Source organism: Coregonus clupeaformis, unplaced genomic scaffold (genome assembly GCF_020615455.1).
Source record: "Coregonus clupeaformis isolate EN_2021a unplaced genomic scaffold, ASM2061545v1 scaf0476, whole genome shotgun sequence".
In the NCBI taxonomy this organism is placed as follows: Eukaryota; Metazoa; Chordata; class Actinopteri; order Salmoniformes; family Salmonidae; genus Coregonus; species Coregonus clupeaformis.
The window spans coordinates 105,794-177,882 of NW_025533931.1; the positions used below are offsets into that span (position 1 = coordinate 105,794).

Consider the following 72,089-nt stretch of genomic DNA (forward strand, 5'->3'; position numbering starts at 1 on the left):
GAAGAAAGTTTAGTAATCGGGGGAGGTTGTATTTTTTTCTAAATGGAAGAAAGGGCTTGATTGGGGAGGTTGTATTTTTTCTAAATGGAAGAAAGGTTAGTAATTTGGGAGGTTGTATTTTTTTTAAATGGAAGAAAGGGTTAGATATTGGGGAGGTTGTATTTTTTCTAAATGGAAGAAAGGGTTAGTAATTGGGGAGGTTGTATTTTTTTCAATATGGAAGAAAGGGCTTTAGTAATTGGGGAGGTTGTGTTTTTTCAAAATGGAGGAAAGGGTTAGTGATTGGGGAGGTTGTATTTTTTCTAAATGGAAGAAAGGGTTAGTAATCAGGGAGGTTGTATTTTTTCTAAATGGAAGAAAGGGCTTTAGTAATCGGGGAGGTTATAATTTTTCAAAATGGAAGAAAGGGTTAGTGATTGGTGAGGTTGTATTTTTTCTAAATGGAAGAAAGGGTTAGTAATCAGGGAGGTTGTATTTTTTCTAAATGGAAGAAAGGGTTAGAAATTGGAGAGTTTATATTTTTTCTAAAGGGAAGAAAGGGTTAGTAATTGGGGAGGTTATATTTTTTTTAAATTGAAGAAAGGGTTAGTAATCGGGGAGGTTGTATTTTTTCTAAATGGAAGAAAAGGTTAGTGATTTGGGAGGTTGTATTTTTTCTAAACGGAAGGAAGGTTTAGTAATTGGGGAGGTTGTATTTTTTCTAAAGGGAAGAAAGGGTTAGTAATTGGGGAGGTTGTATTTTTTCAAAATGGAAGAAATGATTAGTGATTTGGGAGGTTGTATTTTTTCAAAATGGAAGAAAGGGATAGTGATTTGGGAGGTTGTATTTTTTCTAAATGGAAGAAAGGGTTATTAATTGGGGAGGTTGTATTTTTTTCAATATGGAAGAAAGGGCTTTAGTAATTTGGGAGGTTGTATTTTTTCAAAATGGAAGAAAGGGTTAGTGATTTGGGAGGTTGTATTTTTTCTAAACGGAAGGAAGGTTTAGTAATTGGGGAGGTTGTATTTTTTCCAAATGGAAGAAAGGATTAGTGATTTGGGAGGTTGTATTTTTTCAAAATGGAAGAAAGGGTTAGTGATTTGGGAGGTTGTATTTTTTCTAAACGGAAGGAAGGTTTAGTAATTGGGGAGGTTGTATTTTTTCAAAATGGAAGAAAGGATTAGTGATTTGGGAGGTTGTATTTTTTCAAAATGGAAGAAAGGGTTAGTGATTTGGGAGGTTGTATTTTTTCTAAACGGAAGGAAGGTTTAGTAATTGGGGAGGTTGTATTTTTTCAAAATGGAAGAAAGGATTAGTGATTTGGGAGGTTGTATTTTTTTGTAAATGGAAGAAAGGTTTAGTAATTGGGGAGGTTGTATTTTTTTAATGGAAGAAAGGGTTAGTGATTTGGGACGTTGTATTTTTTCTAAATGGAAGAAAGTTTAGTAATCGGGGGAGGTTGTATTTTTTTCTAAATGGAAGAAAGGGCTTGATTGGGGAGGTTGTATTTTTTCTAAATGGAAGAAAGGTTAGTAATTTGGGAGGTTGCATTTTTTTTAAATGGAAGAAAGGGTTAGTGATTTGAGAGGTTGTATTTTTTCTAAATGGAAGAAAAGTGATTTCGGAGGTTGTATTTTTTCTAAATGGAAGAAAGGGTTAGTGATTTGGGAGGGGAAGAAAGGGTTAGTTATTTGGGAGGTTGTATATTTTCTAAATGGAACAAAGGGTTAGTGATTGGGGAGGTTGTATTTTTTCTAAATGGAAGAAAGTCAGTGATTTTGGAGGTTGTATTTTTTCTAAATGGAAGAAAAGTGATTTGGGAGGTTGTATTTTTTCTAAATGGAATAAAGGGTTTGTGATTTGGGAGGTTGTATTTTTTCTAAATGGAAGAAAGGGTTAGTGATTTGGGAGGTTGTATTTTTTCTAAATGGAAGAAAAGTGATTTGGGAGGTTGTATTTTTTCTAAATGGAATAAAGGGTTAGTGATTTGGGAGGTTGTATTTTTTCTAAATGGAAGAAAGGGTTAGTTATTTGGGAGGTTGTATATTTTCTAAATGGAACAAAGGTTTAGTAATTGGGGAGGTTGTATTTTTTCTAAATGGAAAAAAGTTTAGTAATCGGGGAGGTTGTATTTTTTTCTGAATGGAAGAAAGGGCTTGATTGGGGAGGTTGTATTTTTTCTAAATGGAAGAAAGGTTAGTAATTTGGGAGGTTGTATTTTTTTTAAATGGAAGAAAGGGTTAGTGATTTGGGAGGTTGTATTTTTTCTAAATGGAAGAAAGGTTAGTAATTTGGGAGGTTGTATTTTTTTTAAATGGAAGGAAGGTTTAGTAATTGGGGACGTTGTATTTTTTTATAATGGAAGAAAGGGTTAGTGACTGGGGAGGTTGTATTTTTTCAAAACGGAAGGAATGTTTAGTGATTTGGGAGGTTGTATTTTTTCAAAATGGAAGAAAGGGTTAGTGATTGGGGAGGTTGTATTTTTTCTAAATGGAAGAAAGGGTTAGTAATTGGGGAGGTTGTATTTTTTTCAATATGGAAGAAAGGGCATATTTTAATTGGGGAGGTTTTATTTTTTTTATAATGGAAGAAAGCGTTAGTGATTTGGGAGGTTGTATTTTTTCTAAATAGAAGAATGGGTTAGTAATTGGGGAGGTTGTATTTTTTTCAATATGGAAGAAAGGGCTTTAGTAATTGGGGAGGTTGTATTTTTTCAAAATGGAAGAAAGGGTTAGAAATTGGAGAGTTTATATTTTTTCTAAATGGAAGAAAGTGTTAGTGATTGGGTAGGTTGTATTTTTTCAAAATGGAAGAAAGGGCTTTAGTAATCGTGGAGGTTATATTTTTTTAAATGGAAGAAAGGGTTAGTGATTTGAGAGGTTCTATTTTTTCAAAATGGAAGAAAGGGTTAGTAATTGGGGAGGTTGTATTTTTTCAAAATAGAAGAAAGGTTTAGTAATTGGGGAGGTTGTATTTTTTTCAATATGGAAGAAAGGGCTTTAGTAATTGGGGAGGTTGTATTTTTTTAAAATGGAAGAAAGGGTTAGTGATTGGGGAGGTTGTATTTTTTCTAAATGGAAGAATGGGTTAGTAATTGGGGAGGTTGTATTTTTTTCAATATGGAAGAAAGGGCTTTAGTAATTGGGGAGGTTGTATTTTTTCAAAAAGGCAGAAAGGGTTAGTGATTGGGGAGGTTGTATTTTTTCAAAATGGAAGAAAGGGTTAGTGATTTGGGAGGTAGTATTTTTTCTAAACGGAAGGAAGGTTTAGTAATTGGGGAGGTTGTATTTTTTCTAAATGGAAGAAAGGGTTAGAAATTAGAGAGTTTATATTTTTTCTAAATGGAAGAAAGTGTTAGTAATTGGGGAGGTTGTATTTTTTATAATTTGGAAGAAAGGATGAGTGATTTGGGAGGTTGTATTTTTTCTAAACGGAAGGAAGGTTTAGTAATTGGGGAGGTTGTATTTTTTCTAAATGGAAGAAAGGGTTAGTAATTGGGGAGGTTGTATTTTTTTCAATATGGAAGAAAGGGCTTTAGTACTTGGGGAGGTTGTATTTTTCAAAATGGAAGAAAGGATTAGTGATTTGGGAGTTTGTATTTTTTCAAAATGGAAGAAAGGGTTAGTGATTTGGGAGGTTGTATTTTTTCTAAACGGAAGGAAGGTTTAGTAATGTGGGAGGTTGTATTTTTTCAAAATGGATGAAAGGTTTAGTGATTTGTGAGGTTGTATTTTTTCGAAATGGAAGAAAGGGTTAGTAATTGGGGAGGTTGTATTTTTTCAATGTGGAAGAAAGGGCTTTAGTAATTGGGGAGGTTGTATTTTTTCAAAATGGAAGAAAGGGCTTTAGTAATCGTGGAGGTTATATTTTTTAAATGGAAGAAAGGGTTAGTGATTTGAGAGGTTGTATTTTTTCTAAATGGAAGAAAGGGTTAGTAATCAGGGAGGTTGTATTTTTTCTAAATGGAAGAAAGGGTTAGAAATTAGAGAGTTTATATTTTTTCAAAATGGAAGAAAGGGTTAGTGATTGGGGAGGTTATATTTTTTCAAAATGGAAGAAAGGGTTAGTAATCAGGGAGGTTGTATTTTTTCAAAATGGAAGAAAGGGTTAGTGATTTGGGAGTTGTATTTTTTCTAAACGGAAGGAAGGGTTAGTAATTGGGGAGGTAGTATTTTTTCTAAATGGAAGAAAGTGTTAGTAATTGGGGAGGTTGTATTTTTTATAATTTGGAAGAAAGGATGAGTGATTTGGGAGGTTGTATTTTTTCTAAACGGAAGGAAGGTTTAGTAATTGAGGGAGGTTGTATTTTTCTAAATGGAAGAAAGGTTAGTAATTTGGGGAGGTTGTATTTTTTTAAATGGAAGAAAGGGTTAGTGATTTGGGGAGGTTGTATTTTTCTAAATGGAAGAAAGGTTAGTAATTTGGGAGGTTGTATTTTTTTAAATGGAAGGAAGGTTTAGTAATTGGGGACGTTGTATTTTTTATAATGGAAGAAAGGGTTAGTGACTGGGGAGGTTGTATTTTTTCAAAACGGAAGGAATGTTTAGTGATTTGGGAGGGTTGTATTTTTCAAAATGGAAGAAAGGGTTAGTGATTGGGGAGGTTGTATTTTTCTAAATGGAAGAAAGGGTTAGTAATTGGGGAGGTTGTATTTTTTTCAATATGGAAGAAAGGGCATATTTTAATTGGGGAGGTTTTATTTTTTATAATGAGAAAGCGTTAGTGATTTGGGAGGTTGTATTTTTCTAAATAGAAGAATGGGTTAGTAATTGAGGAGGTTGTATTTTTTCAATATGGAAGAAAAGGGCTTTAGTAATTGGGGAGGTTGTATTTTTCAAAATGGAAGAAAGGGTTAGAAATTGGAGAGTTTATATTTTTTCTAAATGGAAGAAAGTGTTAGTGATTGGGTAGGTTGTATTTTTTCAAAATGGAAGAAAGGGCTTTAGTAATCGTGGAGGTTATATTTTTTTAAATGGAAGAAAGGGTTAGTGATTTGAGAGGTTCTATTTTTTCAAAATGGAAGAAAGGGTTAGTAATTGGGGAGGTTGTATTTTTCAAAATAGAAGAAAGGTTTAGTAATTGGGGAGGTTGTATTTTTTTTCAATATGGAAGAAAGGGCTTTAGTAATTGGGAGGTTGTATTTTTTTAAAATGGAAGAAAGGGTTAGTGATTGGGGAGGTTGTATTTTTCTAAATGGAAGAATGGGTTAGTAATTGGGGAGGTTGTATTTTTTTCAATATGGAAGAAAAGGGCTTTGAGTAATTGGGGAGGTTGTATTTTTTCAAAAAGGCAGAAAGGGTTAGTGATTGGGGAGGTTGTATTTTTTCAAAATGGAAGAAAGGGTTAGTGATTTGGGAGGTAGTATTTTTTCTAAACGGAAGGAAGGTTTAGTAATTGGGGAGGTTGTATTTTTTCTAAATGGAAGAAAGGGTTGGAAATTAGAGAGTTTATATTTTTCTAAATGGAAGAAAGTGTTAGTAATTGGGGAGGTTGTATTTTTTATAATTTGGAAGAAAGGATGAGTGATTTGGGAGGTTGTATTTTTTCTAAACGGAAGGAAGGTTTAGTAATTGGGGAGGTTGTATTTTTTTCTAAATGGAAGAAAGGGTTAGTAATTGGGGAGGTTGTATTTTTTTCAATATGGAAGAAAGGGCTTTAGTACTTGGGGAGGTTGTATTTTTCAAAATGGAAGAAAAAGGATTAGTGATTTGGGAGGTTGTATTTTTTCAAAATGGATGAAAGGTTTAGTGATTTGTGAGGTTGTATTTTTCGAAATGGAAGAAAGGGTTAGTAATTGGGGAGGTTGTATTTTTTCAATGTGGAAGAAAAGGGCTTTAGTAATTGGGGAGGTTGTATTTTTTCAAAATGGAAGAAAGGGCTTTAGTAATCGTGGAGGTTATATTTTTTTAAATGGAAGAAAGGGTTAGTGATTTGAGAGGTTGTATTTTTCTAAATGGAAGAAAGGGTTAGTAATCAGGAGGTTGTATTTTTCTAAATGGAAGAAAGGGTTAGAAATTAGAGAGTTTATATTTTTTCAAAATGGAAGAAAGGGTTAGTGATTGGGGAGGTTATATTTTTTCAAAATGGAAGAAAGGGTTAGTAATCAGGGAGGTTGTATTTTTTCAAAATGGAAGAAAGGGTTAGTGATTTGGGAGTTGTATTTTTTCTAAACGGAAGGAAGGGTTAGTAATTGGGGAGGTAGTATTTTTTCTAAATGGAAGAAAGTGTTAGTAATTGGGGAGGTTGTATTTTTATAATTTGGAAGAAAGGATGAGTGATTTGGGAGGTTGTATTTTTTCTAAACGGAAGGAAGGTTTAGTAATTGGGGAGGTTGTATTTTTTCTAAATGGAAGAAAGGGTTAGTAATTGGGGAGGTTGTATTTTTTTCAATATGGAAGAAAGGGCTTTAGTACTTGGGGAGGTTGTATTTTTTCAAAATGGAAGAAAGGATTAGTGATTTGGGAGTTTGTATTTTTTCAAAATGGAAGAAAGGGTTAGTGATTTGGGAGGTTGTATTTTTTCTAAACGGAAGGAAGGTTTAGTAATGTGGGAGGTTGTATTTTTTCAAAATGGATGAAAGGTTTAGTGATTTGGGAGGTTGTACTTTTTCGAAATGGAAGAAAGGGTTAGTAATTGGGGAGGTTGTATTTTTTTCAATGTGGAAGAAAGGGCTTTAGTAATTGGGGAGGTTGTATTTTTTCAAAATGGAAGAAAGGGCTTTAGTAATCGTGGAGGTTATATTTTTTTAAATGGAAGAAAGGGTTAGTGATTTGAGGAGGTTGTATTTTTTCTAAATGGAAGAAAGGGTTAGTAATCAGGGAGGTTGTATTTTTTCTAAATGGAAGAAAGGGTTAGAAATTAGAGAGTTTATATTTTTTCAAAATGGAAGAAAGTGTTAGTGATTGGGGAGGTTATATTTTTTCAAAATGGAAGAAAGGGTTAGTAATCAGGGAGGTTGTATTTTTTCAAAATGGAAGAAATGGTTAGTGATTTGGGAGTTGTATTTTTTCTAAACGGAAGGAATGGTTAGTAATTGGGGAGGTAGTATTTTTTCTAAATGGAAGAAAGTGTTAGTAATTGGGGAGGTTGTATTTTTTATAATTTGGAAGAAAGGATGAGTGATTTGGGAGGTTGTATTTTTTCTAAACGGAAGGAAGGTTTAGTAATTGGGGAGGTTGTATTTTTTCTAAATGGAAGAAAGGGTTAGTAATTGGGGAGGTTGTATTTTTTTCAATATGGAAGAAAGGGCTTTAGTACTTGGGGAGGTTGTATTTTTTCAAAATGGAAGAAAGGATTAGTGATTTGGGAGTTTGTATTTTTTCAAAATGGAAGAAAGGGTTAGTGATTTGGGAGGTTGTATTTTTTCTAAACGGAAGGAAGGTTTAGTAATGTGGGAGGTTGTATTTTTTCAAAATGGATGAAAGGTTTAGTGATTTGTGAGGTTGTATTTTTTCGAAATGGAAGAAAGGGTTAGTAATTGGGGAGGTTGTATTTTTTTCAATGTGGAAGAAAGGGCTTTAGTAATTGGGGAGGTTGTATTTTTTCAAAATGGAAGAAAGGGCTTTAGTAATCGTGGAGGTTATATTTTTTTAAATGGAAGAAAGGGTTAGTGATTTGAGAGGTTGTATTTTTTCTAAATGGAAGAAAGGGTTAGTAATCAGGGAGGTTGTATTTTTTCTAAATGGAAGAAAGGGTTAGAAATTAGAGAGTTTATATTTTTTCAAAATGGAAGAAAGTGTTAGTGATTGGGGAGGTTATATTTTTTCAAAATGGAAGAAAGGGTTAGTAATCAGGGAGGTTGTATTTTTTCAAAATGGAAGAAAGGGTTAGTGATTTGGGAGTTGTATTTTTTCTAAACGGAAGGAAGGGTTAGTAATTGGGGAGGTAGTATTTTTTCTAAATGGAAGAAAGTGTTAGTAATTGGGGAGGTTGTATTTTTTATAATTTGGAAGAAAGGATGAGTGATTTGGGAGGTTGTATTTTTTCTAAACGGAAGGAAGGTTTAGTAATTGGGGAGGTTGTATTTTTTCTAAATGGAAGAAAGGGTTAGTAATTGGGGAGGTTGTATTTTTTTCAATATGGAAGAAAGGGCTTTAGTACTTGGGGAGGTTGTATTTTTTCAAAATGGAAGAAAGGATTAGTGATTTGGGAGTTTGTATTTTTTCAAAATGGAAGAAAGGGTTAGTGATTTGGGAGGTTGTATTTTTCTAAACGGAAGGAAGGTTTAGTAATGTGGGAGGTTGTATTTTTTCAAAATGGATGAAAGGTTTAGTGATTTGGGAGGTTGTATTTTTTCGAAATGGAAGAAAGGGTTAGTAATTGGGGAGGTTGTATTTTTTTCAATGTGGAAGAAAGGGCTTTAGTAATTGGGGAGGTTGTATTTTTTCAAAATGGAAGAAAGGGCTTTAGTAATCGTGGAGGTTATATTTTTTTAAATGGAAGAAAGGGTTAGTGATTTGAGAGGTTCTATTTTTTCAAAATGGAAGAAAGGGTTAGTAATTGGGGAGGTTGTATTTTTTCAAAATAGAAGAAAGGTTTAGTAATTGGGGAGGTTGTATTTTTTTCAATATGGAAGAAAGGGCTTTAGTAATTGGGGAGGTTGTATTTTTTCAAAATGGAAGAAAGGGTTAGTGATTGGGGAGGTTGTATTTTTTCTAAATGGAAGAATGGGTTAGTAATTGGGGAGGTTGTATTTTTTCTAAATGGAAGAAAGGTTTAGAAATTGGAGAGTTTATATTTTTTCTAAATGGAAGAAAGTGTTAGTGATTGGGGAGGTTGTATTTTTTCAAAATGGAAGAAAGGGCTTTAGTAATCGTGCAGGTTATATTTTTTTTAAATTGAAGAAAGGGTTAGTAATCGGGGAGGTTGTATTTTTTCTAAATGGAAGAAAGGGTTAGTGATTTGGGAGGTTGTATTTTTTCTAAACGGAAGGAAGGTTTAGTAATTGGGGAGGTTGTATTTTTTCTAAAGGGAAGAAAGGGTTAGTAATTGGGGAGGTTGTATTTTTTCAAAATGGAAGAAATGATTAGTGATTTGGGAGGTTGTATTTTTTCAAAATGGAAGAAAGGGATAGTGATTTGGGAGGTTGTATTTTTTCTAAATGGAAGAAAGGGTTAGTAATTGGGGAGGTTGTATTTTTTTCAATATGGAAGAAAGGGCTTTAGTAATTTGGGAGGTTGTATTTTTTCAAAATGGAAGAAAGGGTTAGTGATTTGGGAGGTTGTATTTTTTCTAAACGGAAGGAAGGTTTAGTAATTGGGGAGGTTGTATTTTTTCAAAATGGAAGAAAGGATTAGTGATTTGGGAGGTTGTATTTTTTCAAAATGGAAGAAAGGGTTAGTGATTTGGGAGGTTGTATTTTTCTAAACGGAAGGAAGGTTTAGTAATTGGGGAGGTTGTATTTTTTCAAAATGGAAGAAAGGATTAGTGATTTGGGAGGTTGTATTTTTTCAAAATGGAAGAAAGGGTTAGTGATTTGGGAGGTTGTATTTTTCTAAACGGAAGGAAGGTTTAGTAATTGGGGAGGTTGTATTTTTTCAAAATGGAAGAAAGGATTAGTGATTTGGGAGGTTGTATTTTTTTGTAAATGGAAGAAAGGTTTAGTAATTGGGGAGGTTGTATATTTTCTAAATGGAACAAAGGTTTAGTAATTGGGGAGGTTGTATTTTTTCTAAATGGAAGAAAGTTTAGTAATCGGGGAGGTTGTATTTTTTTCTGAATGGAAGAAAGGGCTTGATTGGGGAGGTTGTATTTTTTCTAAATGGAAGAAAGGTTAGTAATTTGGCAGGTTGTATTTTTTTTTAATGGAAGAAAGGGTTAGTGATTGGGGAGGTTGTATTTTTTCTAAATGGAAGAAAGGGTTAGTAATCAGGGAGGTTGTATTTTTTCTAAATGGAAGAAAGGGCTTTAGTAATCGGGGAGGTTATAATTTTTCAAAATGGAAGAAAGGGTTAGTGATTGGTGAGGTTGTATTTTTTCTAAATGGAAGAAAGGGTTAGTAATCAGGGAGGTTGTATTTTTTCTAAATGGAAGAAAGGTTTAGAAATTGGAGAGTTTATATTTTTTCTAAATGGAAGAAAGTGTTAGTGATTGGGGAGGTTGTATTTTTTCAAAATGGAAGAAAGGGCTTTAGTAATCGTGCAGGTTATATTTTTTTTAAATTGAAGAAAGGGTTAGTAATCGGGGAGGTTGTATTTTTTCTAAATGGAAGAAAGTGTTAGTGATTTGGGAGGTTGTATTTTTTCTAAACGGAAGGAAGGTTTAGTAATTGGGGAGGTTGTATTTTTTCTAAAGGGAAGAAAGGGTTAGTAATTGGGGAGGTTGTATTTTTTCAAAATGGAAGAAATTATTAGTGATTTGGGAGGTTGTATTTTTTCAAAATGGAAGAAAGGGATAGTGATTTGGGAGGTTGTATTTTTCTAAATGGAAGAAAGGGTTAGTAATTGGGGAGGTTGTATTTTTTCAATATGGAAGAAAGGGCTTTAGTAATTTGGGAGGTTGTATTTTTTCAAAATGGAAGAAAGGGTTAGTGATTTGGGAGGTTGTATTTTTTCTAAACGGAAGGAAGGTTTAGTAATTGGGGAGGTTGTATTTTTTCAAAATGGAAGAAAGGATTAGTGATTTGGGAGGTTGTATTTTTTCAAAATGGAAGAAAGGGTTAGTGATTTGGGAGGTTGTATTTTTTCTTAACGGAAGGAAGGTTTAGTAATTGGGGAGGTTGTATTTTTCAAAATGGAAGAAAGGATTAGTGATTTGGGAGGTTGTATTTTTTCAAAATGGAAGAAAGGGTTAGTGATTTGGGAGGTTGTATTTTTTCTAAACGGAAGGAAGGTTTAGTAATTGGGGAGGTTGTATTTTTTCAAAATGGAAGAAAGGATTAGTGATTTGGGAGGTTGTATTTTTTTGTAAATGGAAGAAAGGTTTAGTAATTGGGGAGGTTGTATATTTTCTAAATGGAACAAAGGTTTAGTAATTGGGGAGGTTGTATTTTTTCTAAATGGAAGAAAGTTTAGTAATCGGGGAGGTTGTATTTTTTTCTGAATGGAAGAAAGGGCTTGATTGGGGAGGTTGTATTTTTTCTAAATGGAAGAAAGGTTAGTAATTTGGGAGGTTGTATTTTTTTTTAATGGAAGAAAGGGTTAGTGATTGGGGAGGTTGTATTTTTTCTAAATGGAAGAAAGGGCTTTAGTGATTGGGGAGGTTGTATTTTTTCAATATGGAAGAAAGGGTTAGTAATTGGGGAGGTTGTATTTTTCTTAATGGAAGAAAGGGTTAGTAATTGGGGAGGTTGTATTTTTTTAATCATGGCTGAAGCACAAAAGAGGGTTTCATATTCTTATTGGAAATCAGATGAACTATAATGTCCATGCCTCTATGAAAGATCCTCACAGGATCATTTAATAAGATCAGATGGGACATCTTATATGAATGACTGAAATACAGTACTTTAACTTTGGGTTGTCCCTCATAAAATCGTGAAAGGTACTTTATTATACCAGGACTCTGCAAGCCAAACCATAAACAATGGACACAACAGATAGTTTGAAATGAGACAGGGTTAGGGTTAGGCTCCCTGTCGCTGTGTCTACTTTCATTGAAATAATAGGAAAGGGGGATACCTAGTCAACTGAATGCATTCAACTGAAATGTGGCTTCCACATTTAAGCTATAAAGGTGAGAAATAATATAGAGATCGAAGGATTAGACATTTATGGTTTCGTGACCAAGATATCAACCTATGCAGACGATACCACCTTTCATCTCCATCCTCAAGCTGCCTCCATAAGTGCCCTCAACATAGATTTAGATTAATTTGACAATCTATCCGGTCTGAAACCAAATTATGATAAGTGGTCACTACTCAAACTGGGATCACTAAAGAACTCAAACTTTGTATTAGTGCGTAGTGTAGCAATCACATGGACAGACAGGGGGGTCAATGTTCTTGGATTACATACAGTATGTTTCAAAAGATACAGTGGGGAAAAAAGTATTTAGTTAGTCACCAATTGTGCAAGTTCTCCCACTTAAAAAGATGAGAGAGGCCTGTAATTTTCATCATAGGTACACGTCAACTATGACAGACAAATTGAGAAAAAAAATCCAGAAAATCACATTGTAGGACTTTTAATGAATTGATTTGCAAATTATGGTGGAAAATAAGTACGTGACAGCGTACATCTTTTAATGAGTACTTAAATACCAAAACGATACGTGAAGTCAAACGGTTCACCAACACAAACCTATACAGAACAAGATCCCACAATAAACAGTGCAAAACAGGCTGCCTAAGTATGGTTCCCAATCAGAGACAACGAGCTACAGCTGCCTCTGATTGGGAACCACCCTGGCCAACATAGATCTAAACGATCTAGAATGCACAACATAGAAAATATAACATAGAAGCTACACACCCTGGCTCAACATTTCAGAGTCCCCAGAGCCAGGGCGTGACACCACTCCATAATAAATAATGACACTTAACCTAGTTAAATAACTACAGCCACTCCATAATAAATGACCTTAGTTAACCTAGTTAAATAACCACAGTTAATGTCTCCACCTGACTGTCTTTGAGTAGGCATGTAGTGAGGGCTTCCCCTGACAGTTTGTTGGCAAGCCTATTTATAGCCAACGTGTGTTATTGTTTTAGGAAAAGGGGATCACTGCAGTACTCAGCAAGGGCTTCCCCTGTGCTGGCTGGCAGTAATTATTTATGAATAATTTACCCCATGTTCTAAATCAGTCTTCCAATAAGTAAAGTTTGATGGGTCTTTCCACCTCAAAAAGCAGAAGAAAGAGGATTGACACCCTTCGTCTCAGATTGAGATCATTTGGATTGACACCCTTCGTCTCAGATTGAGATAATTTGGATTGACACCCTTCGTCTCAGATTGAGATCATTTATGCAGTTAGAAACAGATGTGATTAGCACTCCTGAAACATTATTTGTTTAAATAAAATGTGATCTCTGAGAAAATAAGCTCACACATCACCCCAATCCCACTCCAACAACCAGTATTCGGTATCAGTTCTCTATGTCTGACAAGTAGTATGGAGCTGCTGCTTGGAGTATTGCTTCTTCATCCTTTGTAATGTATTCCCTCTGAATCTGGTGATGTTTTTTTTTTTCCTGTTCAGATAAATTAACCATTGATGTTAACCATAAATAAGTGTGAAAGTACCTGGTTCTGTTCCTACTACTGCCACCACACCCTTTTAGAGATTTTGCGCGTCTCTTGTGTTTATTAAATGGATCACAACATTTTCTTTGCAACTTTGGGAAGAAAACCAATAGCTTTTCCTTATGATGAAAATAAATTGTGTGGTCATTCTCACAATTCAAGCCAGTCCTCCTTGAATGCAATTCAGCTTGTCCTTCTCTTTGCAACCTAATGCTTCAACCCAACTCTAGTGAATAGTCCAACCACCCCCCAACCCCCCATTAACTTTGTTAACAGTATATCAGTGTCCCCCTCTACCCACTCCCTGCCCAGATCAAGTTTGGAGCTTAGAGAAACATGTCCCTCAAATACAACAACGAAGGTCACATATCATGCAAGATCTTTAAAATAACTGGTCATAAACTCTTAGTCTGCAGGGTGTGAATGTTCTCTCCACCCACAAACACGTAAATATCTTCTGTCTACTTAAATATCTAAACATTTGTTAAAGATTTTAAACATTAATTTAATATGGTTTCACCAGGATGGACTCACTCCATTACAGTATTTGAGTCCCAGTGGTATTTGATAATGTCATAATTCTTAGTAATAGCAACTATCATTTACATAAATTCAGTTAAATTATATTTATATTAATATTCCATTCCAAAGTCATGTAATGGAGTGTGGTGTTCCTGGAAGTTGGTGACGCTGGTGAGACAGATAGACACAGAGGTCTCTCCTCCAATCCATTTCCTTAACCAGAGCGGTCCATAATTAACTTGTGTTTGGTTGGCACTTTCAACCAGATATAAGGAGGCTGAGGCATCAGCATCCACAAGTCAGATACCTTCTTCCTCTGTGGTAAGACTGTCTCCATCTCCTCACATTTTTACGTTTGTCTCATATTTGTGCTCAGCATCTGCGACAGTAACTAACTGCACTGTTTAAATTGAGTTCTGCATTTTTTTTAGGTGTCTATTGTAAGATGTTACAATACGCAATCAAGTGGCTTTGATTTAAAATGTTGCTTAAAAACATGTGTATAACTTTAAATGTGTTTTACTTAAAATCTGTAACTTTCATTTACTTTCAAAAGTGGTCCTCCTAAATTGAGGGGGTGGTCTAGAATGTAACTGAGTTTTCAGGGGTATATATTTGAATTCTTGACATAATGTGTAGTAAAGTGAGTTGCCACTAGGAAAATTAAAGTTACCAGTTGCACCTATAGTTGAATTGGAAATGGGCGTAATGATTGTGTTGAATGATGCCATTCAAAATGTTTTCTAGCCCTTCGGGGGATAAATTATAAGGCTTTAGACTTGTGAATATTCACAACACCCTACTCTTTAACAGCGTCCTCCAAGAAGTACAAATTCATCTGTAGGAGGGGGAAAAGAAGGTGAGACATGGTTTTAGTCTTCACATAAAAAGTGACAAAAATGTTCTGTGAGAAATATCACTCACCTATCTGTTGACTGGTGACGAAGAACCACAGAGTCAATCATGTTCCTTTTTCTTATTTAATCTCTTTCCTAGTGATCCGTCACCATGAGTACGGACGCGGAGATGGCCATCTATGGCAAGGCTGCCATATACCTCCGTAAGCCTGAAAGGGAAAGGATTGAGGCTCAAACAGCACCCTTTGATTCAAAGAATTCCTGCTATGTGTCAGATGCCAAGGAGCTTTACCTTAAGGGTTTAATTACTGCCAGGGCCGATGGAAAGTGTACTGTGACAGTCACAAATCCTGACGGCACTAAGGAGGTAAGCCTGATTTTGAAAAGTGTTGAAGTTTGTGCAATTACTCTATTTCTTCAATAAAACCTTCAAAATGATAAAGAAAATATGCCATAAGGCAAACTTAAATTAGTAACAAAAGACAGATTAAGAAGCATTTCTTTGTTTTTTTGTAAACAGAATATAACCTTTAAACATAGCTACTATTTAAAAACGGCATGGTAATTTTTTATATTGACTAGTCAAAAATCACCATGTATATATCAGTGGGTGAAAACAAAGTAGTTGGATTGAACAGGGCTATGCATTTTTAAAAATATTGTACTTGTATTTAATGAGTAAAAAGCTTTCAGTCATGTCCAGTTTGATCTGCGTGTAATATAGATTTCTGACTGTTTCAGGAAGGAAAAGAGTTCAAAGACGCAGACATCTTCCAGATGAACCCCCCTAAGTACGATAAGATTGAGGACATGGCCATGATGACCTACCTGAATGAAGCCTCTGTGTTGTATAACCTCAAAGAGCGTTATGCAGCATGGATGATCTATGTAAGAAGCCTGCATAAACATACACACATACATGAACATAACAAACCCACACATACACTACTACACATCAATACATGGTAGAAACCAAAACATACCAATACAGCAGGTCTACATCAGCATACCAGAGTACACCCACGTCCTCACAGGAATCCAAGTAAATGTCAGTCAGATTTTGCTAATCCCCTAATTTAATTGAATCTCTTTCATCCAGACCTACTCTGGGCTCTTCTGTGCCACGGTGAACCCCTACAAGTGGCTCCCCGTGTACGACATGGAGGTTGTCAACGCCTACAGAGGGAAGAAGAGGATGGAGGCTCCACCCCATATCTTCTCCGTCTCTGACAACGCCTTTCAGTTCATGCAGATTGGTACGAGCTCTCACGGATGGATGAATGGATGGATGGATGGATGGATGGATGGATGGATGGATGGATGGATGGATGGATGAAAGTTAAAATATGCTTTAGAGAGGTATCTACTGTTTTTTAGTCTAGGTTAGAACAGTTTGCTGGGAATATCTGATTTCACTAGCCTTGAATGGAACATATTCCAAAATGAAATTCATGATGATGCTATTTGTATTTGTATTTATTATGGATCCCCATTAGTTCCTGCCAAGGCAGCAGCTACTCTTCCTGGGGTTTATTATGGATCCCCATTAGTTCCTGCCAAGGCAGCAGCTACTCTTCCTGGGGTTTATTATGGATCCCCATTAGTTCCTGCCAAGGCAGCAGCTACTCTTCCTGGGGTTTATTATGGATCCCCATTAGTTCCTGCCAAGGCAGCAGCTACTCTTCCTGGGGTCCAGTAACATTAAGGCAGTTATATACAATTACAAAAATTACATTATATTTCATAACACTTTTCACAACACATTAAGTGTACTATATTACGTATTGGATCACTAACAAATACAACTTTTACATTACCGTGTAGTTGACCAATAAAATGGTCTGATGGGGATGTGGACATACTCGGTATACATATCCCGAAATAAATTATCTCACTCCAATAAACTTTAATAGAAAGTTAGCAAAAATAGATAAGATCTTGCTACCATGGAAAGGAAAATACCTGTCTATTTGTGGAAAAATCCCCCTGATTAACTCCTTAGTCGTATCCCAGTTTACCTATTTGCTTATGGTCTTGCCTACACCAGCAACCTGTTATTTAAATTATATGAGCAAAAAATATTCCATTTAATTTGGAATGGCAAGCCAGACAAAATTAAAAGGTCCTATTTATATAATGAATATGAATTCGGAGGGCAGAAATGATTAAATATTAAAGCATTAGACCTCTCACTGAAGGCGTCAGTCATACAAAAGTTATACTTAAATTCGAACTGGTTCTCTAGCAAATTAGTAAGAATGTCTCACCCCATGTTCAAGAATGGCCTTTTCCCTTTATTCAGATTACAAACTCTCACTTTCGGTTATTTAAATACGAAATCATCTCCAAAATATATATATATTTAAAACAAGCCATAGAAAGTTGGTTGCAATTTCTGTTTAATCCACCAGAAAAGACAGAACAAATAATACAACAAATATTGTGGTTAAAGTCAAACATACTAATTGATTAAAACAAACATTATAAAAAATAAAATAAAAAATAGTATAATCTTTGTAAATGATATCATAAATAGGACTGGTGGAGTTATGTCACACATGCAGCAAAAATATATGGAAATGTCTGCTCCAACCAAAATTACAACCAACTAATTGCAGCATTACGGCAAAAATGGAAGAGGCAAGTGGAAGGGGGAAAAAGTAAGGAACTTGTCTGTTGGCCCTGCATTAAAGACCAAAATTGGTTAAAGAAAATTGTGATAAATAAAAATATATGGCAATTTCATTTCAGGACCAAATAATTGGCCGCTGTACCATATAGATTGCAAAATAGTTGGGAAGAGATTTCCGATATACCGATTCCATTGCACATGGTTTATGAACTGATACGCAAAATTACGCCGGATTCAAAACTTATAATTTTTCGATGTAAATTATTATACAAAATTCTTGCAACCAATAGAATTGTATATATATGGGGGATACAACCTTCCTAGCTCTGCAGATTTTGCTGCAAAGAGACAGAGTCATTAGATCATTTATTTTGGTACTGTCCATATGTAGCTTGTTTTTGGTCACAGGTCCAGGAATGACTGAAGAATTGCAACATTTACCGGGAGCTAACACTGCAGATAGCAATACTAGGTGATTTGAAAAGTCATAGTCACTCGATCAATAATAAAATAATAGTTTTAGCAAAAATGTTTACCTTTAATTTACAATATGTAGAAACTATGAGAATAGAAAGGTTTAGAACTTTTGTGAAGCATCACAGCACAGTTGAAAAATATGGCAAATAAAAATCCAGTATGGATGGTGTTACGAGATAGATGGGAGGGGTTGAGTAGAGCTGAAGGGTGGGACTAATAACAACAAGATAACAAATGTAAAATATACTGTGTCTGTAAAATGTATATAGGTTCAGAACTTTTGTGAAACAGCACAGTTAAAAAATATATGGCAAATCGAAATCAAACTGGATGGACATCAGAGATAGATGGGAGAGGGTAGAGGGTAGAACTAAAAACAAACAAAAATAGAATTATTGAAAATTAGATTGTGTCCGTAAAATGTATATAGTATGTATAAGATGGAAGTAGAAGCCTAAGTGTTGTTGTTCATTAGTTTACCCCAATTAGGGGAGGGGTAGTAGGGTTAGTGGAAAATAATAAAGGAACAAATATTTTTAAAAGATATGTGTGTATATATATATATATAAATATATTTACCCCCCAAAAATATGGGGGATTGGAAATGATGCAGACAATTACATTGATGGAAGCCACTCCCGTGTGGCACAGTGGTCTAAGGCACTGCATCGCAGTGCTAGCTGTGCCACTAGAGATCCTGGTTCGAATCCAAGCTCTGTGTAGCCGGCCGCGACCGGGAGACCCATGGGGCGGCACGCAATTGGCCCAGCATTGTCCAGGGTAGGGGAGGGAATGGCTGGCAGGGATGTAGCTCAGTTGGTAGAGGATGGCGTTTGCATCGCCAGGGTTGTGGGTTCGATTCCCACGGGGGGCCAGTATGAAAAATAAATAAAAATAATGTATGCACTCACTAACTGTAAGTCGCTCTGGATAAGAGTGTCTGCTAAATGACTAAAATGTAAATAATTAACAGAGAGTAGCAGCAGCGTAAAAGAGTGTGGTGGGGTCAATGCAGTCTCATGGCTTGGGGGTAGAAGCTGTTAAGGAGCCTTTTGGACCTAGACTTGGTGCTCCGGTACCGCTTGCCGTGCGGTAGCAGAGAGAACAGTCTATGACTAGAGTGGTTGTAGTCTTTGGCAATTTTTAGGGCCTTCATCTGACACTGCCTGGTATAGAGGTCCTGGATGGCAGGAATATTGGCCCCAGTGATGTACAGGCCTTACACACTACCCTCTGTAGTGCCTTGCGATCGGAGGCCGAGCAGTTGCCATACCAGGTGTAATGCAACCAGTTAGGATGCTCTTGGTGGTGCAGCTGTCAAAATTTGGGAGGAGCTAAGGACCCATGCCAAATCATTTCAGTCTCCTGAGGGGGAATAGGCGTTGTCGTGCCTTCTTCACAACTGTCTTGGTGGTAGTTTAAACAGATGGCTTGGTGCATTTACAAGCTGTCAATACTTCTCACAAATACAAGTAGTGATGAATTCAATCTCTACTCTACTTTGAGCCAGGGGAGATTGATGTTAGCTCTCCATGTACATTTAAGGGCCAGCCATGCTGCCCTCTTCTGGGCCAATTGTAAACTCTCTCTTTGTGACACTTGACCACATGACCGGACAGTATTTTAATTTGTATTTATTATGGATCCGCATTAGCTGCTGCCAAGAAGTCCAGATGCAACAAAACTAGGGCCTGTAGGACCTGCCTTGTTGATAGCATTGTTAAGAGGGCAGAGCAATGCTTTACTATGGACAGACCTCTCCCCATTTTAGCTACTGTTGCATCAATATGTTTTGACCATGACAGTTTACAATCCAATGTTACTCCAAGCAGTTTAGTCTCTTCAACTTGCTCAATTTCTACATTATTCATTACAAGATTTAGTTGAGTTTTAGGGTTTAGCAAATGACTTGTCCCAAATACAATGCTTTTAGTTTTAGAAAATATTTAGGACTAACATATTTCTTGCCACCCATTCTGAAACTAACTGCAGCTCTTTGTTAAGTGTTGCAGTCATTTCACTTGCTGTAGTAGCTGATGTGTATAGTGTTGCGTCATCAGAATACATAAACACACAGGCTTTACTCAGAGCCAGTGGCAGATCATTAGTAAAGATTGAAAAAGTAAGGGGCCTTGACAGCTGCCCTGGGGAATGCCTGGCTCTACCTGGATTATGTTTGAGAGACTTCCATTAAATAACACCCTCTGTGTTCTGTTAGACAGGTAACTCTCAATCCACAATATAGCAGAGAACGTAAAGCAATATGTTTTTCCAGCAGCAGATAATGTCAAAAGCTGCACTGAAGTCTAACAAAACAGCCCCCAAAATCGTTTTACTATACATTTCTCTAAGCCAATCATCTGGCATGTGGGTAAATGCAGTACCTGTTGCTATGTATTCAATAATGTACCCATAATGTTGCTTGAGTAAAATAATCAATATGTTTTTGGTTACAGATAATGAGAACCAGTCCGTCCTGATTACGTAAGTTGTTTACTAGAATTTCACTTGAGAAAGTATTTCTATCAGAACTTGGGTGTTATGACATTATGAATGGATTAGGACCAGTGCGTCCTGATTACTTGGGTGTTATGACATTATGAATGGATTAGGACCAGTGCGTCCTGATTAATTGGATGTTATGACATTATGAATGGATTAGGACCAGTGCGTCCTGATTACTTGGGTGTTATGACATTATGAATGGATTAGGACCAGTGCGTCCTGATTACTTGGGTGTTATGACATTATGAATGGATTAGGACCAGTGCGTCCTGATTACTTGGGTGTTATGACATTATGAATGGATTAGGACCAGTGCGTCCTGATTACTTGGGTGTTATGACATTATGAATGGATTAGGACCAGTGCGTCCTGATTAATTGGGTGTTATGACATTATGAATGGATTAGGCTACTCGTAATGCGAAGTCCATTAGTGGGAATATTTGTTAATAATTTACTTCTGGAAGAAAACAGATCAACAGTGTATTATCAATGAAACCCAATCTGACACTAAAACATGTGACTAAAACCCCTATGTCTGTGTCATATAAACCAGTGGAGAATCCGGTGCAGGAAAGACTGTCAACACCAAGCGTGTCATCCAGTACTTCGCCACCATTGCAGTGTCTGGTGGAGAAAAGAAAAAGGATGAGCCTGGCAAAATGCAGGTAGGTTGTGCTTGTGTTTCCATTTTAACACATTTCAGTCTGATGGGCTGTGTAAACTTTTTTTTCCAGCGGTGAATCCTGTCTCAAGAAAGTGTTCAAGCTATTAAGAAAAAACAAACTTTACCTCTTTACCAGTTTCCGAGCTACTTGTGTTTATCTCAATCAGGGCTCTCTTGAGGATCAGATCATTGCAGCCAACCCTCTGCTGGAGGCTTACGGTAATGCCAAGACAGTGAGGAACGACAACTCGTCTCGCTTTGTAAGTATGAAGGGCATACTGTGGAAGTTACCTTATATTGGAAACATTTATTTTAGTAGTTGTTAAATCAATATATGTCCAACAAACTGTAACATTTAAAGGGGTGTATCAAAATAGTTGACCTATTTCTAACCCCCATGCTCTACTATAGGGTAAATTCATCAGGATTCATTTCCAAGGAGGCAAACTGGCTAAAGCTGACATTGAGACCTGTGAGTTGGTTTGATTGTTTCTCAATGCTTTCCTAAATTCACACAGATCATTTTCTTGAGACCATATCATCAAATGTAATCTATCTCTCTCTCTCTCTCTCAGACCTGCTGGAGAAGTCCAGAGTGTCCTTCCAGCTGCCCGATGAGAGAGGCTACCACATATTTTTCCAAATGATGACAGGCCACAAACCTGAGATAGTTGGTATGGAAAAGTAGAGGTTCAGAGAAGATTATTCCCACCCCTACCTGTGGAATGAGTACATTCATGGTACCAAGGCATCTAGACAAAGATCTATCAAGTAATGCACTGTGAAGCACTAGTCCAGGAGCCTCAGTCCCCTCTTTTGATGCTATTTATTATATACTACATGTATCCTTGAGTCCATCTATTGAGTAAAGGAGGGAGAGATACTGTAAAGGTAGGACAGCACAATTCTAAGAGATTTAACTGACAGGCCGTTCTCCGCTGTCCACAGAAATGGCGCTAATCACCACCAACCCCTACGACTTCCCCATGTGCAGCCAGGGTCAGATTACTGTGGCCAGCATCAATGACAAGGAAGAGCTGGATGCCACAGACGTGAGTCATACAAAGGGTTAATCAAACTCTAGATATGGAATGGGTAGAACCACCATACACACTGAACGCAGTGAGCAATTTCGACTTGGTGGCAGTTGGGAATTTTCATGTATGTTTTAGTTTGATTCTAAATGCCTTGTGTCAGTTAGGCATGTGCCTTCCCACTTCACCTTGGGCCACATACATGGAAGACGTCCACAAGAGAGTGCCACTAAGTGCCCTGTGGAACTGTGTAAACCCATTTTGTGCTGCCATCTACTAGTGTGTTGGCCAAGAGTAATCATGTGGAACAGAGAAGCCAGTCAATTCCATTCATCCCATTTGTTCTGGAGTGAGCACAGAACTGTATCGTGATGTAACTGAGCAAATTACCATTGAGTTAATCACTTTTATACGTCCTCTCTAATGCCAGGATGCCATTGGAATCCTGGGCTTCACTAATGAGGAGAAGATGGGCATCTACAAGCTGACAGGAGCTGTATTGCACCATGGCAACTTGCACTTCAAGCAGAAGCAGCGTGAGGAGCAGGCCGAGCCAGACGGCACAGAGGGTGAGTCCCATTCATTGATATTCAATATGTAAAGCATTAGTCCCACTCATTGATATACAATATGTAAAGCATTAGTCCCATTCATTGATATACAATATCTAAAGCATTAGTCCCATTCATTGATATACAATATGTAAAACATTAGTCCCACTCATTGATATACAATATGTAAAGCATTAGTCCCACTCATTGATATACAATATGTAAACATGACTCCCATTCCCAGTCCCAAACATTGAAATAGAACACGTAAAACAGACAGTACCACATGAAAGTCAGGCAGGAGACCAAATTCCAACCTCCAGAAATGATTTGAAATGATGGATGTGGGTGAAAATCAAAACCTAACCCACAAAAAAGTGACATCAGAAACAAGCTGTTGTTGTTGGTTCTCTCTCCAGTGGCTGATAAAATCGGCTACCTACTGGGCCTGAACTCAGCTGAGATGTTGAAGGCTCTCTGCTACCCCAGAGTGAAGGTCGGCAACGAGTATGTGACCAAGGGACAGACTGTGCCTCAGGTAAGGTGGTAAATAACAGCATCATCTGAGCACAGGAATTATCTTAATTACGATCTTGTCTCATCGCTGCAACTCCCCAACGGGCTCGGGAGACGCGAATAGTAATGTGTTTCTCCCCAAGCTTTTATCACCTTATTACTAAACATGGTCAATATCTCATGCATTCATTTGAGCTATTATTATTGCAGGTTAATAACTCAGTCTCGGCCCTGGCCAAGTCCATCTATGAGAGGATGTTCTTGTGGATGGTTATCCGTATCAACCAGATGTTGGACACCAAGAATCCAAGGAAGTACTATATCGGTGTGCTCGACATTGCTGGGTTTGAGATTTTTGATGTGAGTATGAGACAATAACAAGACAATTAGTTATGATTGAGAGGGATTACAGCCTTGTATGATGAAATGATCCCTTTTGAAATTCCATCAACAGTACAACAGCATGGAGCAGCTGTGCATCAACTTCACCAATGAGAAACTGCAACAGTTTTTCAACCACACCATGTTCGTCCTGGAGCAAGAGGAGTACAAGAAGGAGGGAATAGTCTGGGCCTTCATTGACTTCGGCATGGACTTGGCTGCCTGCATTGAGCTTATTGAGAAGGTAAGCTGTCTGTGAAATTAAAATGGACCGCATCACCATAGCTCATAGGGAGCGCTTTGTGAGATATTATCACAGTGGTACAATACATCTGTCTGTTGCGAACTCGGTATGTTTCCCCTAAATGAATATAATCCTATAATAGTATGTTTGGTAAAGGAATACATGTGATTCTAAATGTAAATGTCACTAATTTGATATACATCTGTTTTCGTGAAGCCAATGGGCATCTTCTCCATCCTTGAAGAGGAGTGCATGTTCCCCAAGTCTTCAGACACTACATTCAAGAACAAGCTTTACGACCAGCATCTTGGCAAAAACCAGGCATTTGAGAAGCCCAAGCCTGCCAAAGGCAAGGCAGAGGCCCACTTCTCCCTGGTACACTACGCCGGTACTGTGGACTACAACATCACTGGCTGGCTGGACAAGAACAAGGACCCCCTGAATGATTCTGTTCTTCAGCTGTACGGGAAGTCCTCAGTGAAACTGTTGGCTACCCTGTATGTCGCTGCCCCACCTGAGGGTAAGACTAGCATCACATCAAAATATTTAATTAAGCAATACCCACTGGGCACACTTGGAAGTTGAAATGACGTGGTGTTCATTTGTAGACAAACTGCATATTGAATTGTTCTTGGTTGTCAACGCAAACAAATATCAACAGAGTATCTTCTGCTTGGATAGTTCCCTCTGTGCCACTGATTTCATCTGCCTTTACCTCCAGTTTGTCTTCAAATTAATCATTGATATGGTGGATTCACGTCTCCATCCAAACCAAAAATCCAATCAAACTTTAAATGCACTTTAAATAAAGTTTGATTTGATTTAGTCCTATTCTTTAACTTGATTCTTGGTTGAGATTGAGATGTCAATCCAACATATTAATTATTCATATTCAAATCAAATCAAATCCAATTGTATTTGTCACATGCGCCGAATACAACAGGTGTAGACCTTACAGTGAAATGCTTCCTTACAAGCCCTTAACCAACAATGCAGTTTAAAGAAAAATAAGAGTTAAGTAAAACATGGATAAGTACAAATATTTGGTTTAGTCATATTACTTAACTTCCATTTTTGGTTGAGATGGAGACGTGAATTGAACATCTTAATGATTAACTTGAAGATTACATTTGAAATCCACCAAAGCTTGAAACCCTAGGCCTATATTTATTATCTATTTTCAGTTGAACCCTGGGTAGAACCCTGGGTAGAATTTGAACCCTGGGTAGAATTTGAACCCTGGGTAGAATTTGAACCCTGGGTACAGTGGGGAAAAAAAGTATTTAGTCAGCCACCAATTGTGCAAGTTCTCCCACTTAAAAAGATGAGAGAGGCCTGTAATTTTCATCATAGGTACACGTCAACTATGACAGACAAATTGAGGAAAAAAATCCAGAAAATCCCATTGTAGGATTTTTTAATGAATTTATTTGCAAATTATGGTGGAAAATAAGTATTTGGTCACCTACAAACAAGCAAGATTTCTGGCTCTCACAGACCTGTAACTTCTTCTTTCAGAGGCTCCTCTGTCCTCCACTTGTTACCTGTATTAATGGCACCTGTTTGAACTTGTTATCAGTATAAAATACACCTGTCCACAACCTCAAACAGTCACACTCAAAACTTCACAATGGCCAAGACCAAAGAGCTGTCAAAGGACACCAAAAACAAAATTGTAGACCTGCACCAGGCTGGGAAGACTGAATCTGCAATAGGTAAGCAGCTTGGTTTGAAGAAATCAACTGTGGGAGCAATTATTAGGAAATGGAAGACATACAAGACCACTGATAATCTCCCTCGATCTGGGGCTCCACGCAAGATCTCACCCCGTGGGGTCAAAATGATCACAAGAACGGTGAGCAAAAATCCCAGAACCACACGGGGGGACCTAGTGAATGACCTGCAGAGAGCTGGGACCAAAGTAACAAAGCCAACCATCAGTAACACACTACGCCGCCAGGGACTCAAATCCTGCAGTGCGAGACGTGTCCCCCTGCTTAAACCAGTACATGTCCAGGCCCGTCTGAAGTGCATTTGGATGATCCAGAAGAGGATTGGGAGAATGTCATATGGTCAGATGAAACCAAAATATAACTTTTGGTAAAAACTCAACTCGTCATGTTTGGAGGACAAAGAATGCTGAGTTGCATCCAAAGAACACCATACCTACTGTGAAGCATGGGGGTGGAAACATCATGCTTTGGGGCTGTTTTTCTGCAAAGGGACCAGGACGACTGATCCGTGTAAAGGAAAGAATGAATGGGGCCATGTATCGTGAGATTTTGAGTGAAACCCTCCTTCCATCAGCAAGGGCATTGAAGATGAAACGTGGCTGGGTCTTTCAGCATGACAATGATCCCAAACACACCGCCCGGGCAACGGAGGAGTGGCTTCGTAAGAAGCATTTCAAGGTCCTGGAGTGGCCTAGCCAGTCTCCAGATCTCAACCCCATAGAAAATCTTTGGAGGGAGTTGAAAGTCTGTGTTGCCCAGCGACAGCCCCAAAACATCACTGCTCTAGAGGAGATCTGCATGGAGGAATGGGACAAAATACCAGCAACAGTGTGTGAAAACCTTGTGAAGACTTACAGAAAACGTTTGACCTGTGTCATTGCCAACAAAGGGTATATAACAAAGTATTGAGAAACTTTTGTTATTGATCAAATACTTATTTTCCACCATCATATGCCAATAAATTCATAAAAAATCCTACAATGTGGTTTTCTGGATTTTTTTCCTAATTTTGTCTGTCATAGTTGACGTGTACCTATGATGAAAATTACAGGCCTCTCTCATCTTTTTAAGTGGGAGAACTTGCACAATTGGTGGCTGACTAAATACTTTTTTTCCCCACTGTAGATGACTTCCCTAATGTTATATAGGCCTAAGTAGCATCATTGATGATATATGACTTATAAAGTATTGTTACATTTAATTTTCTCTGTTAAACCTACCCTTTCGAATTGTTTTTGATAGCAACAGTTCATATATTTAGTTATTAAGAGAAAGCTCAATCATCATTCTCCTGATAGCACGTTGGTAACAGTCTGTAACAAATATGAAAGCCAAGCAGGGCTTGGTTAAAACCCTGGACGGGGAACCAAAGGGTAGCTGTAGATAGATCAACTCTCCAGTAGGAGGTGCTGCCCAGCCTACTGTTTTTTTCTGATAGAGGATATAACGTTGTTTCAAAGGTACAAATTCAACATATTTTATACAAGGTTTTTCTATGTTGAAATTGGTTACAATGATGACATAGTCCTGTGTATGAAATTTCACCTTCAAAACAATAGTTGATTACTTTTTCAAATCCAGTGTATTTTCCACGTAGATTCCACGTCACAATACATTGACAAATTACGTTGAAACAACATCGCTTTAACCCGTTTGTGCCCAGTGGGTAGTTACAACTCAGACCCACATTTTCTTTAAAGTCTTTGAATGTATCACATTTCTCAGTGTTATTCCCTGGGTTCATTTACTCATACCCAGGGTGTTATTTTACATCTCATTGGCAACATTTGCATTAAGATAAATGTGAAGTTAACCCGAGATTGTTTAGTTTATAATGATCTCTTACTTTTCCCCATTTGAACAGATACAAGCAAGAAAGGGGGCAAGAAGAAGGGTGGTTCCATGCAGACTGTATCCTCCCAGTTCAGGGTGAGCTTTTGACATGTGTATTTTCAGTCCTTCAAAAGGTGCATTGATTATCATAAATTACTAATGAAAACATGGTTTGTAACCCTCTAACAGGAGAACTTGGGCAAGCTGATGACCAACTTGAGGAGCACTCATCCTCACTTTGTGCGCTGCCTGATCCCCAACGAGTCAAAGACTCCAGGTACAAGAAATATTGAGTTAAATACTATATGTTATCAGTAATCCTAACGAGCACAATCTTGAAGCAGTTTCTGAGTATTAAAAGAGACTTGGTTTGTTTTTCCAGGTCTGATGGAGAACTTCCTGGTTATCCACCAGCTCAGGTGTAACGGTGTACTGGAGGGTATCAGGATCTGCAGGAAGGGCTTCCCCAGCAGAATCATCTACGCTGACTTCAAGCAGAGGTACACACACACATTCACATTACATTTACATTTGTGTCATTTAGCAGATGCTGTTGTCCAGCAGCATAACACCCTGCTTCCCACTGCTGGCTTGCCTCTGAAGCTAAGCAGGGTTGGTCCTGGATGGGAGACCAGATGCTGCTGGAAGTGGTGTTGGAAGGCCAGTAGAGGGCGCTCTTCCCTCTGCTCTGAGGAGATCCCAATGCGCCAGGGCAGTTAAACGGGTGTCCTGACTCTCTGTGGACATTCAAAATCCCATGGCATGTAACGTAAGAGCGCGGGTGTTATTAACCCCGGTCTCCTGGCTTCATCTCCAATCTGACCACCTAATCATCCCGTTTCCAATTGGTTCATTCCTCTCCCCTGTAACTATTCCCCAGGTTGTTGCTGGAAATGAGAATGTGTTCTCAGTCAACTGACCTGATAAAAAATATATCCTTTTCGTACTGGTCCCCCGCACGCACACACAAAACCACGGAAAATATCTACTCTAAAGGTTTTCCCTGCATCAGAATATGCTTTCCTTTAACGTAATATAACCAACCTATTGCAACTTGACATATGTTAAACATGTCTCCTCATTCAGGTATAAAGTACTGAATGCCAGTGTCATCCCCGAAGGCCAGTTCATGGACAACAAGAAGGCTTCTGAGAAGCTGCTTGGGTCCATTGATGTGAATCACGAGGATTACAAGTTTGGACACACCAAGGTCAGTCAAATACCCCCAGCAAAAGCTGACAACAAAACACAACTTCAATTATCATTTAAACCCTTACCACTCAAAATCTCTCCAGTTGATCAATCCAGTTGATCTCTCCAGTTGATCTCTCCAGTTGATCTCTCCAGTTGATCTATCCAGTTGATCTGGAAGTTGATCTATCCAGTTGATCTCTCCAGTTGATCTCTCCAGTTGATCTCTCCAGTTGATCTCTCCAGTTGATCTCTCCAGTTGATCTATCCAGTTGATCTCTCCAGTTGATCTCTCCAGTTGATCTCTCCAGTTGATCTGGAAGTTGATCTATCCAGTTGATCTATCCAGTTGATCTCTCCACCCTGTTAGTCTTTCTTCTTCATGAAGCTAATATAAGAAGGTGGAGAAACATTGTACTGTTGTTTTCTTCAAGTAAAGAAGAGATGAATTAACCTGTGCATTGTGTTACAGTGGTATGGCTGCAGTTATCTGTATCGGTTTACATTTTTCATCTACAACTGTACAATACAAATCAAATCAAATGTTATTGGTCATATACACATATTTAGCAGAAGTTATTGCGGGTGTAGCGAAATGCTTGTGTTCCTAGCTCCAACAGTGCAGTAGTATCTAACAATACACAACAATACACACTAATCTAAAAGTAAAAGAATGGAATTAAGACATTTATAAATATTAGATTGAGCAATGTTGGAGTGGCATTGACTAAAATACAGTAGAATATAATACAGTGTATATATATATATATATATATATATATATATATATATATATGAGATGAGTAAAGCAGTATGTAAACATTATTAAAGTGACTAGTGTTCCATTATTAAAGTGGCCAGTGATTCCATGTCTATGTACATAGGGCAGCAGCCTCTAAGGTGCAGGGTTGAGTAACCAGGGAGGAGGTATTTAACATGATGGTAGATGTAACCAGGTGGTAGCCGGCTAGTGATGGCTATTTAACAGTCTGATGGCCTTGAGAGTAACAGGTGGTAGCGGCTAGTGATGGCTATTAACAGTCGATGGAAAAGTGATGGCTATTTAACAGTCTGATGGCCTTGAGATTAACCAGTGGTAGCCGGAGCCGGCAGTGAGGCTTTAACGTAGCTTGAGATGTAACCAGGTGGTAGCCGGCTAGTGATGGCTATTTAACAGTCTGATGGCCTTGAGATATACCTTACAACTTATGAACACACTATCCCATGGTCTGTTTGTGGTGTTGTTCCTCTCTTTTGATTTAAACTTTCTATCTGCCACCATCTGACTGGTTCCCTAATTGACCATGTTTACATGTGGCTCAGGTGTTCTTCAAAGCCGGTCTGCTGGGTGTCCTGGAGGAGATGAGAGATGAGAAGCTGGCCTCTCTGGTCGGCATGGTCCAGGCTCTCAGCCGTGGATTCCTCATGAGGAGAGAGTTCACCAAGATGATGGAGAGGAGGTGAGGAATAGCAGACATCTTGGCAAAGCTTCCTGTCAACCACCTGTATGTAATGAATTATGATTCCATACTGTATATGCTGTGAGTTGTTCACAATGAGAAAGTACGTCTTATAATGTTCTATTAAAGCTGCAGTTTAGGATTTGGCAAGCTGTTCAATTGTCATTTAAATGTGTTATATTTACCCATTGATTCTTGAAGAATATGAAATGCCTCATGAGCTTAGCATGACCTGTAAGTCCTTGAATATAGAGCGCTGTCTATGAATTTAAGAGAGGTTACCTTTCCCTTGCCGCCTTCCTCAGCTGTATACAGTTTTGTTGTTCTTCCTCTCGCAGAATGTAGCTTGTCAGTCACCATACCACTTTATCCTTTCTGTTGACCAGAGATGCCGTCTACTCCATCCAGTACAACATCCGCTCATTCATGAATGTAAAAACCTGGCCATGGATGAAGGTGTACTTCAAGATCAAGCCCCTACTGAAGAGTGCTGAGACTGAGAAGGAAATGGCCAACATGAAGGAGAACTATGAGAAGATGCAGACAGACCTGGCCAAGGCTCTGGCCAAGAAGAAGGAGTTGGAGGAGAAGATGGTGACCCTGCTGCAAGAGAAGAATGACCTGGCACTCCAAAACGCATCTGTGAGTGAGCAACAACCCTCATAAGAGTACATTTACACACACATGATACACACACAGAGACACATGCAAGCAGACAGACACACACACAGACACACACACACACACACACACTTTCACACTCTCCACATACACTGCTGCTACTCTGTTTATTACCTATCCTGATTGCCTAGTCACTTTTACCCCTACCTACATGTACATATTACCTCAACTACCAACACTGCTGCTACTCTGTTTATTATCTATCCTGATTGACTAGTCACTTTTACCCCTACCTACATGTACATATTACCTCAACTACCAACACTGCTGCTACTCTGTTTATTATCTATCCTGATTGACTAGTCACTTTTACCCCTACCTACATGTACATATTACCTCAACTACCAACACTGCTGCTACTCTGTTTATTATCTATCCTGATTGCTTAGTCACTTTTACCCCTACCTACATTTACATACTGTATTACATCAACTACCTGGTACCCCTGCACATTGACTCTGTACTGGTACTCCTTGTATATAGCCTCGTTATTGTTATTTATTGTGTTACTATTTTCTATTTGTCTTTGCTAATTTTCTTCTTAACTCTGCATTGTTGGGAAAGGGCTCGTAAGTTAGCATTTCACGGTAAAGTCTACACCTGTTGCTTTCGGCGTATATGACAAAAAACATTTGATTTGATGAACACAGGCGTACAGTGTGAAGTAGTGGTAACTGCTAAAATAAAGGAAACCCAAACATAACGTTTCTTAAAGGACCCCTCCAGAGGAAGTTGCCGCCACGACTTGGATGTAATTCCGATCCTAGTGCGGAAATGCTCGTTTAGTTTCACACTCCAAACTCCGACATATGACTCCTTATAAATATTGATTAATCGGGCGTGCACATCTCCACCTTCCTCCGAGTGCACAGCCCATATGGTTTCTGGCACAGCCCACACTCCGTTTAAACAAACCAAAAAAGCCAGGGTCAGGGTAGCTTTGCTAATTGCTACGGAGCACAGCACAGCTAGCTATGACAAGGCGGACGACCATCCACTCTCCTCCTCCGTCTTCTGCAACGGAACTGAATTATCAAGGATGAATACAGAGTTGTAGCTGTAATACTGGAGTGGAGTGCTGGTGAAGTTAGAGGCTAGTTAAGCCAGGTAGCTACTGGTAACTATTAGCAACTGTGGATAATTGGTTCAAGTATAAGAGTAATGTTACCTGTAACTATGTTAGCTAGCCACTATTCAGCTATTTTTCTGAAAACCTCATCTGAAGAGTAGAGATTAGGTAGTTAGTAACTAGCTAGCTAGCTAGCGACTGCACTCAAAATGTAGCTAGCATGTTAGCTACCTGGCTAGCTATTTAGCTAACTAAACAACAGCTGGAATAACCTAGCTGTAATGTTTACAAGAATCCCCACTAGCTGGCTACTAGACAACCAATATAACATTTGGCCCTAAAGCTTTTTGTAGGGAGCCAAGGAAAGCAAATCTTGCCTGTATCAGTGATGGACAGTAGCTAGAATGTGGACCAATATTTTTATAGCAATATAGCTAGCTACTAATACAATAGCCCAACGTCTTGCACATTGTTTTGATGAGCCGGTTAGAATAAGGCTGTCACTTGATCAACTCCATGTGGGGGTGCCTGATGATCTTCAGAATTTCCCAATACCTTTTGTAAAAGCTAAAAATCACAAATCAATATCACCAATCAATGATAAGCTAAAATCAACAGTGGATTAAATTGATAGACACCTCTAGCGCCCTTAACTAAACCCTCATTGGTGTGTGCCAATAAAATATTTTTTGTCTATTACAATTTTATGAGAAGCACAATATTTAATAACAAGAAAAACAGATTCTTACCTTCTACAACTTATAAACAGCTTTTTGTCTCCCCCTAAGGATGATCAGTCCCTCAGTTGGTGTCTAAAACAATTCTAGCAGCTACTTTAACCCTTCTATCAATGAGGTAACCTTAAGGATTCCTCCTAGAATTTACTTTAATATTTTAAGAATAAATAAAATATATAGGTATAATAAAAATAAAAACCTATCTTAAGCTAAAAAGCTACAGCAAATATCTTCTTCCAGCAGGCAACATGTTCTTCTAACAAGCTCAAAGAGAGTCCCAAAAATCTCCCAAAACTCCTGCCTCTTTTATACCCTACTCCTCATCTTCTGCTAACTCATCGTGGCTAACACCTGCCCCGATGGCGCATTCAGTGGTTGACACCTAATGTGGCCATTTCTCAAAAGGTGCTTTATCAGCACCAACTAGCCCCCACCTTTTTTCCTCACATAGTCAAGACGTGCGCCTTCACAGGATGCCCCCCTCCCTGCCTCCTCCTGGCTGCTCTGACCTGGGGATATCCAGGGCACCCTTAATATGCTTTATTAACATGACCTTTTAAAACATTAATTTTTAAACATTAACCTTTCTTACTCCAATCAATTTTAATCTCACTCCAACCTAACTTTTTGCTCCCATTACATCCTAAACGTTCAACATTTTAAACACTTGAACATTATAACAAACACAGTTCATTTTCACAGCAGCCATATAAAATCAGCATGATCACTTTGCTCACATCGGCTGTCTGTGACCAGGCAAAAAAACCTTTCCAAACCAAACCTTCATATCATGACTGCTAACCGCCACAAACAGACTACATCGTTGTCACATCATAGTCAACATAGCTACTAGAACTAACACGTTAGTAAACCTGCTACAATCATGCAGTACAGTGTACAGTCAGCAGCAAGCAGTTTAGCAGTTACATCAGTGGGCCCTGGTGGCAATAAATGAATAAAACCTTACCTTGACTTGGAAGAGTTCCAGTGTTGAATAATCATAGTTCGTACTATCCAAATAAAGTGTGACTGATTCTACAAGTGTCTAGAACTCTATTGCAGGGATGCGACACCATTCTTCCACGATAAATTCCATTTGGTGTTTTGTTGATGGTGGTGGAAAAAACTTTCTCAGGCACCACTCCAATCACACACACACACACACACACACACACACTTTAAACCCCCTATGCTCCTTTGAGTCACTGAGATCTTGTCTTCTAGCCATGGTAACCCTAACCCATTTCTATACATGACCCTAAGCATCATGGGAAATTAATTTCTTATTTAATTCAGGAACCACACCTGTGTGGAAGCACCTGCTTTCAATATGTTTCCTTTATTTTGGCTGTTACCTGTATGTGGCTAACTCACAAATTGTTATTGCTCATGTTTATATATACATACACATTTCATGAATTTATGTTGATTTGCTTTGCCCTCTTTGACAAATGTTAGTCTATATTTTCATACAGAAAGTGAGGACACAGATTTTTCTTCCTGTTCTGAAACCAGGAATCAGAGAATCTGAACGATGCTGAGGAAAGGTGCGAGGGGCTCATCAAGAGCAAGATCCAGCTGGAGGCCAAACTCAAAGAGACGACCGAGAGGCTGGAGGATGAGGAGGAGATGAATGCTGAGTTGACAGCCAAGAAGAGGAAGCTGGAGGATGAGTGCTCTGAGCTGAAGAAGGACATTGATGACCTGGAGCTCACCCTGGCCAAAGTGGAGAAGGAGAAGCACGCCACTGAAAACAAGGTCTCGTGTCTTACCATAGACAGTCTAACCAAACAATAATCCAAATAGTAATCAACTCAAGACATAGCTTAACAGAAATGGAATTCAAGTCGTATTCTGGGTGCAGGGAAAATTGTTGAATTTCAGTTGCGGGGTACTCCCCACATTCATTGCATATTCGGCTCCCCCTTGTTTATGACTTCCATCCAGCACACTGCCATCTAGTGTTGAATCAATAGTACAGCACTTGTTGATACATTTCTAATCTGAATGAAATGAATGCAATAGATTTCAAACTAAATCTCCCCTTTATGGTGAAGTGACCAAAGACACATTTTGTTGTGACCGTTTTCAGGTTAAAAACCTGACAGAGGAGATGGCATCTATGGATGAGAGTGTTGCCAAGCTGACCAAGGAGAAGAAAGCCCTCCAAGAGGCCCACCAGCAGACACTGGACGACCTGCAGGCAGAAGAAGACAAAGTCAACACTCTGACCAAAGCCAAGACCAAGATGGAACAGCAAGTGGATGACGTGAGTGGAGTTTGACATTTTGGCCATGATGGCATTATCTTCAGTTGTTTGGATTTGAACAATATATGTGTGTTTTTATGTTGTAGCTTGAGGGTTCTCTGGAGCAAGAGAAGAAGCTCCGTATGGACCTTGAGAGAGCCAAGAGAAAGCTGGAGGGAGATCTGAAACTGGCCCAGGAGTCCATAATGGACCTGGAGAATGACAAGCAGCAGTCTGATGAGAAAATCAAGAAGTAAACAAACAAATGGCTGCAGTATTACCTACTACATTGATCAACATAATGGGGGTTCTTGACTAATTCTTGTAATTATGAATTAGCATTTGCATGTGATTTTTAAAAGCAAAGTGAATGGTATGATTCTCTGTCTTTAAACTATCGAAACCAAAACCAACTCTGCAATCTACGTGTTTGTGTTTCTTAGGAAGGACTTTGAGACCACCCAGCTCCTCAGCAAGATTGAGGATGAGCAGTCTCTGGGAGCTCAGCTGCAGAAGAAGATCAAGGAACTCCAGGTACAACAGGATATAAGCTCCAGTACAGGAAAGCACCTGAATCATCTCCTGGCAAAAACTGGGACATGTTTCTTCTGGTAGCACACATTTCTACTGGTGGCTTCTGATGGCTCAGTAGGCTGGAAGATGGTGTTTCTTGCTGCTGCTTCTTACTGATGTTAAGATGGTGCTTCCGTAGAGTTAGATAGAGAACTAATACTTTATCTGTGACATTATGGCCCCTGTGACAGCATGGACAGCTCAATTTTAACGTAGTCGATTGTCTTCTTCTTTTGTGCTTGAAAAAAGTGTAAACCTAATATTTGTGATTTACCGCCAACTGCAGTGCTGGAGTCCTGAGCAAAATCTTGTCATTAATTTATTGTGGCCACAAGATGGTGGTGTTATAGCTTAAAGACATTTTCTAAACATAGGCAACACAGTTTGAAAAAGACAACCCTCTAATCATTGGCCCAGTTAACTACTTTAAAATGGTGGAAGCCCTCAAAGGCAATGTCCATGCTAAAATGGGTTACATCCATCCAGAGTCCTCTATCTAACTCTATGGGTAGATTCTACTGCTGTGGGTATGGTTCCTGCATGGGACACTGTCTATTGAATATATTTTAGTGTAACTGACTTTGTTTCAACATATTTATGCAAAATATACATCCTATTATTATTTTGTGAGGTTCCAATGTTTCAACTTTATTGTAGTGTTCATTCCCCGCTGCTCCTGCCCCCTGCTTTAGGCCCGTATTGAGGAGCTGGAAGAAGAAATTGAGGCTGAGCGTGCTGCCAGGGCCAAAGTTGAGAAGCAGAGGGCTGATCTCTCCAGGGAACTTGAGGAGATCAGCGAAAGGCTAGAGGAGGCCGGAGGTGCCACTGCTGCTCAGATTGAGATGAACAAGAAGCGCGAGGCTGAGTTCCAGAAGCTGCGTCGTGATCTTGAAGAGTCCACCCTGCAGCATGAGGCCACAGCCGCCGCTCTGCGCAAGAAGCAGGCCGACAGTGTGGCTGAGCTTGGGGAGCAGATTGACAATCTGCAGCGCGTCAAGCAGAAGCTGGAGAAGGAGAAGAGTGAGTACAAGATGGAGATTGATGACCTCTCCAGCAACATGGACTCCATCGCCAAAGCTAAGGTGAGTAGTGATGTTTTTTGGTCAGGCAGTGTTGAGGAGGGTCAACTACATTACCATTCACGTGAACTGAAGTAATAATGGTACATGTTTCACTAACAGGGCAATCTGGAGAAGATGTGCCGTACTCTTGAGGACCAACTAAGTGAGATCAAGACTAAGAATGATGAGAATCTTCGCCAGGTTAACGACATCAGTGGACAGAGGGCCAGACTTCTGACAGAAAATGGTACCATCAACAATTAACAACAAACCAATGTTTTCCTTAAGTCTAGTCCACATTAAAATATTTGGATAAAAGCATCTGATAAATTGAATATATTATCGCATAGTTTCTATTGTACTATTCACCACCTAACATTGCCCTACAATACCTAAAAAACATTTTAAATCATAGAGAACAGAGAAACCATTAACAAGATGTCCCTCTATCTCTGCAGGTGAGTTTGGCCGTCAGCTGGAGGAGAAGGAAGCCCTGGTGTCTCAGCTAACCAGAGGCAAACAGGCCTTCACCCAGCAGGTGGAGGAGCTGAAGAGGCAGATTGAGGAGGAGGTCAAGGTAAGGGACCCAATATGGACTCCACCAACCACAGAGTTTAGAGAAATATCTACATACAGTGGGGGAAAAAAGTATTTAGTCAGCCACCAATTGTGCAAGTTCTCCCACTTAAAAAGATGAGAGAGGCCTGTAATTTTCATCATAGGTACACGTCAACTATGACAGACAAAATGAAGAAAAAAAATCCAGAAAATCACATTGTAGGATTTTTTATGGATTTATTTGCAAATTATGGTGGAAAATATGTATTTGGTCAATAACAAAAGTTTCTCAATTCTTTGTTGTATACCCTTTGTTGGCAATGACACAGTTCAAACGTTTTCTGTAAGTCTTCACAAGGTTTTCACACACTGTTGATGGTATTTTGGCCCATTCCTCCATGCAGATCTCCTCTAGAGCAGTGATGTTTTGGGGCTGTCGCTGGGCAACACGGACTTTCAACTCCCTCCAAAGATTTTCTATGGGGTTGAGATCTGGAGACTGGCTAGGCCACTCCGGGACCTTGAAATGCTTCTTACGAAGCCACTCCATCGTTGCCCGGGCGGTGTGTTTGGGATCATTGTCATGCTGAAAGACCCAGCCACGTTTCATCTTCAATGCCCTTGCTGATGGAAGGAGGTTTTCACTCAAAATCTCACGATACATGGCCCCATTCATTCTTTCCTTTACACGGATCAGTCGTCCTGGTCCCTTTGCCGAAAAACAGCCCCAAAGCGCAGTAGGTATGGTGTTCTTTGGATTCAACTCAACATTCTTTGTCCTCCAAACACGACGAGTTGAGTTTTTACCAAAAAGTTATATTTTGGTTTCATCTGACCATATGACATTCTCCCAATCAGAGCATATGAGCGGAGTGGAGCGGGAGCGAGCGTGGAGCGTGAGCGGACGGATTTTGAACAGAGCGCAGAGCGACATTTTTAAAAGGACGGAGTGTCGCCCTATGTCCCGCTCCAATTTCGCTCGCTCACACCACGAGTCTGAAGCATGCTCAAGCCTGACCCAGAATCCATCTGTTTAATTTAATTTGTGTCGTCCATGAATTTGTATTTTATAGAGCGAGAGGAGCAGCAACAGCAACAAGAGAAAAGGGTTGAGGAATTCAAAAGTGTATTCATTGCACGCAAAGGCCCAACCATAACAAGGGAGAGAAAAAGAGAGCTGGATGTAGCATTTTTTGAAATGATTTTCATGGACTATGAACCGCTGAGTAAAGGAGAATGCGAAGGGATGCAACACTTCGCCAGCGCAGCTCAACCGGGCTACACCCCCCCTAAGAAACTATGATAAATCAGTACTTTACTGTCAAATTTACATCTGAGATGCCCCATTCACATGCTTCAGCTGGCGATCAAAAACGCAGTTAACGAGCACGACAACATTAATAGGCTGTTAGTGAAAGTCGGGCACCTGGTGAAAAGTGTACGCAAGAGCACAGAGGAAACCGACCAATTAGGTGTCCGCCCCACAAATGCCTGCGCCATTCGATGGAGCAGCCAGCTGCGGATGATTCAGTCGTTCATCCGGTTGTTCCAAAAAGACCCGTTATGGCAAAACAAACTCAAGTCTAACGTTGCTAACATCACCCTGAATCAAGTACGGCAGCTGACGTACCTTGTCAGTGTGCTGACACCACTAGCAGACCTCACAGACAAAATGCAGAAGGAGCTGGGGAACCTGGGGATGATCCTCCCTGCTGTCACAGAAATCAAATCCCTGCTCACCGATTACACTCACGCTGCACTTCCAATGGGCATCGCTGCTTTTGCAGAAACATTGGCAAACAACGTGTCAATTCGCTATGGAATATACTATACTGATTAACATCTCATTTTAGCGTCAGTGTTAGATCCCCGTTTCAAGACAGAATGGATAATCCGAGATGAGTCTGTATGCAACAAATTCGGGGAGATAAAGTAAGGCTGTGGTTTAAGCTAAAAGTGAAATACATGCAGATTTTGTTCCTTTTTGGAGTGAGCGGGGGCGATTTGAGTGGAGCGCGATGCAAACTGCGTTGAGCGCTGAGCGATAATGAGCGGACTGGCCTGATGTGGCTTTGAGCGGGGGGAGCGGAGGGGTGAACAGCTCCGTGAGCGAGGAGCTGAGATTCTCACCGCTCCACTCCGCTCATATGCTCTGCTCCCAATCCTCTTCTGGATCATCCAAATGCACTCTAGCAAACTTCAGATGGGCCTGGACATGTACTTTGAAGAGGGGGATGACCGCAGCAGCTTTCGAATCTCTGGGGATCTCAGACGTTACGAAAGAGAGGTTGAACAGGCTAGTAATAGGGGTTGCGACAATTTCGGCGGCTAGTTTTAGAAAGAAAGGGTCCAGATTGTCTAGCCCAGCTGATTTGTAGGGGTCCAGATTTTGCAGCTCTTTCAGAACATCAGCTGTCTGAATTTGTGTGAAGGAGAAGCAGGGGGGGGGCATTGGCAAATTTCAGCGGAGGGTGCAGAGTTGGTGGCCGGGGTAGTGGTAGCCAGGTGGAACGCATGGCCAGCCGTAGCAAAATGCTTGTTGAAATTCTCGATTATTGTAGATTAATCGGTGGTGATAGTGTTTCCTAGCCTCTGGGAGTTAGTGCTACAGGATGCAAATTTCTGTTTGATGTGGATGGGAGCGTGCTCTGCTCTCTGTTTCCTGTAGTCCACGATCAGCTTCTTTGTCTTGCTGATGTTTAGAACAGGGAGTACAGGTGGGGACTGAGCACACACCCGAAGGGCCCCTGTATTGAGGGTCAGTGTGGCGGATGTGTTGTTGCCTACCCTCAAAACCTGGGGGCGGCCCGTCAGAAAGTCTCAGGGTCCTGAGCTTAGTGATGAGCTTGGAGGGCACTATGGTGTTGAATGCTTAGCTGTAGTCAATGAACAGCATTCTCACATAGGTGTTCTTTTTGTCCAGGTGGGAGAGGGCAGTGTGGAGTGCAATAGAGATTGCATCATCTGTGGATCTGTTGGGGCGGTATGTGAATTGGAGTGGGTCCAGGGTGTCCATGTCCTTGTTCAGCCAAGACTCTGAGAAACATAGAATATTACAGATCTTCAGGTCCCGTTGATAGGACGGAGTTGATCCAGTTTGTTTGCCAGTGACAACAGCACATTCTCCAACAGAACAGAGGGCAACGGCGGTCTATCCTAACCCTAACCCTAACCCAGAACAGAGGGCAACGGCGGTCTATCCTAACCCTAACCCTAACCCAGAACAGAGGGCAACGGCGGTCTACCCTAACCCTAACCCTAACCCTAACCCTAACCCAGAACAGAGGGCAACGGCGGTCTATTTGTTCGCCGACGTAATCTCGTTAGGAGGCTGCCTCACCATGGTGCCGCCTCACCTGCCTCTTTTTCACCGCCACTTTCGAGTCCCAGGGATTAGGCCCTGGTCTGAAGTAAGTAGAAGGCCCAGAGCTTCCGATTCGTTGAAGTAGAAATCTTCATCCAAATCGAGGCAAGTGATCGCTGTTCTGATGTCCAGAAGGAAATGATGGCGGAGACATTACATACAAAAAAGTTAAGATCAGCATTAAAAAAAACAGCAGAATTGGTCAGAATCCCGCAAAATGTCCACTATCCACTGCAGCGCCATCTACTTTCATTTGTTTTACTATCTCTCTAATCTCTCTGTTTTTCCCTTTCTCTCTCACAGGCTAAAAACGCACTGGCCCATGGTGTCCAGTCTGCCCGCCATGACTGTGACCTCCTGAGGGAGCAGTTTGAGGAGGAGCAGGAGGCCAAGGCAGAGCTGCAACGCGGCATGTCCAAGGCCAACAGCGAGGTGGCTCAGTGGAGGACTAAGTATGAAACTGATGCCATTCAGCGCACAGAGGAGCTGGAGGAGGCCAAGTGAGTCGCACGCAACAGCAACAACTCACATATAGGGTGTGGATGGTGATGGCGGTAGGGTAGTCTCGTAAACCCACACCCTAGGCAACAGCGGTGTGGTCTGGTTTCTTGGCAACTTCAATAAGAAAAAAAAAAGTGGGGTGGGTCCTCTTAAACAGAACCCCTGTGATCTCCATCTTGCTAGCTACTATTTGGTATTTTATTCAAACCGATAAGGTACCCACTGGGCAGACCACGTCATTTCAATGTGGAGAATTTGGGTAATATTTGGTAGATACATTGATCAATGAGATTCCAGCACATTTTCACCCACTCAAAAAGACAGCTAAGAGTTTGATGCTTTCAACCATCTAAAATCACAACCAAATTACAATTGAAAATCAATGTCTGATTGTTTTATTTAGTTGTCACCTAAATGGGTTATCACTGTGCTTTCAATCATTTAAAAGCACACCAAAGTTAAAATGGGAATCCAGTGTCATATTTTGTTTCTTTATAAAACATATAAATAAAATCAATCAGATCAAGCGTTAACCGGTGATAGCCGACACCCACATAGCTGATTTTTTGGCGGTGTCGAAAGTGTAACTGCGTTGGAATTGTCAAATCGGTGAGCAGCTGCTCTTGATCATTGTCACAAAGCCACACCCATCCCACTTGCGATACAAGTTCAGAACGAGAAAGTGTGGGCTATATAGAAATAATGACGCTCAAATTTAAAATCATTAAACTAAATAATGAGGATTTCTATCAGCCTAATCGAGGTGTAGATTACATCTCAAACAGTGTTCCAGTGTTCAAATTTGTAAACAGGGCTGAATGAGATTTCTGTTAATGCGACTCCATGCAGCCAATGGCAATGTCCGCTTTAGGTATAATGCCAGGAGCTGCTTGTGGATTGGACAGCTCTAAGGCAGTTCCACCTCCGACACCGCCAAAACAACCGCTATCTGGATGTCGGCTTAAAGCGGATCTGATTGAATAGAGCCCTTAACGTTATCAATATGCTTGATCAAATTGCGCAACCAAATTACCTGGATTTCAGCTAGTTGAGATGACATTGAAGTACATAGTGCACGTGATCCCTGTGTAGCTCAGTTGGTAAAGCATAGCGCTTGCAACACCAGGGTTGTGGGTTTGATTCTCACGGGGGGCCAGTATAAAAAAATAAAATAAAAAATGCACTCACTAACTGTAAGTCGCTCTGGATAAGTGCGTCTGTCATGAGGTGAGGTGTATGTGTGGTGGAAGTCAGGCGCAGGACACCGAGGCTCAGTCCAACAGAGTTTACTCAACAATTCCAAAAGGAAACGGTAAACAAACGACCTCCAACAATAAGAGGCGAGCATTTACGCAACAAGCGTAAAACACTAGAATAACAAACAAGAAGCAAAACACGCAGCACAAAGACAGGCGAACAACAACACACAATCCTACCAAGAAAAAAGACGGAACTTATAGGACAGGTGATGAATACACACAGGACACAGGTGTGACAGACAGACAAAAGCAATCACACACAGAAACATAGATCGGTGGCAGCTAGTACTGGGACGGCGACCGCCGACGCCTGCTCGTACCAGGAGGGGAGCAGCCTCGGCAGAATCCGTGACAGTACCCCCCTTGACGCGCGGCTCCAGCCGTGCGCCGACCCGGCCTCGGGGGACGGCCAGGAGGACGCGGACCCGGGCGCGTGGGATGCCCACGGTGGAAATCAGTCAGGAGGGATGGATCGAGGATGTCCCTCCTGGGCACCCAGCACCGTTCCTCCGGACCGTACCCCTCCCACTCCACGAGATACTGGAGACCACTCATCCGGCGCCTCGAGTCCAAGATGGTCCGGACTCTGTACGCCGGGGCCCCCTCGATGTCCAAAGGGGGCGGAGGGGTCTCTCTATCTCATTATCCTGGAGTGGACCAGCTACCACCGGCCTGAGAAGAGACACATGGAACGAGGGGTTAATATTTTTGTACTCTATAGGCAGTTGTAACCTGTAACACACCCGTTCAACCTTCTCAGGACTTTAAAGGGGCCCCACAAACCGCCGACCCAGCTTCCGGCAGGGCAGGCGGAGGGGCAGGTTTCGAGTCAGAGCCAGACTCGATCTCCCGGTGCGTACACCGCCCTCACTGCGGTGGCGATCGGCGCTCGCCTTTGTTGACGGATGGCACGCTGCAGATGGACATGGGCAGCGTCCCACGTCTCCTCCGAGCGCCGAATCCACTCGTCCACCGCAGGGGCCTCGGTCTGGCTCTCGTGCCACGGTGCCAGGACCGGCTGATACCCTAAAAATACACTGGAAAGGTGTTAATCCGGTGGAGGAGTGGCGGAGAGAGTTCTGGGCCATCTCTGCCCAGGGGATATACCTCGACCACTCCTCCGGCCGGTCCCGGCAATAGGACCTCGAAAAACCTACCCACATCCTGGTTCACACGTTCAACCTGCCCATTGCTCTCTGGGTGGTACCCCGAGGTAAGGCTAACCGAGACCCCCAGGCGTTCCATGAAAGCCCCCAGACTCTGGAGGTGAACTGGGGACCTCGGTCGGACACAATATCCTCGGGGACCCCATAGTGCCGGAACACGTGGGTAAAGAGGGCCTCGGCGGTCTGTAGGGCAGTAGGGAGACCCGGCAGTGGGAGGAGACGACAGGCCTTAGAAAACCGATCCACAACGACCAAAATGGTGGTATTACCCTGGGAAGGGGGTAGATCGGTCACAAAATCTACCGAGAGGTGGGACCATGGTCGTTGTGGAACGGGCAGAGGGATGTAACTTACCTCTGGGCAAATGTCTAGGTGCCTTACACTGGGCACATACCGAGCAGGAGGAGACATAAACCCTCACATCCCTGGCTAACGTTGGCCACCAGTATTTTACGCTAAGGCAGTGCACCGTCCGACCAATACCAGGATGTCCAGAGGAGGGTGATGTATGAGCCCAAGAAATAAGCCGATCACGAACCTCGAGCGGAACGTACGTCCGCCCCCACAGGACACTTCGGGGGAGTAGGGTCGTGCACGCAGCGCCCGCTCGATTTCCGCATCGACCTCCCATACTACCGGAGCCACCAGACAAGACTCCGGCAGTATGGAAATAGGCTCAATGGACCTCTCCTCTGTGTCATACTGCCGGGACAGGGCGTCTGCCTTACCGTTCTGGGACCCAGGGATGTATGTGATCTTAAAAACAAACCGGGTCAGGAACATGTTCCACCTAGCCTGACGAGGGTTCAATCTCCTAGCTGCCCGGATGTACTCCAGGTTACGGTGATCAGTCAGAATGAGGAAAGGGTGTTGAGCCCCCTCAAGCCAATGCCTCCACACCTTTAGGGCCTGGACTACAGCTAACAGCTCCCTGTCCCCAACGTCATAATTGCGCTCCGCCCGAGCTGAGCTTCTTAGAGTAGAATGCACAGGGGCGGAGCTTGTGTGGCGTGCCGGACCGTTGTGACAGGACTGCCCCAATACCCGGTCTCGGACGCGTCCACCTCTACTTGGAAAGGCAGAGAGGGATCCGGATGCGCCAGCACCGGGGCCGAGGCGAACAGGTTCTTCAGCTTGACAAATGCCCTGTCCGCCTCAGCTGACCACTGCAAGCGCACCGGACCCCCCTTTAGCAGGGACGTAATGGGAACTGCAACCTGTCCAAAGCCCCGGATAAACCTCCGGTAGTAATTAGCAAAACCCAAGAACCGCTGCACCTCTTTACGGTGGTTGGAGTTTGCCAATTACGCACAGCCGATACCCGATCTACCTCTATCTCCACGCCAGACGCGGACAAACGATAACCCAAAAAGGAGACGGACTCCTGGAAGAACAGGCATTTCTCTGCCTTGACATACAAGTCATGCTCCAACAGTCGTCTCAATACTCGGCGCACCTGGGCTACATGCTCGGCTCGTGTAGAAGAGTACACCAGGATGTCGTCGATGTAAACTACTACACCCTGCCCATGCATGTCCCGGAAAATCTCGTCAACAAAGGATTGGAAGACTGAAGGAGCATTCATTAACCCCAGATGGCATGACGAGATACTCGTAATGACCCGAGGTGGTACTAAATGCTGTCTTCCATTCATCCCCCCCTTAATGCGCACCAGATTGTATGCGCTCCTGAGATCTAACTTTGTGAAGAATCGCGCTCCGCGTAATGATTCCGTCATCGTCGCAATCAGTGGCAGTGGGTAGCTGTATTTAACTGTAATCTGATTGAGACTACGATAATCAATACACGGGCGCAATCCCCCGTCCTTCTTCTTCACAAAGAAGAAACTCGAGAGACTGGGGAAGTAGAGGGCCGTATGTATCCCTGTGCCAAGGACTCAGCTATGTATGTCTCCATAGCCGCTGTCTCCTCTTGAGACAGGGGATACACATGACTCCTGGGAAGAGCTGCTCCAGTCTGGATATTTATCGCACAGTCCCCCTGTCTATGAGGAGGTAGCCTTGCTGCCCCTCGATTTACTAAATACCAGTGCTAAATCCTCATACTCGGGGGGAATGCTAGTGCGGGCACTTGGTTCGGACTCTCTACCGAGGTCGCCCCTATGGAAACACCTAGACATCTCCCTACACACTGGGCAGACCACTCCATAAGAGCCCTCTGTTGCCACGCTATGGTAGGATCGTGGGTACTTAACCAGGGAAGCCCCAACACCACTGGGTACGCAGGAGAGTCAATCAGATAGAACTGAATGATCTCCTCATGACCCCCTGCGTAGTCATCGTCAGCGGTGCTGTGACATCCCTGATAAGACCCGACCCCAACGGCCGGCTGTCTAATGCATGGACAGGGAATGGAACTTCTACCGGCCGAAGGGGAATTCCTAACCTAGCACAAAATTTACGATCAATAAAGTTCCCAGCTGCGCCTGAATCTACTAGCGCCTTATGCTGGGAATGAGGTGCCACCTGTGGAAAACGCACAGGAATACTCATGTGACCAACAGAGAGCTCTGGGTAAGTGGGGCGCCTACTCACCTGGAATGACTCCCCAGTGCGTGACCTGTTGTCCCCTCTCTCAGAAGACCCTCCCCAGCACCTGGCCGTGGTGTGTCCTCCACGGCCACAGTTGGTGCAGGGGTTGGCCCTCCTCGGGTTCTCCCTCCTCCTCTCTCTAGCGCCAGCACCCCCGAGCTCCATAGGAATAGGCTCGGAGGTGCTGGAGGATGGGAATGGACGACCCCACTCGGGACGTCCGCGGGTAGCCAGCAGGGTGTCTAGACTGATGGAGATGTCCACCAGCTGGTCGAACGACAGGTTGGTGTCCCTGCAGGCCATCTCACGACGAACGTCCTCTCGTAGGCTACACCGATAGTGGTCAATGAGGGCCCTCTCATTCCATCCCGCATCCGCTGCTAGTGTCCGGAACTCCAGTGCGAACTCCTGTGCGCTCCTCTTCCCCCTGTCGGAGGTGGAATAGACGGCTCTCCCGCCGCTTTCCCCTCAGGTGGATGATCGAAGACAGTCCTGAAGCGGCGGGAAAACTCCGCGTAGGTGATGGTGGCGGCGTCTATTCCCCTCCATTCGGCGTTGGCCCACTCCAACGCTTTCCCGGAGAGACAGGAGATGAGGGCGGAGACGCTCTCGTATCCCGAGGGCGCCGGGTGTATGGTGGCAAGGTAAAGTTCTACCTGTAGGAGAAAGCCCTGACACCCGGCTGCAGAACCGTCATATGCCCTCGGGAGCGAGAGCCGAATGCCACTGGGTTCCGGTGCTGAGAGAGGAGAACTGGCCGTTGGTGCTGGGATGGTGTGAGAAGGCGTGGGCACCTCGATTCATCAACCGGCGCAGTCTGTTGGACACCTCGTCCATGGCGACCCCGAGTTGCCGGATCATGCGCGTCCTGGTAATTAATCCGGTCCTCCAGGGAATCGGGTATCGCCGCTGTTCCTGCTGACTCCATGGAGATGGTGTGTTGTTCTGTCATGAGGTGAGGTGTATGTGTGGTGGAAGTCAGGCGCAGGACACCGAGGCTCAGTCCAACAGAGTTTACTCAACAATTCCCAAAAGGAAACGGTAAACAAACGACCTCCAACAATAAGAGGCGAGCATTTACGCAACAAGCGTAAAAACACTAGAATAACAAACAAGAAGCAAAACACGCAGCACAAAGACAGGCGAACAACAACACACAATCCTACCAAGAAAAAAGACGGAACTTATAGGACAGGTGATGAATACACAATAGGACACAGGTGTGACAGACAGACAAAAGCAATCACACACAGAAACATAGATCGGTGGCAGCTAGTACTCCGGGCGGCGACCGCCCGACGCCTGCTCGTACCAGGAGGGGGAGCAGCCTCGGCAGAATCCGTGACAGCGTCTGCTAAATGTCTAATATGTAAATGTAAAGTGATCAATGCCGTTTGAGATTCTGTGCAAATTATTATAGCAATTGTGAAGATTTCCACAGACCTGCGACCCTGAACGCTTTCTGTGATTACATAAGAAGACATTTATTGTTACAGTAACCTCAAAACGTGGCCGTGGATGGGATCATTGTAAGGTTGAATAAATACTGTTACATTAGTTTGTAAGATAGTTACTAGCTTCATGTTAGGCTGTCTTACAAAAGTAATATTGAAGTGTGTCTGGCTTGAATTCCAGTTTGTCTACAAATTAATAATTGAAATGTTGGATTCATGTCTCCATTTCAACCAAAAATCAAAGTTAATTAATAGGTCTAAATCAAACTTTAAAGGATTTGATTTAGTCATTCTTTAACTTAGATTTTTGGTTGAGAGACTTGAGTTGGAGACATGAATCCAACATATTATTTTGCTAACTTGCAGATTCCATTTGAAAGCAACCAAAGCTTGAAACCCTAGGCCTATATGTCTATTTTTAGTTGAATCCTGGGTTAAATTTAAACAATAGCTGTTGATGACTTCTCAAAGGCTATATAGGCCTAAATTGCATCATTGATGATATGACTGATAAAATATGGTTACATTTCATTTGCCCTGTTAAACCTACCCTTTGGAATGACTTTGATAGCAACAGTGAATCTATTAAGTGGAGATTTCTCAACAATCATTCTCACGATAGCACATTGGTAACAGTCTGTAACAAATATGAAAGCCAAGCAGGGCTTGGTTAAAACACTGGATGGGAGACCAAAGGGTAGCTGTAGATAGATCAACTCTCCAGTAGGAGGTGCTGCCCAGCCTACTGTTTTTTTCTGATAGAGGATATAACGTTGAAGATCTGATGTTGTTTCAAAGGTACAAATTCAACATATTTTATACAAGGTTTGTCAGTGTTGAAAATGTAACCATGTTGATGTAATCCTGTAGTTGAATTGTCACCCTCAAAAAAATTGTTTGTTAATAACTTTTTTTCAAATCCAATGTATTTTCCATGTAACAATACATTGACAAATGATGTTGAAACAATGTTGATTTAACCAGTTTGTGCCCAGTGGGTAGTGATGTAGGCAGTGACATAGTTCTAAACTTCCATTCTATTATGTACAGAGGTGTTAGCCTGGAACATTGGAACATTGTTGGAGGCAACCCGGATGTCTAGAGAGACTAGTGGTAGGGGGCTCCCGAGAAAATGTCAATAAGTATTGTAACATTTGTTTGGAACAAATTATTCACTATAAAACCACCCTCTGTTGTCCAATAGGAAGAAGCTAGCCCAGCGTCTGCAGGAGGCTGAGGAGACCATCGAGGCAGTTAACGCCAAGTGCGCCTCCCTGGAGAAGACCAAGCAGAGGCTGCAGGGAGAGGTGGAGGACCTCATGATTGATGTTGAGCGAGCTAACGCAATGGCCTCCAACCTTGACAAGAAGCAGAGGAACTTTGACAAGGTGAAAATGAATAAACCTCACCCTAGGGGGATATTTTATGTCTGCTATATGATCAGTTGTAGTGTAATTGTACAATATTCCTGATTCAAAACTCCATCAATGAGTTCTAATGAAAATCCCATGGATTTCCCTAGGTTCTGTCAGAGTGGAAGCAGAAGTATGAGGAGGGCCAGGCTGAGCTGGAAGGAGTTCAGAAGGAGGCTCGCTCTATGAGCACTGAACTCTTCAAAATGAAGAACTCCTACGAGGAGGCTCTGGATCATCTGGAGACTCTGAAGAGAGAGAACAAGAACCTGCAACGTGAGGATCTGACAGCAGATCTATTTTGCTCATGTTTGACTAGTGTTTTGAAAATTACATCCAGATTACTATTACACCATCTCTGAATTTTCATGTACAGTATAAAATTATATTATTGGGGCTCGTAATCGGTGTTCCTTCGAACAACCCAATGAAGTGGAGGGCAATTAGATTTGCAAGACCATATGAAGTGCTGTTAATGAATTATCTGTTATTATGATTCAGTGTCAACTTCAGTGCATTGGTAATATCCACAAAAAAATCTCCCAAGTCTAAACTGCTCCTGTGTTTGTGTGTGCAGAGGAGATCTCTGACCTGACTGAGCAGATCGGAGAGACTGGCAAGAGCATCCATGAGCTGGAGAAGGCCAAGAAGACTGTGGAGACAGAGAAGTCTGAGATCCAGACAGCTCTGGAGGAGGCTGAGGTACAAACTACAGCTGTTTGATGGGAAAAGCAGTGTTACACGAGCCAATACCAACTACAGTCTAATGCTCCCTGTATTGGTGTTTATTGTAGTCATATATATTTAATTTCTTGTGTTATTCACGTCCAAATGTATTGAACACAATTCGCCTGACTGCTTCTCCTTGTCCAGGGCACACTGGAGCACGAGGAATCCAAGATTCTGCGTGTGCAACTGGAGCTGAACCAGGTCAAGGGTGAGGTGGACAGGAAGCTGGCTGAGAAGGACGAGGAGATGGAGCAGATCAAGAGGAACAGCCAGAGGTTGACTGACTCCATGCAGAGCACCCTGGACTCTGAGATCAGGAGCAGGAATGACGCCCTGAGGGTGAAGAAGAAGATGGAGGGAGACCTGAACGAGATGGAGGTCCAGCTGAGCCACGCCAACCGCCAGGCGGCTGAGGCCCAGAAACAGCTGAGGAACGTCCAGGGACAGCTCAAGGTAAAGGGAATGGGACATCAGGCTCAAAAACCTGAACATGGGGAGGGATTTGTTTGTGAATCTTTAAAAAAGGATAGAACAGAGGAATTGAATGGATTGGACTAATATGCTGTAGAAATGTAGGGATATTGAGGAAATTCTTACCAATAAACATTTCTATCACCGATCCTATCACCCCTACTTCCACAAGTCCTAATGAACCTGTCATTACGAAACCCCAGGATGCCCAATTGCACCTTGATGACGCCGTCCGCGCCTCAGAGGACATGAAGGAGCAGGCAGCCATGGTGGAGCGCAGGAACGGTCTGATGGTGGCTGAAATCGAGGAGCTGAGAGTTGCTCTGGAGGTGACAGAGAGAGGCCGCAAAGTGGCTGAGACTGAGCTGGTAGACGCCAGCGAGCGTGTTGGACTGCTACACTCCCAGGTACAGGTCAAAATCTATTTCTTATGAAACCAAACATACCATTTACACACCTGATATTCGACAGTGCTTGCTTTTAAATGTCATAACTTCTGCCTTATAACATGTAAGTTCTCTTGAGAGTCAAACAAATTGTCTTGTTTCCCACAGAACACCAGCCTTCTGAACACCAAGAAGAAGCTGGAGACTGACCTGCTGCAGGTGCAGGGAGAGGTGGAAGACATCGTCCAGGAAGCCAGGAATGCAGAGGAGAAGGCCAAGAAGGCCATCACTGACGTGAGTCCTTATGATCTATTAAATTACATCAACTTGATTTGTCCCCAATGGTAATTGGTAATTGGGCTGGTTAACACTAGAATGGCTGAGCCTCGAGGCATCCCAGTTTGAGCCAATGTAGATTCTAACAGCCTAATAAATACATTTATTGCCTTCAGAAAGTACCCCTTGACTTATTCCACATGTTGTTGTTCCAGCCTGAATTCAAAATGGATTACATTTTTTTTCACCAATCTACAAACAAAACTCCATAATGACAAAGTGAAAACATGTTTTTAGGAAATTTTGGAAATGTGATAAATGAAATACAGTCAATACTTTGTAGAAGCACCTTTGGCAGCGATTACAGCTTTGATTAGTCTTGGGTATGTCTTTATCAGCTTTGCACATCTGGATTTTGGGATTTTCTCCCATTGTCCTTGCAGATTTTCTCAAGCTCTGTTAAGTTATATGGGGAGTGGATGTGAACAGAAAACTTAAAGTTTTTCCATTGATTTTCAATGGGATTCAAGTCTGGGCTTTGGCTGGAGTTTCAAATGTTTGTTCTGAAGCCATTCCAGTGTTGCTTTGACTGTATGCTTGTGGTCACTGTCCTGTTGGAGCGCACATTTTTGCCCCAGTCTAAGGTCGCTTGCACTCTGAATCAGGTGTGCCTGTATTTTGCTCCATTCATGGTTCCCTCTATACTTACCAGTCTCCCTGCCGCTGAAAGGATCCCCATAGCATGATGCTGCCACCACCATGCTTCACGGTAGGGAAGAAGGGTGATGAGCTTTGCCTGGTTTTCTCCAGACATAGCAGTTTGCATTCAGGCCAAAGAGTTCCATTTTTGTGTCATCAGACCACATAATCTTTTGCCTTATGCTCTTAGTCGTTCATGTGCCTTTTTGCAAACTCCAGGCGTGCTGTCATGTGCCTTTTTCTCAGTAGTGGCTTCCATCTAGCCACTCTCCCATAAAGCCCAGATTGGCGAAGTGCTGTTGAGACGTCCTCGTGGCAGGTTTTCCCATCTCAGCCAAGGAACTCTGTAGTTCTGTCAGAGTGGTCCGGTTGCTCAGTTTGGTCGGACGGCCAGCTCTAGGCAGAGTCTGGTAGTTCCATATTTTTTCAATTTCCCAATGATGGAGACCACTGTGGTCTTGGAAACGTTCAACATTTGTTTTATACCCTTCCCCAGATACACAGTACCAGTCAAAAGTTTGGACACACCTACTCATTCCAGGGTTTTTCTTTATTTTTAGTATTTTCTACATTGTAGAATACTAGTGAAGACATCAAAACTATGAAATAACACATTTGGAATCATAAGTAACCATAAAAGTGTTCAACAAATCAAAATATATTTGAGATTTGAGATTCTTCAAATAGCCACCCTTTGCCTTGATGACAGCTTTGCACACTCTTGGCATTCTCTCAACCAGCTTCAACTGGAATGCTTTTCCAACAGTCTTGAAGGAGTTGGCTGCTTTTCCTTCACTCTGCCGTCCGACTCATCCCAAACCATCTCAATTGGGTTGAGGTCGGGGGATTGTGGAGGCCAGGTCATCTGATGCGGCATTCCATCACTCTCCTTCTTGGTAAAATAGCCTTTACACAGCCTGGAGGTGTGTTGGATCATTGTCCCACTAAGCCCAAACCAGATGGGATGGCGTATCACTGCAGAATGCTGTGGTAGCCATGCTGGTTAAGTGTGCCTTGAATTCTAAATAAATCACAGACTGTGTCACCAACAAAGCACCCGCACACCATAACACCTCCTCCTCCATGCTTTACGGTGGGAAATACACATGCAGAGATCATCCGTTCACCCACACCGCATCTCACAAAGCCACGGCGGTTGGAACCAAAAATCTCCAATTTGGACTCCAGACCAAAGCAATGCAGATGTAGATGCACAGTGGCTAGGAAAAACCTCTTAGAAAGGCAGGAACCTAGGAAGAAACCTAGAGAGGAACCAGGCTCTGAGGGGTGGCCAGTCCCCTTCTGGCTGTGCCGGGTGGAGATTATAAGAGTACATGGCCTTTAAGGCCAGATCATTCTTTAAGATGTTCAAACGTTCATAGATGACCAGCAGGGACAAATAATAATCACAGTGGTTGTCAGTTGGCTTTTCATAGCCGAGCATTCAGAGGATGAGACAGCAGGTGAGAGAGAGAGATGAAAACAACAGGTCTGGGACAAGTTATTGATATGTTCATCAAGAGAGAGATCAGGGTCAAGAGTAACGCTGAGGTCCTTCAGTTTTATTTGAGACGACTATTCAACCATCAATATTAATTGTCAGATCAAAATGCAGATCTCTTTGTTTCTTGGGACCTAAAACAAGCATATATGTCAGAGTTTTAAAGTTTTAAAAATGCAGCCATTCACTGCCTTATGTCTGAAACACAAGCTTCCAAGGTAGGCAATTTTTGAGCTTCACCATGTTTTGTTGAAATGTAGGGTTAGGGTTAGTGTGTCGTCCGCATAGCAGTGAGAGTTTAAGTTGTGTTTCCGAATGACATCACCAAGAGGTAGAATATATAGTGAAAACAATAGTGGTCCTAAAATGGTAAAAATTCTAATAATTAGCTGGTTGATTATCTGCATCCAGTTAATTACAACTAAGGTTGGAGCAAAAACCTACAGAAGGGTAGCTCTCCAGGAACTGCGTTGCTCTAGCGTTGCTGTAGCGTTGCTCTAGCGTTGCTGTAGCGTTGCTCTAGCGTTGCTGTAGCGTTGCTCTAGCGTTGCTGTAGCGTTGCTGTAGCGTTGCTCTAGCGTTGCTGTAGCGTTGCTGTAGCGTTGCTCTAGCGTTGCTGTAGCGTTGCTGTAGCGTTGTTCTAGCGTTGCTGTAGCGTTGCTCTAGCGTTGCTGTAGCATTGCTCTAGCGTTGCTCTAGCGTTGGAAATCCCTGGTCTAGAGAGAAACACATTAAACAAACTACCATTCCAGGCGGCCATGATGGCTGAGGAGCTGAAGAAGGAGCAGGACACCAGCTCTCACCTGGAGAGGATGAAGAAGAACCTGGAGGTCACAGTCAAGGACCTGCAGCACCGCCTGGATGAGGCTGAGAATCTGGCCATGAAGGGAGGCAAGAAGCAGCTCCAGAAACTGGAGTCCAGGGTGAGTTAACAGCAGGGTGGATTAGAGTGGATTGAAAGACTGATTTCTGGATATTTATTTGATCATGTAAAAATACACAGGGGCATTGTGTAATGACTTTTCTCTCAATAACCCACCTAGATAAGGAAAAGCTGTTGTTAACATTACAGATCCCTTCCATTAAAATTGTAAAAGTACATATGAACAGACAACTATTGTGCCTCCTTGACCGAGTAGAAGACTCTGTTTTACAAAGATTTGTTACTTATGATTTCACCACCTCAAACACATGCCTATGTTCATGTCTTCTACAAAGGTGCGTGAGCTTGAGACTGAGTTGGAGGCCGAGCAGAAAAGAGGTGTAGACGCGGTCAAGGGAGTCCGCAAGTATGAGCGCAGAGTCAAGGAGCTCACTTACCAGGTAAGAGGAAGTGCCTTCTTCACACACTTGACACTAACACAGACAGGTTGGTGTATAAAACTGAGGCATTGATTCTTTGATTTTGTCCCACAGACTGAGGAAGATAAGAAGAACGTTGGCAGACTTCAGGACCTGGTAGATAAGCTGCAGATGAAAATGAAGGCCTACAAGAGGCAGGCTGAGGAAGCGGTGAGTCACAGACTTAGTCAAATACTCTGAAAGCTTTCGAAAACATATTTTTCCCTAGTTAACTTCATGTCAATACAGTTTAGTTAAAGCTGAGATCCGCCAAAGGTGAAACAGCAACACTGGTTGCCCCAGGCACATTTGTTATCATTTTTGTTTTGTTTATCAAACGAAGGAGATGAGTATGAAGATTTGTGCTAAAATAAAATCTATTGTGTGTGCAAGTTAGTGAAATGCTCAACTTGCAAGCCCTACCCAACAGTGCAGTAGTCAATAATAGTATAACTAATAAATACATATATAACCCTAACACGAGAAATAAACAAGGGGAAAAAATATATAATTTAGAAAAAAAAAGTGTTTGTTGTTTTAAGTAGCGTCTTTGTTGTTGTAATAACGGACGTGGCAGCTTCACTGCAACGGATTCCAACTTTAAAGTACTTCTGCACAACAGGCAGTTGATATTGCAAGTTATTGCTGAAGACATTTCTGAGTACCTCCTATGTCTGTGTTTCCTACTTAAAGAATAGGGTTAGTATTCATATTAATCTGCTGTTATGGGGTTTGGTCTACTGGTAGCACTGCAGTAACACACTTTCTCTGCTGTATCATCTAGCCCCCTATATACCGTACATTGCTGTCTTTCTCTGCTGTATCATCTAGCCCCCTATATACCGTACATTGCTGTCTTTCTCTGCTGTATCATCTAGCCCCCTATATACCGTACATTGCTGTCTTTCTCTGCTGTATCATCTAGCCCCCTATATACCGTACATTGCTGTCTTTCTCTGCTGTATCATCTAGCCCCCTATATACCGTACATTGCTGTCTTTCTCTGCTGTATCATCTAGCCCCCTATATACCGTACATTGCTGTCTTTCTCTGCTGTATCATCTAGCCCCCCTATATACCGTACATTGCTGTCTTTCTCTGCTGTATCATCTAGCCCCCTATATACCGTACATTGCTGTCTTTCTCTGCTGTATCATCTAGCCCCCCTATATACCGTACATTGCTGTCTTTCTCTGCTGTATCATCTAGCCCCCTATATACCGTACATTGCTGTCTTTCTCTGCTGTATCATCTAGCCCCCTATATACCGTACATTGCTGTCTTTCTCTGCTGTATCATCTAGCCCCTATATACCGTACATTGCTGTCTTTCTCTGCTGTATCATCTAGCCCCCTATATACCGTACATTGCTGTCTTTCTCTGCTGTATCATCTAGCCCCCTATATACCGTACATTGCTGTCTTTCTCTGCTGTATCATCTAGCCCCCTATATACCGTACATTGCTGTCTTTCTCTGCTGTATCATCTAGCCCCCTATATACCGTACATTGCTGTCTTTCTCTGCTGTATCATCTAGCCCCCTATATACCGTACATTGCTATGTGACGATTAAAAAAAAACTTTAAATACTTACAAAATATATATATATATCTGAATTTGCTACCTGAATCTTCAAACTTTGAAACTGATGTTATGCTCTCCTCGCTTTTCCTCACCCAGGAGGAAGCAGCCAATCAGCACATGTCTAAGTTCAGGAAGGTTCAGCATGAGCTGGAGGAGGCTGAGGAGCGTGCGGACATCGCTGAGACTCAGGTCAACAAACTCAGAGCCAAGACCCGCGACACTGGAAAGGTACAGAGCTACACCTGACTCATGTTCAAATATGACCACATCAACACCACCTATGCTTCACTATAATTCAAACTAGGTTGGTACTTCGACATTCTAAATAGAAAATCCAATCTGAGCACTGCTTGATCCATTATATTATTTTGATGTTCATATATTTTGCATGTTCATTATTACTGATCCATTTGTTTCCTTCTTCCTTCCTACAGGGCAAAGAAGCTTCTGAATAAACAAGATGAAGTCTCTTAACATCTTACTGTGTTGCATAAAATAGGACTTTTATGATGACATTTTGAGCATTGATTAAAAACATGTTGGCCAACATATACTTATTTTTTGACTGTGGACTTATTACTCAGCAAACAGCTTTTTCATACCATAAAAATATTTCACTTTATTTAAAGGAGCAATCTGGGATTCCAAAAAACAACAAAGCATTCACCCCAACAAAGCAACCATGTTTCTGGGGTAAACCGCTGAGGGATGAGGCTGTTTCTGGGGTAAACCGCTGAGGGATGAGGCTGTTTCTGGGGTAAACCGCTGAGGGATGAGGCTGTTTCTGGGGTAAACCGCTGAGGGATGAGGCTGGAGGTAGTGGAGCTCTGGATTTAGGGTTAGGGAGTTAGTGGAGCTCTTTGTTCATGTCAATACCAGAGCATTATTACATTTAGAACCTTCAGCCAGAAGGGTCCTACTAATCACCCCCAACAACCCCCAACAACCCCCAACAACACCAAACAACCATCAACAACACCAAACAACACCAAACAACCCCCAACAACCCCCCAACAACCCCCAACAACACCAAACAACCCCAACAACCCCCAACAACCCCCAAAACCCCCAACAACACCAAACAACACCAAACAACACCAAACAACCCCAACAACCCCCAACAACACCCAACAACCCCCAACAACCCCCAACAACACCAAACAACACCAAACAACCCCAACAACCCCCAACAACACCAAACAACCCCCAACAACCCCCCAACAACCCCCAACAACACCAAACAACACGAAACAACCCCCAACAACCCCCAACACCCCCAACAACACCAAACAACCCCCAACAACACCAAACAACACCAAACAACACCAAACAACACCAAACAACACCAAACAACACCAAACAACACCAAACAACACCAAACAACACCAAACAAGTACCAATAACAACCCCATGAACATATAGCTAGGTAGCTGTTTCTAATCAATTTGTCCTGGGAGATGAACATTGGATTGTTATTTTACTTGACATGCATCTTTGATTAATCTCTCCTCATTCATCTTTCAAGCACCACATGGGTTTATAGGCTCATGTAAACCCAATGAGGAGATGGGAGAGATGGAACATGCTGGAACCAAAACCATATGAGGAGATGGGAGAGATGGAACATGCTGGAACCAAGCGTCTCAAATGGAACCAAGTTATATTTTCGCCACGTATTTCTGAAACCCAGGTTCTTCTGCTGCACCATCGAGAGCATCCTGACTGGTTGCATCACCGCCTGGTATGGCAACTGCTTGGCCTCTGACCGCAAGGCACTACAGAGGGTAGTGCGACGGCCCAGTACATCACTGGGGCAAAAGCTCCCTGCCATCCAAGACCTCTATACCAGGCGGTGTCAGAGGAAGGCCCTCAAAATTGTCAAAGACTCCAGCCACCCTAGTCATAGACTGTTCTCTCTGCTACCGCACGGCAAGCGGTACCGGAGTGCCAAGTCTAGGTCCAAAAGACTTCTCAACAGCTTCTACCCACAAGCCATAAGACTCCTGAACAGCTAATCATGGCTACCCGGACTATTTGCACTGCCCCCCACCCCATCCTTTTTACGCTGCTGCTACTCTGTTAAGTATTTATGCATAGTCACTTTAACTCTACCCACATGTACATATTACCTCAACTACCTCAACTAGTCGTGGTGCCCCCGCACATTGACTCTGCAACCGTTACCCCCCTGTATATATAGCCTCCCTACTGTCACTTTATTTTACTTCTGCTCTTTGTTTTTCTCAACACTTTTTTTTTTTTTGTTGTTGTTTTATTCTTACTTTTTTGTTTAAAATAAACGCACTGTTGGTTAAGGGCTGTAAGTAAGCATTTCACTGTAATGTCTGCACTTGTTGTATTCGGCGCATGTGACCAATAAAATTTGATTTGATTTGATTTGATTCTGACACCCATTTTGACCTTATTAGTGGACCAGGATGTCCTCACGTTGCTGACATTGGCCCCATAATAGAGCTACAGCAAGATATGAGACCTAGAAAATAAGATCTGGATGAACCGAGGCCAGTGTCATTAAAGCAGCCTTAAGATGAATTGGATTAAATGTTCCTGTCCGATCCTCCCAAGGCCCTGCCAAAATATGTCAAATATATGCAATTAAAGTTTTATAATGATAGTTTACTCAACTGCTTAACGACATCTGGCAATTATCAGTATATCAATCCCCAACCAGAGTAAGTTTGGAGCTTAGAGAAACATGTCCCTCAAATACAAAAATGCAGATCGTATATCATGCAAGATCTTTGCACATTAAAATATACTGAACAAAAATATAAACACAACATGCAACAATTTCTAAGATTTCATTGAGTTAAAGTTCATATAAGGAAATCAGTCAATTGAAATAAATGCTTTAGGCCCTAATCTATAGATTTCACATGACTGGGAATACAGATATGCATCTGTTGGTCACAGATACCTTAAAAAAATTGTAGGGGCGTGGATCAGAAAACCAGTCAGTATCTGGTGTGACCACCATTTGCCTCATGCAGCGCGACACATCTCCTTCATATAGAGTTGATCAGCCTGTTGATTGTGGCCTGTGGAATGTTGTCCCACTCCTCTTCAATGGCTGTGCGAAGTAGCTGGATATTGGTGGGAACTGGAATGCACTGTCATACATGTTAATCCACAGCATCCCAAACATGCTCAATGGGTGACATGTCTGGTGAGTATGCAGGCCATGGAAGAACTGGGACATTTTCAGCTTCCAGGAATCCTTGAGACATGGGGCCATGCATTATCATGCTGAAACATGAGGTGATGGCGGCGGATGCATGGCACGACAATGGGCCTCAGGATCTCGTCACGGTATCTCTGTGCATTCAAATTGCCATCGATAAAATGCAATTGTGTTTGTTGTCCATAGCTTATGCCTGCCCATACCATAACCCCAACACCACCATGGGGCACTCTGTTCACAACGTTGACATCAGCAAAACGCTCGCCCACACAACGCCATTCATGTGGTTGTGAGGCCGGTTGGACGTACTGTCAAATTCTCTAAAACAACTTTGGAGGCAGCTTATGGTAGAGAAATGAACATTCAATTATCTGGCAACAGCTCTGGTGGACATTCTTCCAGCCAGCATGCCAATTGCACTCCCTCAAAACTTGAGACATCTGTGGCATTGTATTGTGTGACAAAACTGCACATTTTAGATTGGCCTTTTATTGTCCCAGGACAAGGTGCACCTGTGTGATGATCATGCTGTTTAATCAGCTTCTTGATATGACACACCTGTCAGGTGGGTGGATTATCTTGGCATAGGAGAAATGCTCACTAACAGGGATAAAAACTAATTTGTGCACACAATTAGAGAGAAATAAGCTTTTTGTGAGTATGGATGAAACATTTCTGGTAACACTTTACATGTTGCATTTATATTTATGTTCAGTGTAACTTGAATGTCATAAACTCTTAGTCTGCATGGAGTTCCCATAAAAAGACCAACTTCATATCTTCTGTCTAATAACAGTGGCATTGGTGCCAGAATGAAGCTGTGTGGAAATGTTGGCAGATATGCCAACACAATAAACCTGCTGTGAAGACGAGAGCACAGTCCAAGACATTCAAAAGGCCTTGATGGGGTCCTTCCAGATGGTCAGCCCAGCCTCCTGCTCAACTGGTGCATCCAGCATTTCCCCCCTATACTGATGTGCTGGGTGGACAATGATCCCAGACCACAATAGAGGGCACTATAACACCCAGGCTAGAAGAGGTTACTGGAGGGTAGGTAAGGGGACTAAGTTATGTTACCCACGAGGGGCAAACAGGGCACATAGGACCTAGACCAGCCAATCTTCAACATCTCTAATAATCAGGACCAATTGAGAAACCCAACACAGGAGAGAGGATCATTTCAACATGTTCAACCCTCTCCATTGGGGAAATGAACCCCGGTCTCATGCGGGAGCCAGACGTGGGTCGTCATAACGGACATTTTGGTGACCTTATTTGATCTTTCTACTGCCGGTTGGATCCCACCTTGGGGCACTACTTGTTGAGTAATTAAAACACTAAACCAGGGGTGTCAAACTCATTTTAGCTCAGGGGCCACATGGAGGAAAATCTATTCCCAAGTGGGCCGGACCGGAAAAATCATGGTATATATAACTTAAAAACAACAACTTCAGATTGTTTTCTTTGTTTTAATACGATCAACATACAACATAAAGCTGGAGCCTGAGGACAGTGTGTCCAAAATAGTACAAGCACAACATCACTATTAATCATAAAACACGTCAAGTTTATTTGAAAATTCTAAAGAAAAAGAACACACAAACACACAATGCCTCAGTGATTAACAGAACTGTTTCACAGATCACAGAACTATATCAGGGTGTCATTTCTCAGGCAGAAATGTAGATAAAAATAATGAAATCCTGTTCCCCAAACAAGTGCAAGAACCACAGAGTCAAGAATAGGTTAAATATACAAATAAAATAAAATCAATTAAAAACAATAGCACATCAACATACAAACATATAAACATAAAGCTGGAGCCTGAGGACAGTGTCCAAAAGCACAACATCACTATTAATCATAAAACACCTCAAGTTATTTGAAAGTTCTGAGGACAAAGAACACACAAACACACAATGCCTCAGTGATTCACAGAAGTATATCACAGATCACAGAACTATATCAGGGTGTCATTTCTCAGGCAGAAATGTAGATAAAAAGAATGAAATCCTGTTCCCCAAACAAGTGCAAGAACCACAGAGTCAAGAATAGGTTAAATATACAAATAAAATAAAATCAATTAAAAACAATAGCACATCAACATAAAAACATATCAACATAAATCTGAAAGCGTTGCTCAAACTCCCGTAACAGTCCGTTATTTTATCTTTGAACCGCATCATGTCTGCCACATGTTGGGTCGCGCACACATTTTTCAGACAGGGGAAGTGAGCTGCATCACCACCGGCAAGTTGTGTCTCCCACAATGACAGCTTCAACTTGAAAGAACGTATGCTGTCATAATACTGCGTGACAACTTTGTTGCGCCCTTGCAGCTGTTTGTTCAAGTTATTCAGGTGCTCTGTAACATCCACCATAAATGCAAGGTCCGGCATCCATTCTGCGGAATGAAATTCTAACACTGGTTTGCCCTTTTCTTCCATGAACTGTTCAATTTCTTCTCGTAAATCAAAGAAACGCCTCAGCACAGCACCTCGGCTTAACCATCTTACCTCAGTGTGGTATGGCAGGCCATATATGTGGTCTTTCTCTCTGAGAAGGCTTTCAAACTGACGGTGATTCAGGCTTCTGGATCGGATGAAGTTAACAGTTTGGATGACCACCTTCATGATGTTATCCATCTTTAATGACTTGCAACACAAAGCCTCCTGGTGCAAAATACAGTGAAAAGTCAAAAAATCACGTCCTCCATTTGCAGATTGCACTTTCTCTCTGAACTTTGTCACAACGCCTGCTTTTTTCCCGATCATTGAGGGCGCACCATCTGTAGCCAGGCTGACAGTGCGGGACCAGTCCACTCCGACCCTGTCCAGCGCACCGACGAGTGCGGTAAAAATATCAGCTGCTGTCGTTGTATCTGTCATCGGCACCAACTCCACGAACTCCTCGGTGACGGTCAATGTGTCATCAACTCCGCGGATGAAAAAATGGCCAGTCCGTGCTTTCATCAATTGCAACCGAAAACGCAATAAATGACTTTACTTTTTGCTTCAACTGGCTGTCCAAATCCACTGAAAGATCGGAAATCCTGTCTGCAACTGTGTTTCTTGTCAGGCTGATATTTGCAAAAGCCTGCCGCTTTTCAGGGCACACAATCTCCGCTGCCTTCATCATGCATGTTTTTACAAATTCACCCTCACTAAATGGTTTTGAAGCCACTGCAATTTCATTAGCAATGAGGTAGCTAGCTTTCACTGCAGCGTCACTGATGTCTCGGCTGTGAGTAAACACAGACTGCTGTTTCTTCAGACCCGCCAACAGTTCATTCACCTTCTCTCATCTCCGCTGTCCTTGAAAGTTGTCATATTTGTCGGCATGAATACTCACATAGTGGCGACGAAGGTTATATTCTTTCAGCACTGCAACATGCTCTGAACACACCAAACACACAGCTTTCCCATTCAATTCCGTGATTAAATAGGATGACCATTTTTCTTGGAACACACTGCACTCTGCGTCCACTTTTCTCTTTTTTGACAGAGACATATTGGGGCAATGAGGGTGCCAAAGCACATAATGTTAAAAGTAGAAGCCGTAATAAATATCGCGGGCAAAACAAAGTAGCTCATTGGCTGCACGTGCTTGACCTACTTGCTCTGCCCCGGTATAAACAGTTCGCTTGCTTAACACAATTGCTATTGCGCCATCCAGTGGACCCAATTGGAACAGCAGTTTATTTTATTGAAAAATTGCAGCGCATTTTTATACTTAAAAAAATAAATAAAAAAATATTTTTTATTTTTTTATTTTTTTTTAATCATCTCGCGGGCCGGATTAAACCCGTTTGCGGGCCTGATCCGGCCCGCGGGCCGTATGTTTGACACCCCTGCACTAAACAATCCCAATACAGTAACTATTGGTCACTCTATTATGGATTATTATTCTAATATGTATTAATTATAGAATTGTGTCAATTATTAATGATAAACCTTTAAGCTGCACTCTTCCTCCCCTCCCTCCTCATCTCTCCATGTTTCAGCTCCAGATGCCAACACCTGAACACACTCCCAGAGGGTTGCATGTCTGCCGACTTCCTTTTGGGCACCCATTTTATTCAGAGAAATATCCAATAAACCAAACTGTTGCTTTAACTGTGAATGTACTTTATTGCAGACATTTTCCTCAAATAAAATGGAGCATACATAAATAAAAAAAGTTATTCCAATGTATTTACATTGGGTCTAATATGGGTGTGTGAGTGAGTGTGAGAGAGTCATGTTTTGTAACTCAAACAAAAGCACACAGAATTTCCCCACAAAGTATACATATATAAAATGAAATGGAGTATACATAAAATAAACAAGTCATGACAATTTATTTACATATTCACATACTGTTGTGTGTGTGGGAGAGCGAGAGAGTGGGAGAGAGTGTGTGTGCATGTTGTATTTTATTTTTCCTTGTCAGCCACCATATCTCCTAACCATGCCCTCTCCGCCAACTGTGAGTAAGCACAACTGCACATGTCCATTGTGGGAAATGGACAACACAATCTGTAGGCCTAAATATCTCCAAACCTAAAATAAAATGGAGCATACATAAAATAAACAAGTAATTCCAATGTATTTCCATTGGGGATAATGTGTGTGTGACAGAGACAGAGAGATGGAGTGTATGTTGTGTTTTATTTGTCCATCTCGGCTTTGTCAGTCCTGATAGGCCCAGTGCCAACCCTAACCCTGTATGAGGCCAACCCTAACCCTTCTGGGTGAGGCTGTCGGGCAGTGGTGGCGTGCATGGCAGATCTGAAAGAGAGATGCACAAAGTGACAGTAAGTATACAGCTCATCAAAATGTTTGTGTGCACATCTGTTGGTGTGAGTGAGCATATGTGTATGTAATATAATTCTGAATGACCTGTATCCATCTGGGAATCCTCAAAAGTTTCTCCCTTCACGGCCAGTGTAGTAGGAACTGGTGCAGCCGGTAAATTAAATACCACAGCAGAGGACTACTGTGACTGCAGCTGAACTGCTGGGGGTGGCAGATCTAAAAGAGAGAGGCACAATTTTCTTAACTGACAACAATCATACAACTGAACAGACTGAATGAGTGTAAGGCCTAGATTCAATCAGATCAAGCGTTAACCAACGATAGCCAACACCCACATAGCTGATGTTTTGTTGGTGTCTGAGGTGTACCTGCATTGGATCTGTCAAATCGGTAAGCAGCTGCTCTTACATTTACATTTTTACATTTTAGTCATTTAGCAGACGCTCTTATTCACTTACAGTTAGTGAATACATATTTTTTTATACTGGCCCCCCGTGGGAATCGAACACACAACCCTGGCGTTGCAAACGCCATGCTCTTTCAACTGAGCTACATCCCTGCCGGCCATTCCCTCCCCTACCCTGGGCCAATTGTGCGCCGCCCATGAGTCTCCCGGTCGCGGCCGGCTGCGACAGAGCCTGGATTCGAACCAGGATCTCTAGTGGCACAGTTAGCACTGCGATGCAGTGCCTTAGACCACTGCGCCACTCAGGAGCCCTCTTGATTATTGTCACGAAACTACACCCGTCCTACTCACGTTACAAGTTGGAGAAAGTGTAGGCTATATAGAAATAATGACGCTGAAATTGAAAATCAATAAATGAAATAATGAGGATTCTATCAGCCTAATCGAGGTGTAGATTACATCTCAAATTCCAGTGTTCAAACTTGTAAACAGGGCTGAATGAGATTTCTGTTAATGCGACTCCATGCAGCCAATGGCAATGTCCGCTTTAGGTATAATGCCAGGAGCTGCTTGTGGATTGGACAGCTCTAAGGCAGTTCCACCTCTGTCACCGCCAAATAAAATAAATTAAAATTGTATTTGTCACATGCGCCGAATAAAACAGGTGTAGACCTTACAGGGAAATGCTTACTTACAAGCCCTTAACCAACAACGCAGTTTTAATAAAAATGTTTTTATTAAAAAAGGTCTTACTCACATTGGCTAAGGAGAGCATGATCACACAGTCATCCGGAACAGCTGATGCTCTCATGCATGCTTCAGTGTTGCTTGCCTCGAAGTGAGCATAGAAGTAATTTAACTCATCTTGTAGGCTCATGTCATTGGGCAGCTTGCGGCTGTGCTTCCCTTCGTAGTCTGTAATAGTTTGCAAGCCCTTCCACATCCGACGAGTGTCGGAGCCAGTGTAGTACGATTCAATCTTAGTCATGTATTGACGCTTTGCCTGTTTGATGGTTGAGGGCATAGCGGGATTTCTTATAAGCGTCCGGGTTAGAGTCCCGCTCCTTGAAAGCGGCAGCTCTACCCTTTAGCTCAGTGCAGATGTTGTCTGTAATCCATTGCTTCTGGTTGGGATATGTACGTACGGTCACTGTGGGGACGACGTCATCGAGGCACTTATTGATGAAGCCAGTGACTGATGTGGTGTACTCCTCAATGCCATCGGAAGAATCCAGGAACATATTCCAGTCTGTGCTAGCAAAACAGTCCTGTAGCTTAGCATCTGCGTCATCTGACCATCTGCGTCATCTGACCACTTCCTTATTAACCAAGTCACTGGTGCTTCCTGCTTTAGTTTTTGCTTATAAGCAGGGATCAGGAGGATAGAGTAATGGTCAGATTTGCCAAATAGAGGGCGAGGGAGAGCTTTGTACGCGTCTCTGTGTGTGGATTAAAGGTTGTCTAGAGCTTTTTCTCTCTGGTTGCACATTCAAATAAATAAATATTTGCCACAAGCGCCGAATACAACAGGTGTAGACCTTACAGTGAAATGCTTACTTACAAGCCCTTAACCAACAATGCAGTTAAGAAAAATAAGTGTTAAGTCAAAAATAGATAGCAGCAGTAAAATAAAATAACAGTAGGGAGGCTATATACAGGGGGTACCGGTACAGAGTCAATGTGAAATAACAGTAGGGAGGCCATATACAGGGGGTACCGGTACAGAGTCAATGTGAAATAACAGTAGGGAGGCTATATACAGGGGGTACCGGGACAGAGTCAATGAGAAATAACAGTAGGGAGGCTATATACAGGGGGTACCGGTACAGAGTCAATGGGAAATAACAGTAGGGAGGCTATATACAGGGGGTACCGGTACAGAGTCAATGGGAAATAACAGTAGGGAGGCTATATACAGGGGGTACCGGTACAGAGTCAATGTGTAATAACAGTAGGGAGGCTATATACAGGGGGTACCGGTACAGAGTCAATGGGAAATAACAGTAGGGAGGCTATATACAGGGGGGTACCGGTACAGAGTCAATGGGAAATAACAGTAGACAGGCTATATACAGGGGGTTACCGGTACAGAGTCAATGGGAAATAACAGTAGAGAGGCTATATACAGGGGGTACCGGTGCAGAGTCAATGTGCGGGGGCACCGGCTAGTTGAGGTAGTTGAGGTAATATGTACAGTGGGGAAAAAAAGTATTTAGTCAGCCACCAATTGTGCAAGTTCTCCCACTTAAAAAGATGAGAGAGGCCTGTAATTTTCATCATAGGTACACGTCAACTATGACAGACAAATTGAGAAAACAAATTCCAGAAAATCACATTGTAGGATTTTTAATGAATTTATTTGCAAATTATGGTGGAAAATAAGTATTTGGTCACCTACAAACAAGCAAGATTTCTGGCTCTCATAGACCTGTAACTTCTTCTTTAAGAGGCTCTTCTGTCCTCCACTTGTTACCTGTATTAATGGCACCTGTTTGAACTTGTTATCAGTATAAAAGACACCTGTCCACAACCTCAAACAGTCACACTCCAAACTCCACTATGGCCAAGACCAAAGAGCTGTCAAAGGACACCAGAAACAAAATTGTAGACCTGCACCAGGCTGGGAAGACTGAATCTGCAATAGGTAAGCAGCTTGGTTTGAAGAAATCAACTGTGGGAGCAAATATTAGGAAATGGAAGACATACAAGACCACTGATAATCTCCCTCGATCTGGGGCTCCACGCAAGATCTCACCCCGTGGGGTCAAAATGATCACAAGAACGGTGAGCAAAAATCCCAGAACCACACGGGGGGACCTAGTGAATGACCTGCAGAGAGCTGGGACCAAAGTAACAAAGCCTACCATCAGTAACACACTACGCCGCCAGGGACTCAAATCATGCAGTGCCAGACGTGTCCCCCTGCTTAAGCCAGTACATGTCCAGGCCCGTCTGAAGTTTGCTAGAGTGCATTTGGATGATCCAGAAGAGGATTGGGAGAATGTCATATGAAACCAAAATAGAACTTTTTGGTAAAAACTCAACTCGTCGTGTTTGGAGGACAAAGAATGCTGAGTTGCATCCAAAGAACACCATACCTACTGTGAAGCGTGGGGGTGGAAACATCATGCTTTGGGGCTGTTTTTCTGCAAAGGGACCAGGACGACTGATTCGTGGTAAAGGAAAGAATGAATGGGGCCATGTATCGTGAGATTTTGAGTGAAAACCTCCTTCCATCAGCAAGGGCATTGAAGATGAAACGTGGCTGGGTCTTTCAGCATGACAATGATCCCAAACAAACCGCCCGGGTAACGAAGGAGTGGCTTCGTAAGAAGCATTTCAAGGTCCTGGAGTGGCCTAGCCAGTCTCCAGATCTCAACCCCCATAGAAAATCTTTGGAGGGAGTTGAAAGTCTGTGTTGCCCAGCGACAGCCCCAAAACATCACTGCTCTAGAGGAGATCTGCATGGAGGAATGGGCCAAAATACCAGCAACAGTGTATGAAAACCTTGTGAAGACATACAGAAAACATTTGACCTGTGTCATTGCCAACAAAGGGTATATAACAAAGTATTGAGAAACTTTTGTTATTGACCAAATACTTATTTTCCACCATAATTTGCAAATAAATTCATAAAAAATCCTACAATGTGATTTTCTGGATTTTTTTTTCTAATTTTGTCTGTCATAGTTGACGTGTACCTATGATTAAATTTACAGGCCTCTCTCATCTTTTTAAGTGGGAGAACTTGCACAATTGGTGGCTGACTAAATACTTTTTTGCCCCACTGTACATGTGGGTAGAGTTAAAGTGACTATGCATAGATCATAAACAGAGAGTAGCAGCAGCATAACCCTGGTGTGGGACAAAAAACGGATTTAAGTTTCCCTGCATTAAAGTCCCCGGCCACTAGGAGCGCTGCTTCTGAATGAGCAATTTCCAGTTTACTTATGGCCTTATACAGGTCATTGAGGGCAGTCATAGTGTCAGCATCGGTTTGTGGTGGTAAATAGACAGCTACGAAAAATATAGATGAAAACTCTCTTGGTAGATAGTGTGGTCTACAGCCTATCATGAGATACTCTACCTCAGGCGAGCAAAACCTTGAGACTTCCTTAGTATTTGATTTCGTGCACCAGCTGTTGTTTACAAATATACACAGACCGCCACCCCTTGTCTTACTGGAGGCAGCTGTTCTGTCTTGCCGATGCAGCGTATATCCCGCCAGCTGTATGTCATCGTTCAGCCACGACTCGGTGAAATATAAGATGTTACAGTTTTTAATGTCCCGTTGGTAGGATATCAGTGATCTTAGTTAGTCTATTTTGTTTTCCAATGATTGTACGTTGGCTGATAGGACTGATGGTAGAGGCAGATTACCCACTCGCCGTCGGATCCTTACAAGGCACCCAGACCTACGTCCACGATATCTCCGTCTCTTTCTCATGCGAATGACGGGGTTTTGGGCCTTGTCTGGTGTCTGAAGAAAATCCCTCACGTCCGTCTCGTTAAAAAAATATAAATTCTTCCAGTATGAGGTGAGTAATCGCTGTCCTGATATCCAGAAGCTCTTTTCGGTCATAAGAGACGGTGGCAGAAACATTATGCACAGAATAATTTACAGATAATGCGGAAAAAAAACACACATAATAGCACAATTGGTTAGGAACCCGTAAAACGGCAGCCATCTCCTCCGGCGCCATTCTGTCCGAAACCGCTATGCAGATGTCGAATAAATCGGATGTGATTTAATAGAGCCCCGAGTGAGGGAGAGGATGTATGGATACATGTAGAGCCCCGAGTGAGGGAGAGGATGGATGGATACATGTACAGTACCAGTCAAAAGTTTGGACACACCTACTCATTCCTGGGTTTTTCATTGATCCATCAGAGTTGGCTAGCTAGCTACCCATTAGTCATGCTTGCTAAAGCTAGCCACAGAGTTTTCACAATGTTCCGCAATTAACATTATAACAATCATGTAAAATATTCCGCTTAGCGTAGCTTTGTTTTAAGAAAAATTATTTACCATTCGGGTAATTCTGTATATAGCTAAGCTAGGTCATGAAAGCCAGTAGCACTTCTCTTTAAATTAATTGGCTAACATGAACTGCTTAAAAGTTAACCGACTTAATCTAATGTTAACGTTACCTATGTCGTCAGGCTCCGGATATTTCCTCCCTAAATTAAATAATGAGACTACATTAGATTGCCGTGCTCACAATTGGCTCCCCAATGTAGCTTTAAATGATATATACTTAATCGTACAAACCTTGGTGGGAAGTCAGCTGCCTGTGTGTGAGGTAGACTACTGGACATGCACTTGGAGAAAGTGATTGTCACGATTGTCGGGTACAGAGGACCAAGGCGCAGCATGAAAGGTGAACATATTTATTAAATAATGAACACACGAACAAAAACAACAAACGATAACGTGACGTCCTCGGTCAAACACAAACCACACTGGAACAAGATCCCACAACCACTGTGGGAAAACAGGCTGTCTAAATATGGTTCCCAATCAGAGACAACCAGCCACAGCTGACACTCGTTGCCTCTGATTGAGAACCATTCTGGCCAACATAGAAATACAACAACTAGACACGAAAAACAAATGAAAACTCACACCCTGGCTCAACATACTAGAGTCCCCAGAGCCAGGGCGTGACAGTGATCACAGAGAAGACGTTGCCTTTGGCCGATGAGCGGGCTTCAGTTTAAAAGAATACATCCTTCCAGATGCCCGCCCAAAATTTCAAATCAACCAGCATTTTTATGACATGCAGTTAACTCTTTAGAGGTTATATCACTTGAACAAAAACATTACTCTTAATTCAGGGCTTCATACGCCACATTCTCTTTGAGACAGACAAACATCTACAGTGACACTTTACGCACAACTAATCAAATAATTACCAATGACCAATTAACACCACGTTTAACACTTTTAGGCCAAGCTGCAAGCTACATTTAATCAACACTAGACCACTTCTTCGATCAGATGCAAAACAGTTTTAAAACCTGAATTGAATTGGACACCAGAAGCTTAAGGACCATGTCCTGGACACATTGAACCTGTAATTGCACCATCATTTTGGGAATATAGGCCTCCTGACAACATTTTTGAGTTGGCCTCCATCCTCACCCTGTCACCGTTCAAATAGGGTTGGCCCTCAACCTGTCACCGTTCAAATAGGGTTGGCCCTCACCCTGTCACCGTTCAAACAGGGTTGGCCCTCACCCTGTCACCGTTCAAATAGGGTTGGCCCTCACCAATTGGGGCATTACTACACTTAGCAAACTGTATTATTCTCACTGTTAGGCTTTGAGCTGCCTACATAATGCCAAAGAGTAAGCATGTCTACCACCTAAACACCACACACACTGACAGAGTACAATGTTATAGAGGGCCAGAATAGGGTCAGCACACAAGTCATTGCAGAGGACAGGACATCTGGGGTTCTGGGTAATCCAGATTGGAATGTGGTCCTCTGTAGCTCAGCTGGTAGAGCACGGCGCTTGTAACGCCAAGGTAGTGGGTTCGATCCCCGGGACCACCCATACACAAACATTTTTTTATGCACGCATGACTGTAAGTCGCTTTGGATAAAAGCGTCTGCTAAATGGCATATTATTATTATTATTATCAGCACAATGTACTGTCTGATGGGAGACTATAGGGAGGACAAATTGTGTAAGGCATAAAAATTGACAAAAGAGTAAAGGGCATGAGAAGACCTCACCAACCATTTCCCACCCTTTCATTTCTTATCCACATGATGTGGCTGGTGTGTGTTGTGGGAGGAGACAATATATTTACATTTACATTTACGTCATTTAGCAGACGCTCTTATCCAGAGCGACTTACAAATAGGTGCATTCACCCTATAGCCAGTGGGATAACCACTTTACAATATCTTATTTTATTTTTTTTAGGGTGGGGGGGTGGGGGGGGGGTAGAAGGATTACTTTATCCTATCCCAGGTATTCTTTAAAGAGGTGTTGTTTCAAATGGCTCCGGAAGATGGATGAGTGACTCCGCTGTCCTGGCGTCGTGAGGGAGCTTGTTCCACCATTGGGGTGCCAGAGCAGCGAACAGTTTTGACTGGGCTGAGCGGGAACTATGCTTCCGCAGAGGAAGGGGAGCCAGCAGGCCAGAGGTGGATGAACGCAATGCCCTCGTTTGGATGTAGGGACTGATCAGAGCCTGAAGGTACAGAGGTGCCGATCCCCTCACAGCTCCATAGGCAAGCATAATGGTCTTGTAACAGATGCGAGCTTCAACTGGAAGCCAGTGGAGTGTGCGGAGGAGCGGGGGTGACGTGAGAGAACTTGGGAAGGTTGAACATCAGACGGGCTGCGGCATTCTGGATGAGTTGTAGGGGGTTTAATGGCACAGGCAGGGATCCCAGCCAACAGCGAGTTGCAGTAATCCAGATGGGAGATGACAAGTGCCTGGATTAGGACCTGTGCCGCTTCCTGTGTAAGGCAGGGTCGTACTCTCGAATGTTGTAGAGCATGAACCTGCAGGATCGGGTCACCGCCTTGATGTTAGCGGAGAACGACAGGGTGTTGTCCAGGGTCACGCCAAGGCTCTTCGCACTCTGGGAGGAGGACACAATGGAGTTGTCAACCGTGATGGCGAGATCATGGAACGGGCAGTCCTTCCCGGGAGGAAGAGCAGCTCCGTCTTGCCAAGGTTCAGCTTGAGGTGGTGATCCGTCATCCATACTGATATGTCTGCCAGACATGCAGAGATGCGATTCGCCACCTGGTTATCAGAAGGGGGAAAGGAGAAGATTAGTTGTGTATCGTCAGCGTAGCAATGATAGGAGAGGCCATGTGAGGATATGACAGAGCCAAGTGACTTGGTGTATAGGGAGAATAGGAGAGGGCCTAGAACTGAGCCCTGGGGGACACCAGTGGTGAGAGCACGTGGTACGGAGACAGCTTCTCGCCATGCCACTTGGTAGGAGCGACCGGTCAGGTAGGACGCGATCCAGGAGTGAGCCGCGCCGGAGATGCCCAGCTCGGAGAGGGTGGAGAGGAGGATCTGATGGTTCACAGTATCAAAGGCAGCTGACAGGTCTAGAAGGACAAGAGCAGAGGAGAGAGAGTTAGCTTTAGCAGTGCGGAGAGCCTCCGTGACACAGAGAAGAGCAGTCTCAGTTGAATGACCAGTCCTGAAACCTGACTGGTTTGGATCAAGAAGGTCATTCTGAGAGAGATAGCAAGAGAGTTGGCTAAAGACGGCACGCTCAATAGTTTTGGAAAGAAAAGAAAGAAGGGATTCTGGT

At 42.1% G+C, this 72,089-nt stretch overlaps 1 protein-coding gene across 1 annotated transcript; it reads left to right on the forward strand.

Moving 5' to 3' along the window:
- The first annotated feature begins 14,682 nt into the window (after window positions 1-14,682).
- LOC121556012 (myosin heavy chain, fast skeletal muscle-like) lies at window positions 14,683-55,937 on the forward strand. The gene is made up of 39 exons (XM_041869881.2): window positions 14,683-14,910; window positions 15,285-15,431; window positions 15,643-15,799; window positions 20,109-20,136; window positions 20,713-20,824; window positions 20,991-21,083; window positions 21,235-21,295; window positions 21,399-21,497; window positions 21,772-21,875; window positions 22,288-22,426; window positions 22,828-22,946; window positions 23,135-23,284; window positions 23,379-23,549; window positions 23,766-24,069; window positions 27,147-27,211; window positions 27,305-27,392; window positions 27,498-27,615; window positions 28,202-28,325; window positions 29,630-29,766; window positions 30,153-30,408; window positions 33,769-34,011; window positions 34,346-34,522; window positions 34,609-34,754; window positions 34,945-35,035; window positions 35,767-36,156; window positions 36,256-36,382; window positions 36,594-36,712; window positions 40,361-40,557; window positions 48,194-48,377; window positions 48,512-48,677; window positions 48,979-49,103; window positions 49,275-49,583; window positions 49,805-50,008; window positions 50,156-50,281; window positions 53,216-53,386; window positions 53,682-53,786; window positions 53,880-53,975; window positions 55,485-55,616; window positions 55,823-55,937. The coding sequence occupies exons 1-39, from the start codon at window positions 14,695-14,697 to the stop codon at window positions 55,841-55,843; spliced, it is 5,817 nt and encodes a 1,938-aa protein (XP_041725815.2). The 5' UTR covers window positions 14,683-14,694; the 3' UTR covers window positions 55,844-55,937.
- The last annotated feature ends 16,152 nt before the right edge of the window (window positions 55,938-72,089 follow it).

Excerpts from the sequence above, each read along its gene's own strand:
- LOC121556012 (XM_041869881.2), top strand. The coding sequence starts at position 14,695 with ATGAGTACGGACGCGGAGATGGCCATCTATGGCAAGGCTGCCATATAC. Across the intron at positions 21,296-21,398 it reads TAAAGCTGACATTGAGACCT|ACCTGCTGGAGAAGTCCAGA; the intron begins GTGAGTTGGTTT and ends TCTCTCTCTCAG. Across the intron at positions 35,036-35,766 it reads AGAAGATCAAGGAACTCCAG|GCCCGTATTGAGGAGCTGGA; the intron begins GTACAACAGGAT and ends CCCCTGCTTTAG.